The 72,089-nt window shown below is 30.6% G+C and overlaps 8 protein-coding genes and 1 pseudogene across 9 annotated transcripts; 4 read left to right on the top strand and 5 right to left on the bottom strand.

Annotated features, from left to right (window-relative positions):
* Positions 1-5,554: 5,554 nt before the first annotated feature.
* Positions 5,555-6,428, bottom strand: LOC129312756 (receptor-like protein EIX1). Its single transcript, XM_054955449.1, has one exon. It carries the CDS (start codon positions 6,309-6,311, stop codon positions 5,562-5,564), a length of 750 nt encoding a protein of 249 aa, XP_054811424.1. The 5' UTR covers positions 6,312-6,428; the 3' UTR covers positions 5,555-5,561.
* A 527-nt stretch (positions 6,429-6,955) lies between these two features.
* LOC129313872 (receptor-like protein EIX1) lies at positions 6,956-9,353 on the bottom strand. The gene is made up of 3 exons (XM_054957270.1): positions 8,683-9,353; positions 7,077-7,689; positions 6,956-6,985 (listed from the first exon to the last, which is right to left on the bottom strand). Exons 1-3 carry the CDS (start codon positions 9,351-9,353, stop codon positions 6,956-6,958), a joined length of 1,314 nt encoding a protein of 437 aa, XP_054813245.1.
* A 14,346-nt stretch (positions 9,354-23,699) lies between these two features.
* Positions 23,700-28,176, bottom strand: LOC129313871 (receptor-like protein EIX1; annotated as a pseudogene).
* A 5,738-nt stretch (positions 28,177-33,914) lies between these two features.
* On the top strand, positions 33,915-35,968 carry LOC129313870 (aspartic proteinase CDR1-like). The gene is made up of 2 exons (XM_054957269.1): positions 33,915-34,860; positions 35,565-35,968. Exons 1-2 carry the CDS (start codon positions 33,915-33,917, stop codon positions 35,966-35,968), a joined length of 1,350 nt encoding a protein of 449 aa, XP_054813244.1.
* A 1,305-nt stretch (positions 35,969-37,273) lies between these two features.
* Positions 37,274-41,883, top strand: LOC129313869 (aspartic proteinase CDR1-like; the record flags this gene model as incomplete). Its single annotated transcript, XM_054957268.1, has 3 exons — positions 37,274-38,216; positions 38,845-39,219; positions 41,519-41,883. Coding segments are annotated over 3 exons (1,683 nt in total), but the record flags the coding sequence as incomplete, so codon positions are not given.
* Positions 41,884-42,546: 663 nt separating this feature from the next.
* LOC129314486 (suppressor of mec-8 and unc-52 protein homolog 1) lies at positions 42,547-54,127 on the bottom strand. The gene is made up of 16 exons (XM_054957932.1): positions 53,867-54,127; positions 53,542-53,752; positions 51,686-51,838; positions 50,991-51,039; positions 49,845-49,928; positions 49,351-49,454; positions 48,878-48,964; positions 48,738-48,791; positions 47,785-47,880; positions 46,294-46,421; positions 45,438-45,564; positions 45,289-45,352; positions 45,075-45,178; positions 44,125-44,225; positions 43,685-43,736; positions 42,547-42,889 (listed from the first exon to the last, which is right to left on the bottom strand). The coding sequence occupies exons 1-16, from the start codon at positions 53,893-53,895 to the stop codon at positions 42,791-42,793; spliced, it is 1,542 nt and encodes a 513-aa protein (XP_054813907.1). The 5' UTR covers positions 53,896-54,127; the 3' UTR covers positions 42,547-42,790.
* A 3,138-nt stretch (positions 54,128-57,265) lies between these two features.
* LOC129313868 (aspartic proteinase CDR1-like) lies at positions 57,266-59,265 on the top strand. Its single transcript, XM_054957266.1, has 2 exons — positions 57,266-57,998; positions 58,859-59,265. The coding sequence occupies exons 1-2, from the start codon at positions 57,266-57,268 to the stop codon at positions 59,263-59,265; spliced, it is 1,140 nt and encodes a 379-aa protein (XP_054813241.1).
* Positions 59,266-61,034: 1,769 nt separating this feature from the next.
* On the bottom strand, positions 61,035-62,126 carry LOC129313867 (aspartic proteinase CDR1-like). The gene is made up of 3 exons (XM_054957265.1): positions 62,060-62,126; positions 61,690-61,978; positions 61,035-61,611 (listed from the first exon to the last, which is right to left on the bottom strand). The coding sequence occupies exons 1-3, from the start codon at positions 62,124-62,126 to the stop codon at positions 61,035-61,037; spliced, it is 933 nt and encodes a 310-aa protein (XP_054813240.1).
* Positions 62,127-65,019: 2,893 nt separating this feature from the next.
* LOC129312726 (pentatricopeptide repeat-containing protein At4g08210) lies at positions 65,020-68,719 on the top strand. Of its 2 annotated transcripts, XR_008593686.1 has the most exons (2): positions 65,020-68,000; positions 68,326-68,719. XR_008593686.1 is itself a non-coding variant. In XM_054955409.1 (1 exon), the coding sequence occupies exon 1, from the start codon at positions 65,526-65,528 to the stop codon at positions 67,593-67,595; it is 2,070 nt and encodes a 689-aa protein (XP_054811384.1). In that variant the 5' UTR covers positions 65,020-65,525; the 3' UTR covers positions 67,596-68,719. The 2 variants fall into 2 exon arrangements, 1 of the variants encoding a protein (XP_054811384.1); XM_054955409.1 differs by having other exon boundaries at positions 65,020-68,719.
* The last annotated feature ends 3,370 nt before the right edge of the window (positions 68,720-72,089 follow it).

Raw genomic sequence — 72,089 nt, 5'->3', positions numbered from 1 at the left:
ACAAATAAATTAGAATATTTTATAAAAGATAAGTAAAATCGGATGTAGGGGAAGTTATAGTGTTTGATTTTTTTAAAAAAAATTCTTCATGGTGGAGACTTTTTTTATATATTTTAAAAATATTAAATTTGAATAAAATTTAGGAAGTTATGGTTAAAGTGGATAGATTGTAGAATCTGAAAATTAGGAAAAATATAAGGAATTTTTAAATATATAAATTACCCCATTTTATATAACATAATTAAAATGGGGTCTAGGGAGAGTTATAATGTTTGATTTTTTTTAAAGTTTTTTCATTGTACATACTTTTTTTATATATTTAAAAATATTAAATTTAAATGACATTTAGAAATTTATGATTATTTATTTATTTAGGAAGCTAGGAAGTTATGATTAAAATGGATAGATTGTGGGATTTGAAAATCTGAAATAATATAAGAAAATTTTAAAATATATAAATTATATTGTTTTATATAACATTATTAAAATCTGGTGTGGCTATTTAAAATCACATCATTTTAGAAATTAAACATGTGTCAAACTTAGAAGGTAAATTTATTTATTCTATATTAGAGTGATAAATTTAATATAATAAAAATGAATATTAGATTTTATCAATCTTGATTCTAACTATTACATGACAAATTGCTTGTCCTCACATTATATTTGATTAATAATAAAATAATAAAATAATTTATTTTAGTAAAATATAAATGGGGAGTTGAGAGAATAGAGAGATGTTTGAAGATAAGATAATTTTATCTATTTTAAAAATTTAAAATAAAAAATAAATAAAGTAAAATAACGTCAAGGACATGTCACATGTGTTGTCATTAGATGTTACTTGCGATTTTATTTTTTTAGAAAGTTGACATAAAGAAGAGATGTTTGAAGGTAAGGTAATTTTATTTATTTTTAAAAATTAAAAAAATAAATAGAGCAAAACAAAATTAGAGACACATGTCTTCATTAGATGCTACTTGCGGTTATAAAGTTGAGATAATGGGGAGATATTTAAGGGTAAAATAGTTTTATCTATTTTTAAAAATTTAAAAATAAATTCAATAAAATACAATTAGGGACATGTGTCGTCATAAAATATTGCTTGTAGTTCTACTTTTATATATATAAAAATTAAAAATTAAAAATAAAAAAATAGAGCAAAACAAAATTAGAGACACTTGTCTTTGTTAGATGCTACTTGCAGTTATAAAGTTGATATAATGAGGAGATATTTGAGGATAAAATAGTTTTATCTATTTTTAAAAATTTAAAAATAAATTCAACAAAATACAATTAAAACACGTGTCATTATAAGATATTGTTTGTGATTCTACTTTTTATATATATATATATATATATATATATATAGATAGATTGGCACAATTGATTGTTGAAGATTATCATTCTTCAGGTCACTTTAACTACCAATAATACTTTTAAATAGTGGTGGACCAGAATTTCAACAGCGCGCGAAGACCCATCCATTAATGTATATTATTAATTTCCAATGCTTCTAAAAAGTGCGCGAGGACCCTCTTATATTTGAAAGGAATGATAGGGGTCGAGAATGTGAAATCTCCCACCATTACTGTTCATGAGAGTTTATGCTTATCCCTATTTCAGTCGGCCCTGTTTTATCTCAATCAACTTAAGATGGCGCCCTATCGTGGCTCAAGACCAAAAAAAAAAAAGAACAGGACCTTACAAAACGAGACCAAAGTATAATTGAAATGACACATGTGATCATTATGGGGATGACATCCCATCCCATCCCAAATATATTATTGTATTTCTTGTTTCCTTTTATTAATTTTGATATATTATTTATTCAATTAGATTTAAAGTATGTATATGTTTTGTTTTCTTTTTATATGACCATTTGCTCACTTAAGTTATATAACTTAAATTTTATTGTTGGTATAACACTTGTAGTTTGGAAGTCAGTTGTGTTTGTTGTTATTTGACTTTAAATTGTAATTGTTATGATTATATTCTTTCACTTTAAATTGTAATTACCATAACTCAGTTATTAAGTTTATGTGTTGTATTGTTTTGATTTTAAACTTAATAAATTATAAAATTTAATAAATGTTGTTATAATCCATAACTCTCTTCCACGTTTGTTAGCTTTATTGAAATGTCCATATCTGGTCTCATTTCGTCTTGATTCCAAATAACTTTTTGGATAGGACATCAACAAAAATTCAATCTAATTTACCTTTTTGGCATAAGAATAAGGTTGTCCTAATCTTATCCCATGAACACTTTTATTATTCATTTTAAAGGTCTAGATTTAAAATTAGTATTTTTATCAACTTTTTTAAAACGTTTTAAGTTAAAATATATATTATTTATTAAAAGTATTTACAAATGACTTATCGATCACATCTTTGCTTCTTCTTCTTCTTCTTTTTTTGGCCAACACAACGACATCTTTTCCAAACTAATTACCGTTCCCTGCCTAAATGACAATCATTTTATTTACGTCAAAGCAAAATATAAAGATTAAAAAGCAGAAAAGTTGTTATTATTTTTACCGTCACAGTAAGATAAGCATTATATATACTAAAAAAGTCTATAAACTTTAAAAAGCAGTGGTCGAATTATATTTTGCGTTGCGCTTCGTTTTTTATTTATAAGCTCAAATTTCAGAAGTTTTCTTTTATAAAAGCACAAGTACTTTAATTACTAACATTTATAGAGGAAAGGAGAGAAAGCTCTGGGATAATACAAATACAAAGAAAGAGTGGAGAAGAATGGAATGAATTTTATTCAATTACTAGTTTAGTTCCAAAATTTTGAATCATAACAATTCAATTCTTAATGTTTATTGAGCTGACAAACTATATAAATTAAGTTATTCTGAATTTAGAAATTATAAAAATTAAGTTGTTTTAAGTAAATATTCATGAACTAATTCGAAAATTGAAAAAAACTTAGGAGGAAATGTTACATTTTTAATTAAAAAACAAAATGTGAGACTGGATGGACATCCCTAATTATTAAATAATAATTCATACATTCATTTAAAGACTGTGTATCCTTTTTTTTCCTGCAAAAAAAAGTCTGTACATCCTTGAGAACATGTATAAAAGTCTGATAGCCTTTTTAACCCAAAAAAAACATAGGTACTTCTTTTATTAAAAAATATAAGACATTTTCAATTAAATTTCATCTTCAATTAATTAGATAATTAATTTCAAACTATCACTTTTTTTATATTTACCCTTATTCAGTAATGTTTCATTTAAAATAAAATATAAAATAATTTATTCATTAAGGGTGTTTTTTTAAAAAATTAATTATATTTTAAAATATAAAAAATATTTTTTATTGTTTAATTTTTTAAAAAATATATTATATTTTTGAACAAATACTAACAAGGTTGTTTTGGGTTATATCATGTTGGGCCAAGTGTTGGGTTTCTTTATATAAAATGTCCAGTTTCAACAGTCTAAGCATCAAGCCCACATACCTCATCATTGGCCACATGATGATCTCCTGCACATCTTATATTTTTCCTCTGTTTATTTTATTTATGAAACTGCCACTACTTGACCGGTGGACGTAAATCTGTAGACGTGAATGACATAATTAGTACTAGTGCTATTCAATTTCATATACCTAAGATCAAGTTATCCAATTCAGTCTTACATGTATATTTTTTTTAACAAGCAGTTATCTTCAACTTATAGTGACATCTCATTATTTAATTTAAAATTTTTAAAATATTTATAATTAGTGACAAAATTCGAGCCTTTTGCTTTATTTTTTTCGGAGGAATGCAAATGATAATTGATTCCTTATGAGTTTCTTTAATGCTCGCCAGCCACGGTCTACCTCACACTATCATGCTTGTTTGGTCTATTTTATAAAATTAATCTGCATACCCCTAAGCATGAGAGATGAGACGAAAGCTTCACCAGGTCACTTCTCTTTATAAGTTAATTCATATTTGCCTTCTTAAAAATAAAAGCTTAACCAGGTCCAATCAAATACCCAGTATACTTAATTTATTTAAGTTGTTGGGATGTGTTAATTTTGAAGTTATCTAATTATTAAAAGAGGGTAGAATTAGATTGCAAAATTACTTTTATCCTTATTATTGAAGATTATGTTAATGTATTGGCCAAAAAAAATTATTTAAATGTGATGTGAGATTTTTTTAATATTTTTATCAATATAAGTCTGTTCAAATAACATTTTATAGAAAGTAAACAAAGAAATAAAGTAATGAAAAAGGAAAAAAAAAAAAGAACACACTCAATTTATCCTGGTTCGGACCAATATGCATGTCCTATATCCAGTCCCCAAGCACAAAGCAAGGGATTTTTTTTATTATAATGGGAAATCACCAAAAGATACAAAAGCAACTCCAAAAATAACCTTAACTTTCCTACTGTTAACTTATCTATTCATATGATAACCCATAACTATTAAAACGTACTAACATCTTCCAAGTATTCATGTGTGTCGTTCTGTTCTATTCTCTCTGGTTGGCTTGTCTCTTAAAAGATCTTCAATGAATAGCTTCAGCTTCTTCAACCCATGACTATATATTGGACAACTTAACTTCCTTCCTTTGAATATGCAAAATATGTTCATCAATGACAAATATGTCTCCAATGGTTTCCAATAACATAGAATCCAAGAACCATATACTGTGCTAATATCTCAATTTAATCAATTCAATAAAAAGCGTACTTCAAAGCCAATAGTTAAATTTTTCGTATAAATATTTGACTATATATTTGTAACAAACAAGAAAGTATTTGACAAATTTCATTTGAAAATTTATAAGGTTATGCTAGAGTTTTTTTTTGGAAGAATTATGATTACCTCAATTCTACCTTACGAATATAGTAAACACAACACGTAGTTAGAAGTCCATGGAATCAAAATTAGAACAGGAAACATAATTACAAGATAAATATATTGCAAGTTCCATATATAGTATACGCACATTTAACTTACCAAGTGCATTAGGTTTTTTGTTGTGCTTGCCATTTGAAGCCAACTCAGATGATAAGAGTCGGATGGGGTGTGAATAAAGAACTAAGATCCGAAATAAAAAAGAAAAAATCATTCCAACATGAAGCCACCTTTTGTCTCCAATTTGTGTTTCCAAGCATCAAACAAAGCTTAACCAATTCCATTAAATGCTAGCAAAAGTACATTACCTTCAAACCAAAGCATAAATTCCAATAAACCATTATTACTTGGATCACAAATTATTAACTATCAACGATGATCCAATGCCAAATCAAATTAAGAAGCAATATGACCTGCAACAAACACACAGTAGCACGTTAAACATTTTGAAAGTACAATTATTCGATTGTGTCTTTATTTTAGTTTATTTATAAGTTAGTCAAAACTCAAATGGCTAAAACATAGTTTCTTAAAAACAGAACTATTAATTCAAATTTCCCTCCGTCAATTCGTGTTGTGTTATTTAATAGTCATAAAGGTTATCACAAACAAAATTAAAGCTAAAATAAAAAAAAAATAGAGAGAGAGACAGAGAGAATAAAATGTTACCATCTACAGAGTATTTGCTAATGGCTAGCAAGGTATCTTGCCACATAAATGATCCCCATGACATGGATTCTACTTGCTGCATCATTCACAAGCCTATAGTAGGTCTGTCTCCAAGATTGATTAAAGAGCAATGGTCCCATGAAGGTCCAAAATCCAACAGCAAATCCAATTCCCATGCTTAAGTAAAATTGTTGAGAGAAAATTGAATCATCATCATCTTCAGAATGATCAAATATTTGAGGTGAAGGCACCTTATCTTCCAGGCACTTTTTGTCAAGTGGCATTCCACAAAGATCAAGATTTTCTCCATAACATGACGCGTTAAAGCCTTGCAACTGTGTTCCTATAGGGATTTTTCCAGAGAGATTATTATTTGACAAGTCCAAGACACCGAGACGATCAATATGAGCAAGGCTTGGAGGAATTGTGCCTGATAATTTATTTCTTGACAAATCTAGGAATTCTAGAGATTCAAGATTCCCAATCTCAATAGGGATTTTTCCACTCAATTTGTTTCTTGATAAATTCAATGAAACTAATCCCAATAAAGACACAACTTCTTTTGGTATTTCACCAATGAAAGAATTGCTAGATAGATCAAGGCTTTTCAGAAGGAGATCTGGCCTCTTAAATGACCTATCTTCACCCTTCCACATCAATGTAATGTAGAATTCAAAATAATAGAGGGAATATCCCCTGAATGTGTTATTGATCCTATACATATGGTAACTTGCTTCGGTTGAGTTGATGTGCTCTTGTGCTGCCATAATAGTAAAATTATGAAGACAAGATGGAATTTTATTGGACAAGTTATTATAAGATAAATCCAAGAGTCGAATGTGTTCCAAGTGACAAAGACTCAATGGCAAAGCACCATATAAGTTATTCATTCGTAAGCTTAAAATTTGCAATCCTCCTAGGCTTTCCCCTATCCATGAAGGTATTGGCCCGAATAGCTTATTCTTTGACACATCCAACAATAATAAATTGGTGGAGTTCATCAAAGAGGAAGGAAGTTCTCCAATCAAGATATTATTTTTCAAAATCAAAGCCTCCATATTCACTAGGTGACCTATGGAGGTTGGAATCTCTCCTGACAAATTATTATTGCTCAAATCAACAAACTTTAATGAGTTTAAGTGGTGCCAACAATTTGGTAGATGACCCTTTAATTGATTGTTAGATAAGTCCAAAACACTTAAGCCTTCACTATCAGTTTGGCCACATAATAGTGGAACCAAATTTGAGAATTTATTTTTGGAAAGTTCAAGTTTTGATGCTTGTATAAAAAATGATGGAACTGCACCTTCAAAGTTGTTTGAAGTCAAAATTATCATTGACCTATAATAAAACTTAAGCGGTAAATTTGGAATTTCACCAAAAAAATTGTTGTATGAGATGTTCAGGTGATCTACATTGTCCAATTTTGGCCAAAACCATTCTGGTATAAATCCCAAAAGACCACCATTAGAAATATCCAATCTAAGTAATTGATATTGATTTTGAAGCCAATCTGGAAAATCAGGACCTACCACACAAGAAGCCATGTCCAAGCTTCTTAATTGAAATGGAGGCGCCCAGCTACTGCTAATTTCCAGGGTCAATGAATTTCTAGACAATGACAAAGACATCAAATTGGAGAGATTTTTAAAATGAGATTCAACTATTTTTCCCTTCAGGTTGTTATCAGACAAATCCAAATATTGCAAGGAGGAGAAAACCGAAAGATTGGGTGACATGCTTGTTAATTGATTTCTTGATAACAACAATTGTTGTAATGAGTGTCCATTGCACCATGAAGCATTAGAAGTGAAATTTGAAAAACCCCCACTCAAGTTATTGTAGGAAAGTTCTAGGTACTCTAATGTACATATATTCCCTAATGATGTTGGGATTTCACCTCGGAGCTTATTATTGCTGAGATCAAGAACTTCAAGAGAGCTTATTATGTTTCCAAAACTATTTGGAATGGAACCTCTAAGCAAGTTATCATCAAGGTACAATACATGAAGATTGAAGGTGAAGTTGGAAAGCCAATAGAATATGGTTGATGATGTCAAATGATTGAAAGATAGATCAAGATGGAGAAGAAAAGTAAGATTGGGATTAATGAAAGATGTAAAAGCAAAATCATTTGATGAAAGGCTACAATTGGTTAAAGAAAGATCTTGAAGGTTAGGGCCAAAATTCAAAATCCTTAATGACATCAGATTATTATAAGAGAGATCAAGAACAAGGAGGGAAGGAAAATGAAAATGAAAAAATAAAAAGTGAATATCATTAGCTGAAAGACTACAGTTACTTAGATGAAGCTCTTGAAGGCTAGAGCTAAAATTGATTGGCAACTGAGATGATAATGAGTACAAGTTATTAGATGAGAGATCAAGAGAAAGGAGGGAAGAAAAATGAAATTGAGAAAATAGAAAGTTAAAAGCATTAGATGAAAGATTACAGTCATATAGATAAAGCTTTTGAAGGCTAGAGCTGAGATTGAAGTGCCAATGAAATAATGATGAGTTCAAGTTATTATAAGAGAGATCAAGAAAAAGGAGGGAAGGAAAGTGAAAATGAGAAAATAAAAAGTCAATATCATTAAATGAAAGATTGCACTTGTACAGATAAAGATCTTGAAGAGTGATGGTGGTGACATTGAATGGCCATTGAGATATTGAGTTCAAGTTGTTTGAAGAAAGATCAAGAAAAAGGAGGGAAGGAAAGTGAAAATGAGAAAATAAAAAATTAATATCATTAAATGAAAGATTACAGTTATATAGATAAAGATCTTGAACGGTGATGGTGGTGAAATCGAATGGCCATTGAGATATTGAGTTCAAGTTGTTTGAAGAGAGATCAAGAACAAGGAGAGAAGGAAAATGAAAATGAGAAAATAGAAAGTGAATATCATTGGGTGAAAGATTGCAATCACTTACATAAAGCTCTTGAAGACTGGAGCTGAAATTAAAGGGCCAATGAGATAATGATGAGTTCATGTTATGGGCATAAGAAATGCCACATCCTCTCAATTTCAATTTTCTTAGTTTTAGGAGTTTATCAATATTCTGCATCCAAAGATGAAGATAGTGAACATCACATACGTAACTGAACTCAAGATTTGTCAATGAAGAAAGCTTTAATAACCACTCTGTATTCAGATTATTCCCATCGGCTATTGCGGTGAGATCATCATAGGAACTGCCAAGCTTCAGAGTGTGCAACTTGGTGAGATTCCCAAGCTGAGAAGGAATTGCTCCAACAAGATAGTTTTGTTCAAGATTGAGATACTGCAACTTTGAAAGGTTTCCAATTTGCCAAGGGATAGCTCTATCCAAATTATTGTAGCTTAGATCAAGAGACAGTAAATGTGAAAGCTTTCCCAATTGATAGGGAATACTCCCAACAAAAGAAGAATAAGAGAGGTTGAGATACTTTAAGTTGGTGAATGACTCTATGGACTCAAGGATGTCACTTAGATAAAAATCATTGTAACTGAGATCCAAATGTTGAAGATCATGTAACTCAATCAATGAAGTAATATTGATTTTACCTTTCAAATAAACTGACGATGAATAAAAGCTACCATGAAGATCAAGGATTTGAACATGACCAGTTTCCTTGCTGCAATAAACTCCTTTCCAGTTGCAACAATCTTCATCTTCTTGGTTGGTCCATGTGGATAACAAACCAGAGTCACTGTGGATGCCCTGTTTGAAGAGGAGTAAAGCTTTCCTCTCCTTCTCTCTGCAGTGGTTCAGTACTCCTCTCCCAGTAGTAGCCAAACTGATTATTGATTGCAACAAAAACAGCAACATGATCAATAATGCACAGAGAAATTTCAACAAAGAGCCCATCACAAAGGTGGAATATCTTCGAGACAGGTTCAGACGAAGGAAAACAAGAAGAGAGAATTATAAGATAATTTTCTGGTAATTGTGATTTCTTTTTGGTTATTTTCTTCGGCTGATGAGATGTGAGGCATGAGAATTGGAGGGTTGGATTATATAGAGTTCATTGTGGGCCTCTGCTCGATGGATGACCTGTTAACTTTTGGAATTGGAGTACTTTATCATCCAAAGTACCAACATATCCTCCGGATGCGGTTCAGTGGGACGTCACATGATATTCCAACAGGACCACTGACCACACGATTTTTTTTTTTTTAAATAAAAGGGGAAAGACCACCGACCATACGTGATTGAGATTGAGATCTCACACAACATATTTTTTATTTTTATTAATTTGTGTGTATATATATTATCTCTATTATAATGCAAATCTAAATACCATACCAAAATCAAAAAAAAATTAGTTAAATTATTAACTTTATCTAAAAATAGAATAAATATTTAGTTTCACTCTTATTTAAACAAAAATTTTATATTTATATTATATTCTTTCTCATCATTGATGAGTTTAAATATGGATAGTATTAAAAAATATAATTAATATCACATCAAATATCTTCTCAAATTATAAGATAATTTTAAATATATTTTATTTTTTTAGTAAAAGGGAAAAGACCACCGACCACACATCTTTGGGATTGGGATCTCATACAACATATTTTTTTATATATTTATTATTTTTATCAATTTGTGCGTGTCTGTGTGTATTATCTCTATTATAATGCAAATCTAAATACCTTACTAAAAGCAAAGAGGAATTGGTTAAATCATTAACTTTATCTAAAAATAGAATAAATATTCAATTTCACTGTTATTTAAAAGAAAATTTTTAAATTTATATTATATTCTTTCTCATCATTAATGAGTTTAAATATGGATGATATTAAAAAAATTTAATTAATACTACATCAAATGTCTTCCCAAATTATAAGACAATCTTAAAGGTATTTTATTGTCCCATAATATAAAACAATTTGACAAAAATAAAATTTTATTAATGATATTGTTCGGTCTACTCTCAACTCTCCTAAATCAGACTCAGAACATCATCTAGAAGCCACTTTCTCACCAATATCCTATATTTTGGACTAAAACAAGAATATAAATGTCAGTAAAAACATAGTATAATTTATGAAGTGCTTTATATTTTGAACTAAGGAGTGCTTCTAGAAAACAACTTATATTATAGTCTAAAGGGATAAGTCATTTTTTCCAGCTAATATTAGTTTAAAATATAAACAACTTAATATTCATAAAGATATTTTTTGTCATTTTACCCACTGTACTTGTTAACTTGTATTTCTGTTTTTACCATAAATTTATAACATTCTTTTCACTCATAATAGAGGTGTTGGCAATTGATTTTAACATATATAAAAATATTTAAATATTTTTAAGAAAATCATAATTTAAATTTTATTATTGATTTTAGCATGTAAGATGGGTGTTTGAATTTTTTTTCATAAAATCATGATTTTTCCTAATTTTCCATTCTGCTTATCAAGTATACTTAACATCAATTATATCACCTATCCTGATCAATTATATTCAAAATCAATTATATTAATCAAATTTGTCTATAATTATTCTTATACAATATATATTCAAACGCATCCTAGTGTTACACACACCAATCTGGAACTGAAAAGAAAAATATATTAATTAGTAGTCTACGATCAATTTTATTTTGGATTAAATAATACTTGGGGGACAAACATGGATCGAAGTTAACAATATTGAGAAATTTAGTGTTGTCAAATAATATGCTCTTGTAAGATAATTTTTATTTCGTTTAGACATTATTTTCTAAACCGTACTTCATATAATATATAAATGTTTTCCAGAGGATGAATTTTTTTACATTGACCTAAAAATTAGAAGATCAAACTAACTTCACATTATGGTATTATAAAAATATATCAATTTTTAACTGTTGCACAATTTTTTTTTGTTTGTAAAAAACCATGTAACATGGCCCTTTCATCAGTTAAAGAAAATATAAAACTTCACCCGGCGAGGAAAAAAAAAAAATTTAACGACTTGTTAAAGAAAGGTTAACTAGTTATATCTAAATATCAATATTATTGAACAGCAAGAAGATTTTCTTACAAAGCCAACTATATTCTGAAACAAATGTGACGAATCAGTTCTTTTGTAGGCAATTTATATTTGTTAGAACATCCAAGTATGCTATATATTACATGTGAATATCCATAATTAAGTTAATTTATCTAGGACTTTATTGTCCGTATTCTAAGTATTGTAAATTAATATGTAGGAGTTAAAATTACTCTAGATCTACATATTAAAATAGGTGCATATAATTTTGCAAATTATGTTTTTGGTCTTCATGAAAATTATGAATTGGCCTAGTCTCCCTGCATAAAAAATTAAAGAAAAATATATTAATTGGCCCATGATTAACAATAGACCAAAATTCATACTCCTTTTGTTCAAAAATATAAGACATTTTTTGAGGAGTTTGATGTTAAAAAATGTAAGGTATTTTTAGTCTTTCAAGATGTAATCATTGCCTTTTTTTCAAAAGTACCCCTATTGATAGTGACTTTATATTTATCATAGGGTGTTTAATAGGGGTAAATATAAAAAGATAAGGTTAGTTTGAAAGTAAGTAACTACTTTATTAGAAGGTGAGATTCAGTTAAAAATACCTTACATTTTTGAACGAAGGGAGTAACTAACTATCATTTTCACCCAAGTAAAATATATTAATTAACCTATGATTGCAACACATTAAACTAAATATTTTAAATTAATTTTGAAATGTCAAATTATTTTAAATAAAATTATTATAATAAGTGCTTATTATTTTTCAAATTATGAGATGGCCTATCCTCAATGTATGCAAAGAAAAACATGCTTCTAATCTAATCATCGATACCGAAAACTAAATATTGAAAATTAATGTTTGAAATATCAAATTGTGTGTGTGTGTGTTAATTTCTAGCCCAATGATCAGACAAGCAATATATCAAATTTCATGGCTAATTATTTTTTTGATCCAAGTTTTCAATACAATTTTGCATGCGGGGACCATTCAACTGCTTGAATATTCAAATGGAAAAATTATTATTAAGTTTAAAATTGTAGAGAAAACCAATTAAGAAAAAACTTGATGGAGACATTATTTGAAATGTCAAATTAACCAACGAGCACATAGCTTAAAGAGTTGTTTTAGCTTAATTGATCTTGAATTTGAGTTTTGGATTTGTAATTGTGTTAAACACCGTTATTAGAATTGGACAGGACTGACTAGTTTGACCGGTTGAACTGGTCATAGATCTAGTCTGGTTACAACTAAAAATTGCTCATTCTATGAACTGGCTATGAATTAGTTGAACCGACTGTGAACCTGCCAAAATCGATAAAACCAACGAGAAATCATTTGAACAAGACATATTAGTTTTTATTTTTATTTTTAATTCATATTTCTAAAATATAATTTATATATATTTATACCTAAAAAGCATTATGAAATGAAAAAAAATGCAAGAAATATGTATGAATTATGTGTATAAGTATATATTTTAAAGTTATAAATTATAAATTTGAAAATAATTATATATATTTTGGATGAAAATAATGTAATATTGATGGATATTATCTTTTTATTGTATATTATTTTGTTTGAAATTTAAATATTCGTTTTTCTTAATATATATGATTATTTCTTTTTACTTTAAACATATAATATTTAAAATATATCAATTTATTTATGATTGGTTAGACCATAGTTTAGACCATGATCTAACTATTGAACTATAAACCAGTATCTCAAATAGTTCAATGGCTGGTCCGATGTTCATAACATTGATTTTAAATATTTATTGGGAGAGTTTTACCTCCAATATGTCCTACCTGGTTCAGCCCAAAAATAATGAATAATTGTATCTGAGAAAAAGAAATGTCAAATTATATTAAATAAACATATTAAACTAGGCTCATATTATTTTGCAAATATGTGGTTGCCTAGCCTCTATCATAGCAAGGAAAAATATATTAATTTTCCTATAATAAAAAATACACCAAACTTCAATATTAATTATTATTTTCATTCAAGTTTCAAACACAATTTTGGGAGCCACGACCTCAAAGACTTGAATATTTGATTGAAAAAAATTTAAAAAGCGTCTTGTCAATTTTAAAATTGTATATAAAAATAATTAATAAAATTACTTGATTGAGAAATTATTTTAAATAAACATTTTAAAGGAGGTGCATAGTATTTTGCAGGTCCATTATTACCAATTCTCCAATAAAATTTCTTTTTTTGATACACATTCTTCAATTAAATTTCAACGCTTGGTCCTTTTTGCTCACTTTATCATTTCCTTAAATATCGGAGAATATGATTATATTTATGATAAAATACAAGCATCAAGATTAATTTAAGAATTGGTTGCAACAAATATAAGCAAATGGACGTAATTATTTATTTTTATTTGACAAATCATGAGTTGACCTAACCTCCAAAAATAACAAAGAAGATATATACTTATTTTATGATGAATAATATGCCAAACTTAACTTCTAAATTCAAATTCACTCAAGTTTCCAACCCAATTTTATGAGCAAGAACCCATTTAAAGGCCTTGAATATTATTGGAAGAAATTTAAAAATGTATAATCAAGTTTAAAATTGTAGAGAAAAACAATAATTAATAAAAAATGTGATTGTGAAATTAGTCAAATTATTTAAAATAAACTTCTTAAAATAAGTTAATGCTATTTTTCAAATTATTAGTTGGCCTAGTCTCTATAATAGCAAGGAAAAATATATTAATTAATTAAGACTTTGATTAACATTATACCAAACTTCATGACTAACTATCATATTCATCCAAATTTCCACCACAAGTTTTGGGGCGAAGACCCATTCAAAGACTTGAATATTTGATTTTCCAAAAAAAAAAAAATCATCAAGTTTAAAACTGCAGATAACTAAAAATAATTAATAAAATGATTTGATTGAAAGATTATTTTAAATGACCATATGTAAGGTATGATGCTTATTATTTTGCAGAGAAGACTTAGGTCCATTTACTTATATCCATTACAATTAATTTTCTAATCAAATTTTAACACTCTGTTCTTATAAGTGGACTATAATTATATTTATCACAAAAGTAAGTAAATGGATCTAAGTTTTTTTTTTTTTCAAATTATAATTTATAAGTTTGTTAAACTCTTTACATTAAGTATGCTTGAGATAGCCTACTTCACCAAAACAACTTAAGCCTTTTGGTCAGATTTACCTTATATTTTATATATTCTTAATCTGCCTTCAAATATGGGACTTTGATTTATTTTATATCTAATATTCCTTTACTACTTTCTCTTTTTTTTGTCTAATTATTTTTCATTTTCTTCATCTCGTCAGGGACTTGTACCTCTTTTAGTTTCAAAGGCCTTATATCTATCATTACTATTACTATTACTATTATTATTATTATTATTATTATTATTCCTTATTTTTTCTTGTTTTGGTCATTGACTAAATGGCTTATGGTACCATATTAAACTCTTTATATTAAGTATACTTGAGAGTGGTTTGCTTTACTAAAATAGTTTAAGCTTTTTGGTTAAATACACCTTAAACTTTATATATTCTTAATTTATCAGCTATCTTGTAGATGTGGGATTTTGATTTCTTTTATCTCTAATAAAGTTTGCCTAGCCTCTAAGAACAGCAAAGAAAAAATATAATTAGTTTATGATTTAATAATAATACACCAAACTTTATGACTATCATTTTCACCGAAGTTTCTAAGCAATATAGTAAGGCCCCATTTAAAATAGGCTTGACTAATTGATTGGAAGATGACAAAAAATGTGCTATTAAGTTTAAAATTGCATAGAAAAATTAATTTTAAAAAAAAAACTTGACTGAAAAGTTGTTTGAAATGTGCCATCTTTTTCAGTCTCCCCACAATATTTGTCTAGTACATTTAGGAAGTTGCACTGAAAAAATTGCATGGAATTTCAATCCTAATGCTTGTGAAGGTGGCCCCGCGAACCCCGTGAACAACTGAGGGAAGACACTTTCCGTTTTTTTTTTTTTAATTTCTCAGGCATATTTTAGTCAAACATGTATTTTGATTTTAAATTGTATTGAAATCCTTGATACCATTGTTATTAAACTCTTAAGTTAACTTTATAAATTTATTATTTTTATATTTTTAATTTATAAAATTATGCTAACTCGCTCATGAACTTCAATTAAGATAAATTCAATTAAACTCACGAGTAGATTCTTCAAGTTTATCATTTTTAAGTTTATAGTTTATAAAATCATATCAATTTGCTCATAAATTCATTGAGCAAGATAAGTATATACTATGTAGACCTAAATTCATAGAAGCAGTGAGATTTGGTTTAATGAAAAATAAAACTAAAAAAATAAAAAATTAATATTAATAAAAAAGAAAACAAAAATTACCAAAAATAAGTTGTCATATTTTGAAAATTCTATATTAAGTATAATAATTTATAAATGTAGATAGATTTAATATTAATAATTTGTCTTTAAAACATATTTAAATTAAATTACAGTTATATTTTATATTTTAATTATTTAATCATATACTTTTAAAGGTTATTTATTAATAGAGATAAACTTTTATGAATTTATAATTTGAGTCTATGTTTTGAGTTTACATCCATATCACAAGTTTATTTAAATTTGTGAGCTTAACAACCTTACTTGAGACTCAAATAAATTTTTACTAATTCAAGAGACTTTATTAAAATAAAATCTCTTACAATAGACCAAAGTACATTCTCCCAAAAGGTAATCACCTAAAGATCACTTCCTCCATTATTCTTGGAAATATACTATCACACACTCTCCCTAGATTTTTCTCATAAGATACCTAAAATAAACTCTTACATAGAAGAGACACATATTTAGAATATAAACTCACAAAAGATGCTCGTAACTGAGAAGCTTAATTTCCACGATGTAGTTTAAACATCAAAAGATACAAAATATCTTCAAATTGTTTATTTTTAGTTTGGCACTCTATTGTCATTATTATTCAAAGTATAATTCCAATGAGAAGTTGGTTCATTGAAGTGGAAGGATAGGTAAATCGAGAGCAATCTATGATCACAACACATTAAACTAAATATTTTAAATTGATTTTGAAATGTCAAATTATTTTAAATAAACAGATTATAATAGGTGCTTATTATTTTTCAAATTATGAGATGGCCTATCCTCCATGTATGTCAAATAAAAACATGCCTCTACTTTAATGAACGAAACACCAAACTAAGTATTGAAAATTAATATTTCAAATTTCAAATTATATATATATATATATATTAATTTCTAGCCCAATGATCGACAGGCAATACGCCAAATTTCATAGCTAATTTTTTTTTTCCACCCAAGTTTTCAATATAATTTTGTATGCAAGGATCTATTCAACAACTTAAATATTTAAATGGAAAAATTATTATTAATTTTAGAGTTGTATAGAAAATCAATTGAGAAAAAAACTTGATTGAAACATTATTTGAAATGTCAAATCATATTAAAATAGGTTCATATTATTTTGCAAATTATGTGTTGGCCTAGCCTCTATCATAGCAAGAAAAAATATATTAATTTGCCTATAGTAAAAAAAAAACACCATACTTCACGATTGATTATCATTTTCATTCAAGTTTCTAGCACAATTTTGGGAGCAAGGACCCTGTCAAAGACTTGAATATTCATTGAAAACTTTTTTAAAAAAACATCTTGTCAAGTAAAAAAATTGTATATAAAAATAATTTATAAAAGGACTTGATTGAGAAATTATTTTAAAAAAACATTTTAAATAAGGTGCATATTATCCTGAAGGTCATCCATTATAACCAATTCTCCAATTAAATTTCAACAGTTGGTCCTTTTTTTCTCACTTCATTATTTCCTTAAATGTAGGAGACTAAAATTATATTTAATGATAAAATACAAGGATTAAGATTTAATTGATGGATTGGTTGTAATAAATATAAGCAAATGGACGTAATTTTTTATTTTTATTTGGCCTTACCTACAAATATAACAAAGAAAATTTATAATTATTTTACAATCAATAATATACCAAACTTCACTTCTAAATTTCATATTCACCGAACTTTCCAACCTAATTTTATGACCGAGGACCCATTCAAAGAATCTGAATATAATTGGAAGATTTTTAAAAATCTGTAATCAAGTTTAAAATTGTAGAGAAAAACAATTAAGAAAAAAAGGTGATCGAGAAATTAGTCATATTATTTTAAATAAACATATTAAAATAAGTTCATGCTATTTTGCAAATTATTAGTTGGCCCAGTCTCTATAATAACAAGGAAAAATATATTAATTAATTAGACTTTAATTAACAAAATACCAAACTGTATGACTAACTATTATCTTTATCCAAGTTTCCAACACAATTTTGGTACTGAAGACCTATTCAAAGACTTGAATATTTGATTGGAAATTTCCAAAAAAAAAAATCTTATCAAGTTTAAAATTGTAGGTAAATTAAAAATAATTAATAAAATGATGTGATTGAGATATTATTTTAAATAAGCATATTAAAGGTATGGTGCTTATTATTTTGCAGAGAAGACTTAAGTCCATTTACTCACTACTACAAATGTTCTAATCTAATCTTAACACTTCGTCCTTTTTTTTCTCACTTCAATCGTTTACTTAATTTTAGTGGACTAAAATTGTAGTTATGAAAAAAAATAAACAAACGGACCTAAGTTTTATTCTATTTTTGCAAACTATAATTTATAAGTTTGCCCAGCCTCTAAGAATAGCAAATAAAAAATATAATTAGTTTTTTATCAATAATAATATACCAAAATTTACGACTAACTATTGTTTTCATTCAAGTTTTCGATGCAATATAGTAAGGCCCCATTTAAAGATAAATTTGACTAGTTGATTGAAAGATGCTAAAAAATGTGCTATCAAGTTTAAAATTGTATAGACAAATTAATTTTTTTTTTTAAAAAAACTTGATTGAAAAGTTGTTTGAAATGTGCTATCGTTTTCAGTCTCCCCACTATATTTGGCTTGTACATTTAGGAAGTTGCTCTGAAAAAACTGCATGGAATTTCAATCCCAATACTTGTGAAGGTGGGGCCGTGAACAATGGAGGCAAGACATTTTCAGTTTTTTTATTGCTTAGGCAAATTTTCGTCAAACATGTATTTTGATTTTTAATTTTATTGAAGCCTTTGAGACTCTAATAAATTTTTACTAATTCAAGGGACTTTATTAAAATAAAGTCTCTCACAATAGACTAAAGTACATTCTCCCAAAAGGTAATCACCAAAAGATCACTTCCTCCATTAATCTTGGAAATAAATTATCACAAGTTTACTTATATCCCCCCTCTCTCTAGATTTTTCTCATAAGATACCTAATAAGTAAACTCTTGCATATAGAAGAGGAAAATACTCATAACATAGACTCACAAAATTAACGGTGGTTGTAACTAAGAAGCTTAATTTCCACATTGTAGTTTAAACATCAAAAGGCACAAAATATCTTCAAATATTTTATGTTTAGTTTGGTACTCTATCGTCATTATTATTCAAAGCATGATTCCAGTAAGAAGTTGCTTTATTGAAGTGGAAGGATAGGTAAATGGAGAAAAAACAACTCCATCTAATGATATTCCATTCCTTTGGTTTTTGGTATTACTAAAAATGATCATAAAAGTTATTTACCTAAAAAATTTATCATGAAAGAAATTTCTTGAGTATTAATAAAAAATTACAATAAACTGTATATAACCAACACAGTATATATAATTAACATTAATTTATCAATGATGTTTTTGTTGTTTTCCTTTGTTTAGTCACAATATACAATCCCTTAGACAAAAACGAACTTTAAAATTACAGAAGTAGTGATGGGTTCAAGCCCATTATAAAAATTGAGGGAAAAAACAAAGAAAATATGGGCATGTGATTGTGTTCCCATTTTTTTTATTTTTAAATGCTATTTTGTAATATAGTTTTTTTAATTATTTTTCAGAACAACATAAAAATAAAATCTGTTTGATCTTATGTTAATCTTGAAAATAATTTAAAATTAAAAAATTGACAAATAATAATAGTCACTAGTGATTCACAATAATGGCTTATGGTAGTGATTTGTTTATAACTACATTAGTTTCTAATAATGTGGCAAAAAAAGAAAATATATATAAGATTTTTCTATTTTTTATTTTTAAAAATAAAAAATAAATATTTAAAAATATTTAAATTTAAAACACTTGTCCAAACAAAGTTTTTTTTATATTTATATTTTTAAAAATATAAACAAAAATCAAACAGACCTTACGATCCTCTATCTCCCCCTCCCTCACACCAAGAAATTTCAGTGGAAGTTTTATGAGCATTCATTTTCTAATATTAGAAATGGAAGATAAGTGTCCTTTGATTAATGGATTTCATCATTATTAAGGTCATTTCAGCACAGTACTTTTAAATAGTGGCGGACCTGAGATTAAATACTGAGCATGGAAGCGCTTACCATTATTGTTCGTTTTAGATGTTCATAAAGGGCTAAAGGTCCTTAATAATCAAATATATTTTTACTACCTATTTCAATTTAAATGTTTTAAGTTAAAATACAGAACATCAGTGGCAAATTAATTATTTCATAATTAGTAATAATTTATAAAAGATGAGTGTCAAATTCATATATTTATATAGCTAAACAATTTTTCTATAATAATGATTTAAATGTTAGAATATCAACAGAAAAATTTTCGTATATAAAATTTAATTTTTGAATGATCGGTGTGGAATTTTTATACATAAATGTATTCATGATTTTCTTCTTCAATTTTTCATGTTAAAATTTAAGACATTAATTGAAAATTTTTAAAGATTAAATAATACTTTGACTCTTAAACAATTATACTCGTGACAATATGTTCCCTACTGTTAATTTGAAATTAATGCTATTATTTCAATACTTTAAGCCCCTCTCTCTCCTAAACAATTTAAAGAGAGAGAGAGAGAGCGGGGAGGGGGCTGAGGGAGGAATCAGTCCAAACACAAGGAGAGATAGAGAGGCTTAAAGTATTAAAGTAATGATATTAATTTCAAATTAACAGGAGGGATCAAATTTTCTCGTATATAATTGTTTAGGAGCTAAAATGCAACAAAAATGAGTTTAAAATTTAAATCATTCTTGAACTTATAATTTAAGGTGTAAATTGCCATTTAATTCAATTTCTAATATATCAGTATCCAATGTCAATATGAAATGTTTTCCTCCATGTATTAGTCAAACCATTTTTTCTTTTAAAAATTTTCATGTTAAAAGTTGAAATATCCGTTGCAAAACTTTTGCATTTCAATGTTAAAATTAGAGAGATTAAAAAAAAAATAAGTTTAACTAATTCATATAATTGTAAGAATTCGGCCATCTATCTCTCACAATCTACTACAGCTCCGCTAATAAAGTAACAATGTACAACTGATTTTTCAGCTTATAAAATGAAGCGTTTTGGAGAAGAGTAATTAATTAATTTTATTTTTTGTATCTAATTATTAGGAACTTTTTATCATTTATTTAAATTTTAAAATGTTTTAGTCTTAAACTATAATTAAATTTTAAAAGGTTAATAATGTTAGGACTTTGTTTCTTTTTTGCCTTAAAAATCTATGAACTTGAAAAATAAAAAAATTATGAAGCTTTTTGAAACTGTTTTTATTTTATTGTTTTGAGAATTGATATTTTGTAAAACATATTTTGAGAATAAAAAAATAATAAAAATAGATATTTTTTTTATTCTTCTTTATTTTTCAGAACAATAATCCCAAAACATCTGAAAGTTATTTTTATTTTCAAAATAATATTTTGTTTTTTATTCTCTAAAACACTTTTTAAAAACACGTTATCAAACAGATTTTTTTTTATTTTTATTTTTGTTCTAAAGAATGAAAAACTATTTTCAAAATAGGTTGCCAAACAGGCCCTATATTTAATATTGCACTTCATTGTTTTTTAAATTTATAGGCTCAAATTTCAGAAGTTGTTTTCATTGAAGCGCAAATAGTTTTCTTTTGATAAAAGATTGAAGAGGAGAGAGAGGAGATGCATGAAATGAATTCAAATGAATAAATATAACTTCTAGTTCATAAATTTTTATTCTAGTTTTTGAATTTTAATTCATAACAACTCAATTCTTATAACTTAATTGAGTTAAGAAATTAAACGAATTAATTAACATAGGTTAGTCTATTTGATAAGAATTTGGTTCATAACTTATATGATCATGAGATTAAATTTTACTGTCAATGTAAGAACCTTGTTGACTAGCAATGTGTAAGTTCTTTAAGCATTTTTTGAGTTTGGAGATATGTTATGCCATAATGAGTCATTGGAACCTGATTTATTTAAACTTTCTTGCATCAAAAAATGAAATGAGACAGATTAAACTATTTTAAATTGAAAAATTATAAGAACTAAGTTATTATAAATTAGTATTGAGGAATTAAATCAACAATTAAGATATCATTTTGAAATAAATATTTTATTTTTCTATTAAAAATCAAAATGTGAGACGGGACAGATTAGAGACATCCCTGAATAATAATTCAAAAAATTCATTTAAAGACAGTACATTCATCAGAATATGTATAAGACATGTTGGGCCATGTCTTGGGCTTATCGTGGGCTATGTGATATGTCCACTTTCATCATCCTAAGAACAAAGCCCACATATTCCTGAACGTCTTATATTTTATCTCCATTTATTGACAAAACTGCCACTACTTTTTTTTTTTTTTCAACAACAATTCTGTTCCTCATACTTCTTCCTCTTCAAGTATAAATTTGTAGAGTGCTACTCATATTTTATAAACCTAAGATAAAGTTATCCAATTAAGTCTTCAATGTATATATTTTAATAAGCAATGATCTTGGATTAATACTGTCAACTCATTATTCAATTAAAAATTTTAAAATATTTAAAATTAGTTATCAAATTCAAGCATTTTGACTCCCTTTTTTTTCCTAGATTACAAATAGAATAATTGAATTTTTTGATTATTTTAATGTGATGTGATATTTTTTTAATGTTTATCAATGTAAGTCTATTTTTAAATAAGATCCTATAGAAATAAAGTAAATAAAAAGTAATAAAAAAGAAAGAAAGTGCACACTCAATTTATCTTGGTTCAGACCAACATATCCTACGTCCAATCCCCAAGCACCAAGCAAGGGATTTTTTTTATTATAATGGGAAATCACGAAGGATACAAAACAACCCCAAACATAAGCTTAACTTTCCTACTTTTATTTTATCTATTCCATAACCCTTGACTATAATAAGTATTCATGTACATATTCCAAATAGCTTCAACTTCAACCCGTTATACTATATATTGGACAGCTCCCTTCCTTTGAATGTGCAAATATGTTCTTCAATGAAAAATATGCCTCCAATGCTTTACAATAACGTAGAATCGAAGAACCATTCATGCTAATATATCTGAATTTAATCAAGTCGCTAAATTTGATTTGAAAATTTATAAGGTCATGCTAGAGTTACTTTTTGAAGAATCATGATTACCTCACCTCTTCCTTAAGCATATAGTAGTAAACACAGCAAGTAGGAAGCATTGCATGGAATCATAATTAGAAACATAATTAAAGTATTAAGTGCAAAGATATATAGCTGGATGACGTGTGGGTGAAAAACTAGGATTCAAAATAATAACAAGGAAAAAAAAATCATACAAATTACGTCAAGTTATATATCTACAGTCCCCAATTTGTATTTTAAAAGCATGAAACAAAGCTTAACTAATTCCATTAGGTTCAGGCAAAAGTACATCACCTTTAAAAAAAAACATAAATTCATCAAATAAGCCATTTTTACTTTGATCACAAATTATAAGCTGTCAAAGATGATTCGATGCCAAATTGAATTAAGAAGCAATGGAACCTGCATGAAACACAAAGTACTATGTTAAGCATTTCGAAAATATAATTACTTGATTATTGTTATTATTTCAGTTAGTTTATGCATAGGTTAGTCCAAACAGAAATGGGTAAAGTATAATTTCTTTAAAACAGAACTATCAATTCAAATGTGCCTCCGTCAATTCTAATTCTTTTTCACCGTCATCATGGTTATATATAAACAAAAAGCTAAAATAAAAAAATAAAAGTAAGAGAAAATAAATTGGTACCATCTATTGAGTATATGCTAGCTAGTTGCTAGCGAGGTATCTTGCCACATAAATGATCACCATGACATGGATTTTGTTTGTTGCATTATTCACAAGCCCATAGTAGGCTTGTCTCCAAGAATAATTGAAGAGCAATGGTCCCAGGAAGGCCCAAAATCCAACAGCAAATCCAATTCCCAAGCTTAGGTAAAACTGTTGAGAGAAAAGCAAGACATCATCATCTTCAGGATGACCAAATATTTGAGGTGAAGGCACCTTATCTTCTAGGCACTTTTTGTCAAGTGGCATCCCACAAAGATCAAGATTTTTTTCATTACATGAAGCATTAAAGCCTTGCAACTGTGTTTTTGTGGGGATTTTCCAAAGAGATTATTATTTGACAAGTCTAATAAACTAAGGCGATCAATATGAGCAAGACTTGGAGGAATTGTGCTTGATAATTTATTCCTTGACAAATCTAGAAATTCTAGCAATTCTAGATTTCCAACTAATGGGAATTTTTCGACTCAATTTGTTTCTTGATAAATTTAATGAAACTAATCCCAATAAAGACACAACTTCTTTTGGTATTTCACCAGTGAAAACATTGCTAGATAGATCAATGCTTTTTAGAAAGAGATCTAGCCTTTTGAAAGACATATCTTCACCCTTCCACATCAATGTAATGTAGAATTCAAAATAATCAAAGGAATTTCCAATAAATGTGTTATTGATCCTATATGTATGGCGACTTGCTGTGGTTGAGTTGATGTGCTCCTATGCTGCCATAACAGTAAAATTATGAAGACAAGATGGAATATTATTGGACAAGTTATTATAAGATAAATCCAAGAGTCGAATATGTTCCAAGTGACAAAGTATCACTGGTAAAGCACCATATAAATTATTCATCTGCAAGCTCAAAATTTGCAATTCTCTCACACATCCAACAATAATAAATTGGTGCAGTTCATTAAAGAGGAAGGAAGTTCTCCAATCAAAAAATTATTTTTCAAAATCAAAGCCTCCATATTCACTAGGTAACCTACGGAGTGTGGAATCTCCCTTGACAGATTATTATTACTCAAATCAACAAACTTTAATGAGTTTAAGTGGCGCCAACAATTTTGTAGATGATCCTTTAATTGATTGTCAGATATATCCAAAATACTAAAGGCTTCACCATTAGTTTGGCTACATAGAAGTGGAACCAAATTCGAGAATTTATTTTTGGAAAGTTCTAGTCTTGGTGCTTGCATAAAAAAATGATGGATTTGGACCGTAAAAATTGTTTGAAGTCAAAATTATAGATGGCCTACAGTAAAACTTGAGTGGTAAATTTGGAATTTCACCAAAAAAATTGTTGCATGAGAAGTTCAGGTCATATACATTTTCCAATAGAGGCTAAAAACCACTTTGGTATAAATCCTGAAAGACCACCATTAGAAATATCCAAAGTGGTTAATTGATATTAATTTTGAAGCCAATTTGGAAAATAAAGACCTACCACACAAGAAGCCATTTCTAAATGTCGTAATTGAAATGAAGGAGCCCAACTACTGCTAATTTCTAGGGTCAATGAATTGCAGGATAATGACAAAACACACAAATTAGAGAGATCTTTGAAATGAGATTGAAATATTTTTCCTTTCAGTTGGTTATCAGACAAATACAATTCTTGCAACGAGGAGAAAACTGAAAGATTGTGTAACATGCCTGTTATTTGATTTCTTGATAACACTAACTATTGTAATGAGTATCCATTGCACCATGAAGCATTAGAAACGAAACCCAAAAGTTTCCCACTCAAGTTATTTTTGGAAAGATCTAGGCTCTTTAATGTGCATATATTCCCCAACGATGTCGGATTTCACCTTGGAGCTTATTATTGCCGTGATCAAGAAATTCAAGAGAACTCATTGTGTTTCCAAAATTATGTGGAATGGCACCTCTAAGAAAGTTATCATAGAGTTTCAATTCATGAATATATGGAAGGTGAAGTTGGAAATCCAATAGAATATGGTTGATGATCTCAGATGATTGCAAGACAGATCAAGATGGACAAGAGAAACAAGACTGTGATTGATTGAAAAATTATTTGATGAAAGGCTACAATTGGTTAAATATAGACTTTGAAGGTTCGAGCCAAAATTCAAATTCCATAATGACATCAAGTTGTTATAAGAGAGATCAAGAACAAGGAGGCTAAGAAAATTAAAATGAGAAAATAGAGGTAAAAATCACTAGATGAAACATTGCAATCACTTAAATTAATCTCTTGAGGGTTGTAGCTGAGGTTGAATGGCCATTGGGATAATGATGAGTCCAAGTTATTGGAAGAGAGATGAAGAACAAAGAGGCAAGGAAAATGAACATGAGAAAATAGAAAATGTATATCATTACCTAAAAGATTGCAATAACTTAGATCAAGCTCTTGAAGAGTGGAAGTGAAATTGAATGGCCATTGAAATAATGATGATTTCAGGTTATTATAAGAGAGATGAAGAACAAGTACGCTAGGAAAGTGAACATGAGACAATAGAAAGTATGAATCATTAGCTAAAAGATTGCAATCACTTAGATAAAGCTCTTGAAGAGTAGAGGTGAAATTGAATGGCCATTGAAATAATGATGAGTTCAAGTTCATAGGAGAGAGATGTCAAGAACAAGAAGGGAATGAAAATGGAAATGATAAAATAGAAAATGACTATCATTGGTTGAAAGATTGCAATCACTAAGATAAAGCTCTCGAGAAGGCTAGAGCTGAAATTGGAGGGCCAATGAAATAATGATGAGTTCAAGTTATGGTCATAAGAAATGCCACATCCTATCAATTTCGATTTTCTTAATTTTAGGAGTTTAGCAATCATGTGCCGCTAGAGATGAGGATCGCCAACATCACACACATAACTAATGTAAAGATTTGTCAATGAAGAAAGCTTCAATAACCACTCTATATTATGATTATTTCGGTCGGCTATTGCAAGAGTATAAGAGTCACCACCAAGTTTGAAAGTGTTCAACTTGGTGAGATTCCCAAGTTTATAAGGAATAGCTCCAACATGAAAGTTTTCTGCAAGATTGAGACGCAGTAACTTTGAAAGGTTTCCAATTTGCCAAGAGATAGCTCCATCCAATTGATTGTTACTCAGATCACTAGAGAGTAAATCTGAAAGCTTTCCCAATTGATGAGGGACACTCCTAGCAAAAGAAGAATAAAAAAGGTTGAGATACCTTAAGTTGGTGAATGACTCTATGGACTTAGGGATCTCACTTAGAAAAAAATAATTGTTACTGAGATCCAAATATTCAAGATCAGAAAACCCAGTCAATGAAGTAATACTGATTCTACCTTGCAAATAAACTAGTGGTGAATTAGAGCCATGAAGATCAAGGATTTGAAGGTGAGCTGTTTCCTTGTTGTAGAAAACTCCTTTCCGGTTGCAACAATCTTCATCTTCTTCGTTGGTCCATGTGGATAACATACCAAAGTCACTATTATAGATGCCTTGTTTGAATAGGAGCAGAGCTTTCCTCTCCTTCTCTATGCAGTGCTTCTCTCCTTTCCTATTAGTGGCCAAACAGAATCTTGAATGCAAAAAAAAACAGCAACGTGATCAATAGCGCCTGGAGAAATTTCAACAAAAAGCCCCTCACAAAGATGATGTATCTTCTCGACAGGTTCAAAAGTAAATCAACTAGAGAAAATTACACGGCACAAATTTTTTTGTTTTGTTTATTTTCTTGTGCTCATGAGATGTGATGTGAAGAACGAGAATTGCATGGCGGCATTATATAGTGTTCATTGTGTGCCTCAGCTCGAAAAGAAAAATTAATTAAAAAAATCTTGACTGAAAAGGTTTTTGAAATATAAAATTATTTCGGAAAAAGTTTTTCTTCTTCGTTGATGAGACCGCGTCACCTGCTCGATAGCCTCCCCAGATATCGGACTGATTAATGCTCTCCAACTTTACCCAAGTTACGTTCTCCAACTAAACTTCTTAGTTTGACAAATTGTCATGGGAAAACATAATTATTGTTATCTATAATTTTATCATATTTTGTTATCAGTCTCTATTCGATCTTTTTTCCGATACCATATTCTTCTAATTTTTTCCATATACATTAATCCATTTACTCATAAATATTCTTAGGAACATAACAATGTAACACAAACAATATTAAATTATTTAAGGTGTAATTATATTATTAATTCTTGTGTTGAACGTTAAAATAAAGATAATATGGCAATCTAATCAGAAGATGAAAAAAAAAGGAAGGGTGGAGGCTCAAAGAGCAGAAGCACCATGTGCAGAACGTACAGGACATTTGATGTATAAAGATAAAAAGCTTGACCCACGCTAACCGAAAATCACTTTCGGACACTGACAAACAGCATGATCAATAATATGATGCAATACTTCACTCCTCCATCAGTGGCCAAACTGTATCTTGAGTGCAACAAAAATAGCAACGTGATCAACAATGCAGCATAGAACAATTTCAACAAAAAGACCATCTCGATGATGAAATTATCTTCAAGACAGCTTAGAAGTAAAACAACTGGAGATAATTATAAGACACAATTTTCTGCTAATTGCGTTTTCTTTCTGGTTATTTTCTTCCATTCATGAGATGTGAAGCACGATAATTATATCATATTTCTATAAGAATTCTTTGGTTTTTAATTTAAAGCATTTATTACTTCTATTTAAACTTCTTAACCATGAGAAAAAAATAATGTAAATTTGAATTTTTTTTCATTTAAACGGCAATAAAATTGGAAGTTTATTATATTTAATTTTCAGGTAAAGTTAATAATTAATCACTTCTCTTTGGTTTTGATGAAGTAGTTAGAAATGCCCTATAATAAAAATTAGAAGTGTATACGTAGACTTTTGGGATGAAGAAAAGTTGCAACAATTAATGGATGAGAAGCAGAACACTTCATTTCATTGACTTCAGACTTTTAAATAAAAACACTTTCTTCTTTATTCTTGTTTTGACAGTTAATATTTAATAATTTGAGTATATAAATTATACATATGCATATGCATGACTCAGTCGTGGTAGTTTTAGGGAGGAATGAGATGATAGGTTGCCACCACTTTAGAGGCATTCATTATTTATATATTCAGGTATATCCTATCCCATTCAAAATTTAAATATTTTCTTTCAGTTAATCTTGATTTAAAATGTAAATAACTTAGAATTTGTAAAAAAAAAAAAAGATTCTTATATATGTAAATTTATGACCTTCTTTTCACTGATTATAAATTAGAACTAAGGATACACACGCACTGAGTACTAGAGGGGGTATTTCAAGTGCTAACTGGCTACTTCCAGTCCATTTTAGAAAGTCCTATATTATTATCTAATTAATATTGGATTGTTGAGAACTTGAGATAAAAGAGTTAGAACTCTGTACAAATGTTAGATATTGGCAACTAAATATCAATGTTATTGACTTATTGTAGGAAGAAAATATTAATATAAGCAACAAGAAAAAAGACGGTGTCGTCGGAGTTAACAATATTGAGAAATTTTTGTTAGATAGTTTACTCTCGTGAGATTCAATTTTGTATAGATAATTAATTTATTTTCTAAAATATATCTTCGTATACACACACACACACACACACACAACATACGTAAATGTTTCCCCAGGATCTATTTTTAACATTCAAACTAACTTGCAAATCAAAAAGAAGAGATCAAACTAACTTTACATTTATGAACTTAATAATCTATTTTGAACTTAATCGAAAAAAAATCTATTTTGAAGATTAAAATCATGATTTTATGAAAATATATCCAAACAATTTTATCACATGTCAAAATTAATTATGAATTTAAAATTATAATTTTCTTAAAAATATCAAACTCATATGTTACATGCTAAAATCAAATATGAACTCAAAGTTAAAATTAATCAATTACATTAAAAATCAACCATGTTAATCACTTTTTTTAAAAATCAAATAGATATCCAAACAGACCCTCATGTTATGTTACAAACACCTAACTAGAGTTGAAAAAAATATATATTAATTTTTAATCTACGATTTACATTATATCAAACTTCACGGCTATCTTTCACACTTAAATTTCCAAGGCAATTCTGACCCCAAAAAAAATTCCAAGGAAATTTAAAGTAACATTTAATAATATTTTTAAATAATTTACTATTTATTAAAGAAAAAATATTTTAAAAATAAATAAAATATTGAAAGGAAGAATATTAAAAAGTATAACAAGAGGAAGTGGGTACATAATGTCTTATTTACTCCTTCATGATATGAGGATTTATATAAAATACAGGAAAAACATAATCATTGGTTTCAGTAATTTTATTGGATTTTGCTTTTACTTCCCATAATTTTTTAATATTTTCAGTTTCTATAATTTTAGTAAGATTATGTAACATTTGTTACTCAAATCCTTTTTGTTTCAGTATTTTTAGCCCTTTATAAGTACTGAAAAACACATTAAAAAATTAAAGTGACTAAAAGCAAAATCTGATAAAAGTATAAGGATCAATGATTATGTTTTCTTTAAAATAAAGTGAGATATCTTAATAAGTATCAAATCAATTTATAATAATTATAATAAATGTGATTGGTCAACCTAAACAAAACAGAAAATTACAATGAATAAAAATTATAAATTTATTAAAATGGGATCATATTTAAAAATTTTAAAGACATTAAATGAGGGATGGATTTAATAAAATCCGCCCCTCCCCATTCATTTTCAAATATGAGAAAAATATAATCAATTATATTTTTTCTCATAAAAAATAGTGAAATATGTGGTGGTTTCTCTTGTAATAAAAAAATAAGAGAGTCTATCATGTTTTTACACATTTATTATTTTATATTTTTATTAATTTTTATGCAATAATTTTAAAGGAGAATAAATTTGCAGGTCTTTTCCTCAAAGTTGAATTAGGCCCCTATAGTTTATTTTGTTAAAGTTAAGAACTTATAATTTAATTAATTAAACATGTTAATCCTCAAGGTTAAAATCCTAGAATTAATAAATTGTACACATTTTTATTCAAATATTATATAACACTAGAATATATTACATAATTTTATTACTGAAAATTTATATAATTAGGTTGTGTTTTCTACATAATTTTTATATACACAGGATTTTCATAAAAATTAATAAAAATTTAAATATTGTATCGAATCAAATTTTATTTTTTCTTTTTTGGCCAAAATATTAAATCAATTTCTTATAAATTTTAAAAAATTCATTTTCAAATATTTAATTATTTATTAATAATTTTAATTTTTAAGGACTCATATATTTAATTAAACAAGATTTAAATAAGACAAAATAAATTACAAGAATTTAAATTAAAATTGATGAAAATTAAAAAAAAATCAAGAGATTAATTTTCTCGTTAAAATAGAAATCATTTGGCCCTAAACTGAAATTAAGTTTATCTTTTGGTCTTCAACTGTGTGCTTTTCTCTTTATAATGAATACAAAGAAAATTTGAGGATGTGCAAATGTAAATGCTGCATTTTTTCTGGACTTCCAAATGAAAATGAAAAATAAATAAATAAAACCTAATAAAATTAAATAAATAAAAAAGAATAAAAATGGGTTTTTGTGATAAAAAAATAATCTTCCCTTTTTCATTGAACACAAATCCCCCAATTATGTTCCCTTCAGATTTGATTTAATTAAGAAAAAAAATTAGAAAATTGGAAAGTCAAATTCTAATTTTGAGATGATTACGGCTTGATTGAAATTTGGTTTAATTATAGGGAGAATTTGAAAATCTGATTTGAAAAGTTAAAATAGGATTTTTCATTTGAGTGGATCAAGTCTTGATTAGGCCATTAATGAGGAAAAACCTCAATGCCTATAAAAGGGAGAGAAGGAGGCTACAAGGAGGAGGGAAATATTTGGGAGGAGACGACATAGCATATTGGTGAAATTTTAAAAAATAAGTGACCTTTCTTGTACTACTTTCATGCTTCTTTCGGCTTAGGTGCATCGTTGGTTCGAATATAGAGAAGAGCTTCCTCAAGTTTAGGGTGATACACTTTTAAGTCCACAAATGGTATTTTTTGTCCTCACCAAGTGCTGTAATAATAGCCATATACTTGACCACCAAATGCTCTAATCTTGATTTGACTTTTTTTTTTTTTGGGGCTTCACGTTATCGGCTTCTAATTACATTTGCTTCCTTTATTCAAAATAATTACATATGTTTTGTGTTATTTTATTGATTCATGGTTCTTGTAGCAAAATGTTGTGATATTTGGTCCAACGCAATTTTTTTTTTTTTACAATCAATACCCACTTGACATCTTATATTTCAGTTCCATCTTCCTCATAATTTTAAGAGTTCATGAGTAATATTAAATTATTGTGAATGTTTTATGCATTGTGAGTGATACTAAATCATCATGATTGTCAAAAAAAGAAAAAAACCCTTTGAGCACTATTGTAAAATAATGAAAATAACAAAATTTTTAGCATATTTTAGGTTATGCCATAAGTGATACCAAATTATTGTTAATCTTAAAAATATCAAATAAGATATCGTGAATGATACTAAATCATCGCAAGTATCAGATTTTGCATTAAAATTTCATAGTTAAACTATTCACTTTGAAAATTTTTTTAGAATTTGCCATGAGTGTTACTGAATTATTGTGTGTATGTAGAGTGTCAACTAGTGGACTATAAGTGATACTACATCACTGCAAGTTTCAACGTTGGTTATTTTCCTCTCACTCAAAGGTATTTCAAAGGAACAAATTTTTATAAAAAATCTAAATAAAAAAAATACAACCCAAATAACACCCTCTTCATAAAATAAATTAATTAAAAAATTTAATAATAATATCTCAAACTACATAGACTTGATCCTAGGCCAAGTTTTTTTTTTTATTTTTACATGTGGATTAAAGGGGTAATTTAAGTATTATTAAAAGGTCAATTAATTTTATACAATTTATTTTGGGTAACATTCTTATAAATAAATATTGTGAGATGCCTAATATTTTTTATACATACAATTGACCTTCAAACCCTTATTGCAAATCATTTTTTTATTATACAGTTTTTTAAAGTTTTTTAAAAAAATTTGATAGTGACTACCATTTTCTTACATCTATCAATTTCCCTCTTCGAGAAAGTCACGGGTGCAACAGTAAATATTTATCTTGTTCAGAAAAAAGGATAAAACTCCACCTCAACTTTCCAGTGTGTGGTGGCATATATCTTTTACCATTAATTTATTCAAGTTACTCACGTGACCAAATCTCTATGTTATTCCCATAGTATGCATGTTCTGATGTTCACACGTACGGTTACATACATTGATTAGATTTTGTACCATAATTAAAAAGTTTAGTTGGAAAGAGCATTTATTCTAGTGGAACCTGGACATTTTAAGGAGACCTCAAAATAAACTTTATTGAATCCTCTATATTCATGCATTATTGGACTATTTGGAAGAGATAAATATACACAAAAGAATTTGATTATGTATGATGTGCACATTTCATTATTACATTCATCATCTCTTTTCTACTTATCTTTTCCCCAATACAAAATACATTCATTAGTGAGTGTTGGGTGTTTATATATTATAAATGTACGGTATTTGGATAGCAACATGTGATGATCTTGAACTTTTTCAAATTGACCAAATAATTAATAGGAGTCAAATACAATAATATATAATAAGCAATTGAATGGGCTATCGAACAGGGAGGTAAACTTGAATTAAAATTTCACATTATATATATATATATATATATTAATCAACTATACCAAAAAGAAAATCCCGTATCAAAATAATGATAGAAGTTAGTGAAAATCTCGGGACCTGTTCTTGAATTTAAAGGAGTTAACTTCCCTCCTCCCACTAACAATGTCTCCTCTTATCCTCCTTTTATCTTTCTTATTATATTCTTAAATTTCAACTTTAATGGTTGCAATTTAACATACTATAAAATTATTATTGTTATTATATTAAATAATAAATTTATTTTTAAGAGTAAGTAATAATGTTATTATTATAATATTAAATTTATACTATAAAATTTAACATTTTAAATTTATTTTATTTAATGATAGGAGGAGAGCAGGAGGAATAAGCATTGGATCATACCTAGTAGGAGCAAGCCAACTCTAAATTGAAATCTATATAAACAAAACACCAACAATATGTTGGATGATACTCCTCCCAACTATCTCCAGAATTAAACTCACCAAATTAAAATGGCTCCAATTTCTAAACGCTGTATTCTCTGTTTCACAGTATTTATCCTTTCAAGTTCTTTTTCCATATTCCTCGTCAAAGCAACCAAACTTGGTTTTACTGTGGACCTCTTACACCGTGATTCACCACTATCTCCATTATATGATAACTCCACAACACCATTCCAGAAAATGCACTATGCTTTACGTCGATCAGCCAAGCGCCTGAACCACTTCTTCCCCAATAATAATAACATTTCTGTAGAAACAATCGAAGATGATCCTGAAGCTGACATTAATGTCTCTGGATTCGAATACTTAATGACATATTCGTTAGGCACACCAGAATTTGAAACTCGTGGGTTTGCTGACACAGGTAGTGATCTTGTTTGGTTACAATGCTTGCCATGTCAGTCATGTTACCCACAAGACATTGATAAATTCGATCCCTTAGATTCCTCGTCTCATGTGAACGTCAGATGTCTCTCCCAACGTTGTGATTCTGCGCGGAATTCGGTATCCAAACTCTCTTGTGACTCTGATATGTGCAAATACAAACAAACGTATGGTGATAGAGTTTCAGTTTCAGAGGGAATCATCAGCTATGACACACTCTCACTTGGTTCTGCAAGTGGTGGGAAAGTGAGATTTCCTAGGTTTACGTTTGGATGTGGGTATAACAATAAGGGAAAATTTTCTCGTCGGACTTCTGGTATCATTGGCCTTGGAAGAGGTCCATTATCATTAGTCTCACAACTCAGTCCCTCCATTGAAGGCAGATTCTCGTACTGTTTAGTTCCATCGTTCGAGTCTTATTCTGGTAAACTGAAATTTGGTCAGAACGCTGTCGTTTCTGGACCTGGTGTTGTCTCCACTCGTTTGGTATCAAGATTGTTGCCACCATCTCACTATTACCTTACTTTGGAAGCAATGACCGTTGGAAACAAAAGATTACAGTTGACATCAGGTGATTAATATTTGATTTTCTTACATTTCGTTTGATAAAATTTTGTTCTTGAGAAAATATCACCTCAAGTCCCTATACTTTAGTCATATTTCGTTTTTAGTCCATATAGTTTATTTTTGTGGTTTTCCATCCCTTTTGTTTGCTCAATATGAAATGTTACGTTAGTCAAAACAACATTATAATAATACTGAGATGAAGTTAATGTACAATTAACCCATTAGACGACTATGGAAAAAACATACTGACGTGAAAAAAATTTTAAAAATTGTCTGATAAAAAAATTAGTTTTATTAAAAAAAAACAGAAAAAGAAATTCTACTGATTTTCTTAAGATGAGGGAGAAGGGTATCAAATAAGCATAAGACTACATGGTATTTTTTAAAAAATATAGGGACTACATGAGTTAAAAACAAGACCCGATTAAAATATATGGACGTCCTAAACAATTAAAGTTGGTGTAAGTTATAGCAATTTTCATCACTTAAACAAGCGATTGAGAGAAGTTTACCATTTGCTTTTAGTATTTTGGGAGATAGTCTGTATTGTCAGTAAAATCTAATTTTCTGTGCAATCAAAAAATGCTATAAGGACCTGGAGTGATATTTTTCTTTTTTTTTAAATTTTTTATTGCAAATTTAGTGCTTTCAGGCTCTTTTTTTTTAATTATTTGAACACTATTTATGTTTCGTTACATAAATATGAAGTGACGGAGGGCAATATAATCATCGATTCCGGGACAACACTTACATTCTTACCATTAGATTTTTACGTTGAATTGGAAGCTGAGGTGGCAGCAGTGGTGGACCAGAGATTAAACCGGGCGCGAGACCCGTACGGTTTTTTAGAGCTATGTTATGAAACGGACCGGGTTGAGAATGTTGGGGGTCCCACCATAACGGTTCATTTTAGAGGTGCTGATGTGCGGTTAGAAGCAGTGAATATGTTCGTTATGGTGAATTATAACGTGGCATGCTTTGCTTTCAAAGATGCCTCATCACAAGTTGTTTATGGGAATGTGGCTCAGTTGAACTTCTTGGTTGGCTATGACCTTCTAAACAATCTTCTTTCCTTCAAGCCTGCGGATTGTACCACACTCTCTGATCCATAACAACACTTGATTTTATTATTACATTTTTTTATTTTGAATAGAAAATATGACTTTCAATAAAAAAAAAATTATAAAGCAGATAATTTATAAGATGTGTGTGTACTATGTATGTGTATATTCAGATTAAAAGTAAAGGAAAATGATAATTATGAACCTTGTAAAAATATTAAGGCAAAACGGCCATAGTCTTTATTTGTAATTAAAATATTTTTTAATTATTGAAATAACTAATAAAAGGTCACTTATGAATTTAAGAAAAGTTGAATGTAAAAATATGGAAAAGCAATCGTAAATGAATAGATAATTTATGAATACATATATATCATCACTTGTAATTTAGAGACAACCACTTGTGAATTTGAGGAAAGTTACTTTGTAAATGGATATTTAAAAAATATGATAGGGTCTCTAAATTATTAATTTACAATTAAAATTATTCATATTCATTCATAACTGCTACTCCATATATTTATATATAATATTCTTTGAATTTTTACAACTAATTTTCTCTAAATCATAAGTGATGCATAAATTCACGAGACAATCTATTTATTTGTAACTAAATTTTCACAAATTTATTAGTGGCCTTCCTAAAATTCACAAGCAACTTATATCCTTAAATTTAAAAGTGATGATATATAAATTCATAAAACTAATTATCTATTCATAATTGACATTTTATTGATTCACAATTAATATTAGTTAAATTCATAACTAACTTCATTTAAATTTATGAGTCACATTCCATTGATTTTAATAAATTATTAGTTGATTACAAATAAAGATCATGATTCTTTAATTTGTTCTATGACATTTCAATAATTTGAAGTCTTCAATTATTATTAATGCATTCACAAAGTTTGTAATGCTCTTTTTCCCTAAAAATAATGAATATACGGACAAAATTTGAAAAAAAAAAGTGTAAATTTTTTTTCTAGGAATTAGGATAAAAACTCAACAACAACTTTACAACTTTAGATGTGCTGAGGCTTATCATCAATTCATTCAATTCAATCATTGAACCATATCCTCAAGATATAATTTCCTAACTACTTATGCTTACATTTATTCTAGTGGCTAGCATCTGTCATTTTAAGAGAACCTCAAAATTAGTAGATTGGATCCTACCTCTACATTCATGTATTTGTTGTACATTCGGATAAGAGAAAAAGAGAGACTCAAAAGAACATAATTGTATATATGTATGTATGGGTAAATCCATATGTGTGTGTAAACAAATAGGGAATAATGGATTGTATATATACTCATCCTCTCATCTATCTCCAAAATTAAACTCATCACCAAAATGGCTCTATCCTCAAAACCCTTATTCTCCGTCTCACAATCTTCATCCTTTCAAGTACTTTTGTCATAGTCTTCACCAAGGCAGCAAAACTTGGGTTCACTATGGATCTCATACACCGTGATTCACCACTTTCTCCACTGTACGATAATTCCACAACACCATACCAGAAAATGCACTATGCTCTACGTCGATCCGCCAAGCGCTTGAACTATTTCTCCCCAAATAACAATGTTTCTACAGAAACAAACCATGATGACGATCCTGAAGCAGACATTAATGTCTCTGGAAGAGAATACTTGATGACATATTCCATAGGCACCCCAGAATTCCAAACTCGCGGATTCGCTGACACAGGAAGTGACCTTGTTTGGTTACAGTGCTTGCCATGTCAATCATGTTTCCCACAAGAAGCTGATAAATTCAATCCCTTAAATTCATACACTCACATTAACGTTTTGTGTGATTCCCAACGATGCGAATCTGCAAGACGATCGGTAAGCAAACAGTCTTGTGATCAGTCTAATGTTTGCAGATACTTTGAGAAATATGGAGGTGGGTCAACTTCAGAGGGAATCATCAGCCATGACACACTAACACTTGGATCTACAAGTGGTGGAAAAGTGAGATTTACAAGATTTACATTTGGATGTGGGTATAACAATAATGAAAAGTTTTCAAGAAAGACTTCTGGTATTGTTGGCCTCGGACGAGGACCATTATCATTAGTCTCACAAATAAGCTCTTTCATTGATGGCTACTTCTCGTACTGTTTAGTTCCACCATTTGTGGCTTCTTCTGTTAAATTGAAATTTGGTCAGAGTGCTTTATTTTCTGGACCTGATGTTGTATCTACTCCTTTGGTCTCCAAATGGCCACCAACTTACTATTACTTGACCTTGGAAGCAATGAGTGTGGCAGGCAAAAGAATACGGATGCCATCAGGTGATGATTCATTCAATGATATTAAATTTTGTGCTCTAGGATGACTTGACCCCTAGTTGACTCACACTTGACATATATTAACATTTTATTTAAGGGTTAAATGACAAATTTGCTACCAAACTATAAGTTCAAGAGTATATAGGATTCTAAACTCGTTTTTTATATAATATTCTTTTTCAATTTTTGAAAACGATACAACGTTATTTCTATTATTAACAAAAGTTAACTTGACCATTAATTTATTAGAAAATAATATAAAAGAATCTCAAAAATTACAGAAAAGGACAAAAAAATTGTCATTTTTTAATGATTTTTCGGTTCCTTGTCTGTAATTTTTTTTATCATTTTCTGTAATATTTGACATCATTTTTTGTGATTTTCTGGTTAATAAATGAATAAAGTTAACTTTTATAATCAGTACGAGTGATATTGCATCATTTTTAAAAGTTAAAATGAAACATTATACTAAAAATAAATTTAGGATCCCAGAATTGAAGCTCCTAAATTTATAGTTTAAGATTCAATTTGCCTTTTTAATGATTTGTTTAATGTTATCTGTTGCTTTTTAATTTATCTTTTGCTAGCTTAGTATGCTTTGAGAATAATGAGGAATAATTCACATATGAAGGGACGGAGGGCAACATAGTAATTGACTCTGGGACAACAGTGACTTACTTGCCGCGAGATTTTTACACTGAACTTAAAGCAGAGGTTTCAATAGTGATGGACCAAAGATCAAATCGTGCTTTTCACCCACTTGGTGACCTTTGTTATGAGACACAAAGGATTGAGGATGTTGGAGCTCCCATCATTACTGCTCATTTTAAAGGTGCAGATGTACTGCTAGATGCAATCAACACATTCATTATGGTGGATTATGAAGTGGCTTGCTTTTCTTTCAAAGATACTTCAGATATTGCTATTTATGGGAATGTGGCTCAGTTGAACTTCTTGATTGGGCATGACCTTCAGAAGAATCTTGTTTCTTTCAAGCCTGCGGATTGTACAAAGCTCTCTTATCTATGAGAAGAACAACTTGGTTTCTCTCTCTCTCTCTCTCTCTCTCTCTGTGTGTACTGTAAACAACTTCAACGTTCTTGTTTGCTCTTTTAATCTTCGTCTTCTTTCATCTTCCTCTTTGTCGTCATCCTCCTTTTTCTCCAAGTCTTGTGTGTTTTCTCTTCTACTGTTAATTAGCTAATTAAGATCACCCTTAAATTTCAAGTCATTCATGGCCCGCCTGGTTCCTCAATAATATTTATTCCCAGCTCCTGCCTTAATTTTGACTCTTGGCTTAAAAGTCGGTTCTGAACGGTTCAACCCTTAAGGGGCCTGACTTTATGAAACAACGTTTTTTTTTAGATGTAATCTTCAAGTTATTTTATTTACATGATATGCTCAGTTGCTTACATTGATCATATTATACAGTGTCACCTCAAATTTGTTAATTGAATCTCTTACATTCACGCATACATTTAAAAAGAAAGATATATAATATTTTGATTCTATGTACATATGAGGCCTATATGTTATCAATACATTCATAATCACTTTGTGTATAAAAGTATATTTCTGAATGCATTATCTACATTATTGTTTTGTGAATGTAGGGGGACAACATTGCAAAATTTAATGGTATTCATGAACTTTTTACAATGGAGAAAATGTTTAATTAGTGCCAAATGGTAAAATTTAAAAAACGAATGGTCTCGTAATTGTAGTTTAGTATCAAAATTAAATCAACCAATGTAGGACTCCAAAGTAAATGAGATTAGTTCTCACAAGTCACAGCTTGAGTTTTTTCATCTTAAATGCTAGAACATGAGATGACCTTCCTTAAATGAAATCATCTAAAAAATATGAAATATTATTCTCTATAGAGATCTTCCCTGTACAGTTTTTTAATGCAACTACAGGTTTGAATGTGATCATTCTTTTAAAGTATACACTGAATTCCCCATACCCCATATATTAGAATTAAAAATAAAATATTCTCTAGATATATCTAACAAAGCTATATTGTTTATAAGTTGTGATAACATTCCTTATTTTTGAGCTCCACGCAACGTACAAGACTCAATATTTAAGTTGAGACAAAAACAATATATGCCTTGAAATAGTATTACCATTTTTTCAACTTCTCCTAGTATTTTAAATCATATACGTTTTTTTTTATGTTTAAATGTCCCTGAGAATAATACAATGGCCAGGTTAATTAATTATTCACTCAGGGATTATAAGTACTCCCTACAACGTATCTTCAGTTTTAAATTTAATTTATTTTACATTTGTTTAAAAAAGGGACATCTTATTCTATATATAGTTGTATATATATATATATATATATATATATATATATAAAAACTAACACCTCATACCTCAACTATATCTCCAAAACACCTCATCGAAGCGGTCTCATCTTCTAAACCCTATATTCTGGTCTCTTTCACAATCTTTATCCTTTCAAGTACTTTTACCACATTCCACATAAAATCAACCAAACTTGGTTTCACTGTAGACCTCATTCAACGTGATTCACCACTAATGATTATTTTTTGTGTCAATCATTATTAGTTTTTAAAAAATTAAACGTAATATATTAATATTTGAAAATATTTTATAAGCATTTAAAATATACTATCATGATATTTTCTGTTGATAAAACTATAATTAATAGGGATTAGATTAGAGTGCTAAAAAAATACTTTATAATTAATTAAAAGACTTAAATAAAATATTGTATAAAGTTAAAGGATTAACGTGCATACACTTTTGGCCATGACATATATGTCATGACTTTATATATACCAAATTAATTGGTGCAGTAAACTTGGAAAGAAAACAAAAACAAAAAGAATATTAATAGTGATAAAATGTGCCCGCATTTATTTGTGTCTTTATATTTGTCCTTTTCTAGTGTTTATTATTTTTCCTTGGATATATTAATTTTGGTCATTCATTCTCCATCCAAGTTGCTTATTCTTTTTTTCATTTCAGCAAATTCCACTCCTTTTATTGATATGCTTACTATAATTATAATTTCTATTAATATTATAGTTAGTTCATTCGATACTTCCATGCATGTTTAATTTTCTAATTTCCTTGTTGTTCATTACACCAATACATAGTAAAACAAAATTATAAATCATTTTGTTAATTACATACATTTTCACTCATTATGCATTTAGTGGAATAGTAAACATGATAGGCTAACTTAACTAGAGACTATCGCAGATGAGGGCAACACAGTGATTGATTCTGGAACAACAATCTTGTTACTGCCGAAAGATTTTTCTCCGAAGTGGAATCAGAAGTGGCAGAAAATATCCAATTAGATCGAACTTCAAATCCAAGCAATCTAAATTTCAGTCTTTGCTATGAATCAGGAAGCGTTGAAACCTTCGAGTTTCCCATTATTACTCTTCATTTTAATGGCGACGCCGATGTCGTGTTGAGTCCACATAATATTTTCTTTGCGGTTACTCCAAGTGTAGTGTGCTTTGCTTTTCAAGCCATGTCAAGTGATGGTGCAGCACTTATAGGGAACGTAGCTCAAATAGACTTCTTGGTTGGCTACGATCTTCACAATAATATCATTTTTTTTTTTGGTAATATTCACAATAATATCATTTCATTCAAGCCGATGGATTGCTCCAACCAGCCCTAATGATCATTGATTGCATGTCTTTTACGTTCATCCGTGGAGAGGATTATCTCAAATATCACTATTATAAAACAGACTTGCAGAAATGCCCTTAACAAAGCGCTTACATGTAAAAATGTTCTTGAAAATTAAAGTGAAACATTTCAGAGCACTTATATTTAAATTCTCTGAAAAAAAAAACATGACCTACTGTAGCACTTATTTTAATAAACACTTCAATAGGCATTTTATATTCTAATATTCTAACTAAAAATTATATCGGAACGCTTCTATGCAAAAGTGCTCTTATAAACTGTCATATCATAGTGCTTTGTTAAAGGAACCCAACTTAAAATAAGATAGAGGCGTCCTAAAAGTGGTCTTATCTGAATGCAGAAACGCATTACAATTCATTGAATCAACATTTGATTCTTCTTACATTCTTCTTACATTCCAAGTCAACTTACAGTTTGTGTTAGAGAGTCTTGCCCTTACTATTTTTAGAATTTCATTTGAACAGTAACAAATTGGGATGAAGAAAAAAAAAATCACACTAACATTTTTACAATAGTCTACAATTTTAAATTTTCAGATGAAATTTTAACAATTTAAATATTTTTTATGCAAAATTATAATAATAATTTAATGGTAATAAAATCAAACAATCTAATGGTAATCAAAAGAAAATGAGAGGAAGGGAAAAGGAAAGGCTCTCTCCTTACAGAGAGCCAGCTACAGTCTACAAATAAATAGCGCAATGCTGCATTAATTTTGTGGGAGCAGCATACAATTTATAAATTATCACCTACAATTTCGCTACTACTTGAATATACCTTCCAAAATAAATAGAAATTGAAAAAAAAAACATATAAATAAGAGGAAAAAAGATGGTGTTTATTCAAGTAATAGGCCAGCATAAAGGCAAACATTCTCAAGGCTTCCACAACTTCATTGTACCATCGTCACTATAAGTTGCCACGAGATTCCTATGAGGATGATGTGTCACGCCTATAACTTCCTTCTCATGGACCTGCCAATGGCCATAGAAAAAGAGAAATATTAAGATATCTCTCTCGCACAAACACTACTTTGACAGCGTGTAACCAGAACACAAGAAAAGAAAAACCAACCCAAGGATTAAATAGTTGCGTGATCATTTTAACCAAATTGTACCATCGAGTTGATTCACATAGAATGCATAAAAGAACCCTTCAGCACCACCCTAACAGCTTCAATGCTTAACATCAAGAAAGGTCTGCTGCGTCCAATTCTAGTTTAACATGTACACGCTAATATTTCAAAACTAGCGGCAATGTTGTCATTTCTTATCAGTTAACCATTAGTGTAGGTTGGCCTTTTCTTTCTTTTCTTTTTTTGGACCCAGCGTTTACTTTTAAAAAATGACAACATTGCACTAATTTTGAATGATTATATGCTACATTGCTCCACAATTTTCCTTAAGATGCCATAGCTTCTCTGGAAATACTCCTAAAAGTAAAAATGCACTTTAACCCTATATACAAAATCTATAGTAATATAAAAACTATATACAATCCACCAAAAAATAAATATACACTATATATAAGCCTTGAATATTGCAACACTACATACACTATATTCAAGCCTTGAGCATTGCAACTCTTTCCTGTGGCAGAAACATATCTAGCCTCATGTTAAATTTATATCCCCACTTTAACACCAGCCCTCAATTTAAAACTTGAAGTGGCAACTACTAGCATCTATTTGATCCGCACAAGTAGACATGCTGATTAAAATAAATCAACACCACCACCACCACCAACAACAACAACAAAGTAAAAGATACCTTCATTAGATGTTCCAATTTGCCAGATTGATAGCTGAAGCAGTACATGTTCCTGAATTTTATTTGCAGATAACATGAGAGAATAAAACAACGTTGAATTAAACGAAATAACTGAGAATCAGAATGATAAGGGGAGGATAACTCAATTGAAAGTATTCATAACCAGTTTTTCGAAAGAAGAGGTCAGAAGGAGCTCCCTTCCCACCATAACAGTGATAAAATTATCATTTTGAGAAAGTAAAGAGCAGACAAAGCTCTGGAGTGTAAAAAAGATATAGAATTATGAATCATAAGTTGGGCTCCATAAGATTCTTTATCTATTTATTTACCTAATTTACTTTTTTTTTTTTTAACCAAATCACTCTATAAGATTCAATAAACATCATTGTGTATGAAATTGCATGAAGGAACAAGTTTATCAAACATATATCTGAAAGTACCTATCTTCACCAACACAGTATATCCATTCCCCTTTAGGTGAAACACAAGCTGCAACAAAGTCTCCACCTTCTCTCTTACCAGATGAGAAACTCTTCACGACCTACACCAATATGAGGGGGAAAAAAAAGAAAAAGTATGCTAAGAAGAATAGAATATAAGAGGTGTCTATAAGATTCTACAACTATTCATTCTTTTGAAATTGAAGAGAAACATTTTTATCATTTTTCAAGTAGAGCAATAACTTGTTCGAACTGGCAGTTGGTAAAATAGATGAATAACAAGAAATTCTTGCGTGCTCCAAGTACCACCTCATTGGTGCACTTTCTCAATAAAAGTACACCAACTCAATAAATACAAGGCCACAGGTCAGGATGTGTCAATTTTTTAATATAAAATATTTTTATCATATCTCTTCAGAAACACTTCCACTCTCATATCCTCTCTCCCATTTTCCAATGCACTTCTCTCACATTTTGTCTCTCTTCTTTATTCTTCAACATCCATGTCCTCCCCTCCCTTTTTAGACTGACTCTCCTTTCTCATTTTCCTCCTCTCCCTTTTTTGAGGTGCATTACAGATGGGAGAAAGAATGACTGCAAGAGTTGCTTAAAAGAAAATAATAAACATATTATAAATTAAAAAATGACTAACATCTGGACTTATATTTATCGAATTGGTATATTTCTATCAGAGAGTGCATAAATGAGGTGGTACTCATGTGGTACCTAAGAATTTCTCTGAATAACAGCAGTTATAGGATTAAGGACAAGGTTGGAAAAAGGAGCATTTGGAACTAGATATCTACCAACATGAAAATGCAAAATCATAAATTTAGTCTTCTCACACAACATTTATAAAAAAAATAAAAATGGGAAAACATTGTCATCAGTCTTAGCTCTAGTACTGAAAGACAGTGAGTGGAGAAAAAAATACGATGTTGGATGTATACCTGCCCTTGAAGGGTCATGATGTATATTGAAGATGTTTTATTACATACAACAATGTGATCGGTATTCTTTGGGAAAATATGAACAGAGTTAACAGATGCATCACCTCCCTGCCAGTACAAAAGGAACCAGATATTAGGCAGAATACATTTGCAGGAAAAATGAGTGTGCAAAACTTAATAACAAAGACACACAATGACATTATTATCTTAAGACTTGCCCTTAAAGGAGGTGGCGGCTTAAAAGTTTGTATGCAATCTGTAGACTTCAAATCCCAGACCTACAAATAAAGAGAAAACAAGTTATTTCTCACTAACTAAGGACGGCAAAAAGCACACGTCCCTTGTATGTTCTGAAGTGATGACCTTGATTGTACAATCACTGGAGGCAGTTACAACACGGCTTCCATCACTTGTGAAAATTGCATCATTCACATAAGATGTATGGCCACGAAACTCTTTCAATAGTTTGCCAGATTTTAGGCCATGGATTCTAAATGTCAAGAAAACAATTGCACTAAGTAGCTGTTAAACATCTTTAGTGAACTATCTTATACAACAGCGACATCATTGTTGACCCATGAATAAGAATTTGTTAGTTTTATATAGATAGGCATTATAAAGATAAAAAATTAATGAACTATCCGTAAAGGCATAAATCATTGATAGTTACGGCAATATAATAAAGTGGGGTGGGACAACTGAAGAGAAGTGTATCTGATCTAAGATGACAAAATAAAAGCAGCAGCAACAGAAGTCCCGTTTATGAGGGTAGATAATTTGTGAAATAATAATCTGAATTTTTATGTTATCCATGGAAACATTATTCTGTCGGCAGGAGAGCTTGGAAAATTTTTTCATTGTTTGGAATGGTAGCACAAAGTAAAATCCCGTATGACTTGGGTTTAAAGGCGTTTCCAAACTGATACATGACAAGAAACAATGATTACCTACCACTTTCTAGCTTTTCGCACCAATTTTCAAAAATAAAGTCAGAATTCATCGTTGGCCATGGCCAGGTTTCAAAAATAGACCCATCACTGCCTGATAAGAAATTTAATTTGACTTAAGAAACAGGGAGGATTGAATTTACTACTGTAAAGCCATTAATGAACTGATAAAATGTTGGTAGATCTTTGACCTTGAAAAATAGCAATGGGTGAAGACTCAGACCCATTAATAGTTCATATCACGGAAGTTAGGAAAATTGTCAAAATGAAACCTTGCCGTGCTGTCAAATGAAGTACTTAATAGCTGGCTTCCATCGCGAGAGAAGGAAATACTTGTGACACCCTGGGAATGAGCACGTTCAAGACGCCGCAAACATTGACCAGTCCTTATACGCCAAACCTAGAATGACATAAAATTACTAGATTTAAATGTTTCACATATTAACAATTCAAAGGATCACAATATTAACAACGTTGAATACTGGCAACTGGACATTGAAATAAACAGAAGGAATCACAAAATGTAGATACATCCAGAATGAGAAAGTGGGATCAGTTATTACAAGAAATGCGAGTCTTTCATGGCATTACAGTATAAAGTTAGCAGAAATAATACGCTGCTCATGTTAGAACGTACAACATTGTCCTAGTTAGTTATTTAATTTTATAAAGATTAGAGCTGGAGATTATGGGTTATGCTAAGATCCCTAACAGCTCTTTTTTCTGTGAGTTCCCATTTATTTTAGCTTTTGTTTCCCTTGCTCCATTTCTCAGTTTTCAGAGCAGAGATTAGGAGCTATGTATTAAGCCGTTTTCAGATTGTAGGTGTCATTGAATGCTCTCCTACCTCTATATGTGTACTCACATAGCGCCACAAATTGAACTAGTTTCAGATCCATGTTTCGATCTTTTTGCACCATATTTCATCAAGTACATCACTGTAATTTTCATAACTTATTTAACTTAGAGACAGGGGTAATTACCAGTTTGCAATATGTTAAATGAATGAATCGTGCATTAAGATGACTATCTTCCTATCAAATCTAGTAACAGCACGCTATAGCTTGCAGCACTGCCATGTGAGTAGCATTACAATGTTCATATAAGCTCCATTACAGCTTTGCTATAGCAGCTATTTTTGTGTAACTGCATTTCACACAACATTATAACCAGGGCAAAAGCAACAATTGAAGTGATCTTACAAAGGCTACCATGGGATAATCAGCATTGACTGATTTTTGTTTACCATAAAAGGAGCACAAGATGAAGGCCTCCTGCCTGCTCTTGATATAGTTGATGAAACAAATAAAAACCTCTAAAAACAATGAGGAAACTAAGGCAAAGCTAAATGATGGTCATTATGATATTATTACACTTAAATGAAGCGGAATTTTAGATATATTATAGGATAAAGCTTAGGCTCAAGAAGTTTGCAAGAAATTTTGGCTAAAAAAACAAAAATCAAAAACAGAACTTTGCAAAAAATTGATGCATTTTATGATTAAAGTATTTAACGCAATTTTTGCCTGATTATTATGCTGTTATAGATCTTTCTACTTTTTTATGCGATTTTTATTTTCAAAATGTATTAATGATTATCAGTCATACTTTGATTTTCTAAATAAATTATGGGTGCGTTGAAGTGTATGTTACATGTACATGCACTATTCATGATTAAGAACACAAATGAAACAAACATATAGATGCAAGAATTTTTATTTAAAAGATGCTGGCTCTTAACGTAATCAACAAGTGGTACTCACTTTAATCTTGCCATCTTGTGATCCAGAGGCTAGCATCTCAGAGTCTCTGCTAAAATCTACACAAAGTACTGCGTCATCATGCATCATGAATATTTCCTGCAATCTCTTAGCACATCAGAATTCAGAAATGCTCATGGCTAAGGAATAGATTTAATGGTACAGAATAGAAAACTTCATTTATAGGCCAGAGAATAATGCTAACTTAGCATGTCAAATCCTTCCTCCCAATCATAATTTTTAATAATATATATATATATAGAAGGAGAGAGAGAGCATCAAAATATAGCTTCCAACTAAAGAATAAGAGACCCATTTGCAAGAAGATGATGTGATACGTGTGTCCATTTATAAATACAACACTAGGCTTAAGTAAGAGCCAACAAATTAATTGTTCCAGATAAACTAGCTAGACTAGATAGAGAGAGAGAGAGAGAGAGAGAGAGAGCATCAAAAATACAACTTGCAATCATAGAAATTCCTTTACAAGTAAAGAGTGTCATTGCATATGTTTATAATATCGCAAATGTATCTTGAAGCATCTTTGACTTGGCGCAACAAATCAACTGTTCTCAACGATGGGAAATTGAAGAGGTAACCCAGGCAAAGAAGATTATAGATATTTTGATTATATGTATTTTATTATATTATATTTTAGTGAATTCTTTAATAAAGGTATTTAGCGTTTCCTTTGCTTTAAGTAAAATTAGGTAATCTTCTATTTAGGTAGAAATTATTATATTTTCTGTTGTTGAATTTGGGGTTTCATAAATAGCCCTCGGATTATTTTCTTTGTAGGCCTCAGAATTATCATTGGGAATTTTGCAGACAAACACTCCAAGTGTGTAAAAGCCATGGAAAGGGTGCAGAACCTCACATGACTAAGTGAAAAACTGATAATATGGGCAAGATATTGAAGAAGGTAAAAGAAGTTTAATTTTAAAAATATAACTTACGTCAGCCTGGTACTGGAGATCTTTCTTCAGCTTTCCACTAATGTAATCCCATACCTACAGATAACAAGATTCCAGAAATCAGAACGAAAGCACATGATTACTAAAAGTTTTCATTAAAAATATTTTACCACAACGTGTACCTCAATAAATCCATCAACTGAGCAAGAGACAAGAAACTGCCCATCCGGTGAAAAGCGAGCACATTCTGCATGACTTTTCGTGCCAAACTATAGAAGAACACAAGCAAGCACAAAATTATTGGATTATAAGCCCTTCAGCATGACAAGAAAGAGGGGAATTAATGAATACTGATTTTTCACATGTAGGGTCAAAGCAAACGTATTGATAGAAATCAAGCCCACTGCACTGTGTTTCACTTATCATTAATTATTTTGTCATTTAGTATTTTGCCATTTTTATTTAGCATTTCTCTTATTTTATTCTGATTAGAGTTAATGCTTGATTTACCCACTCAGCTTGTCTCATACACTCGCTGAGTAATATATGTAATTCACTGCTCTAAATAATGTATCGAGTAATATTCCCCTGTTTTGATCTGATAAAAAAAAAAAAAAAAGGTTCACAAACAATGCAGCATTGGCATGAATTATACCTTTATTGTATGAGAAATAGTTGTTGGATACATGTCATCCACATCTTGTTTCATAGCAGCCGTCCCACGAAACAAGTCAAACTGTGTTCCAGGAGGAAGTAACCCTGAAAGTCACAAAGAAAAGCATAAAACCATCTAGGGATAAATACTATTATAAGTTAAGCAATATAGCACCATCAAGTTATCACCTTTACAACCCAAGCATGGAAAATTTAGGCATCCCAAAGCATCAAAAAGAGTATTTGTATCTACTTATTTAAATTCAGCATGATAATTGAAAAAATGTACAATTGAATTCATTATTTGCGCCTTTAAGAAATGAACAAATGCCCATATTGTAGATGTGCCAGAAACGAAGGAAATTAAAGAAAACAGTGATTGCAGATGCAACCAGAATTCAAGCAAAATATCGCAAGCATAAACCATCTTCGTTTCAGACAAAAGTGTCATAGAAAGTAAGTTAATGCAGAATTGATCTGTCCGCAGAGATACACCTTGATGCTGCTGCCACTTCAAAGCCTGACCAATTAGAGCCATTAATCGGGAAGGTGGCACTACAGTAACTTCAGCAGCAAGAGCTGTAAAAAGCAACGAAGAAGAAAAACTCAGTTGTTTGAAGTAGAAGCTAGCCTCAGTAATAAGTACTTGAACAATAACAAAGGAGCAAAAATGGAAAATTCACCAGGTCTAGTTTGTCCTAAAGAATATATCTTCTTCACAATTATACTATGATGGCCTTCACCAATACACCTCTGAGGAAAAACTCCAACCTCACATCACTATAATAATATGAAATAACAGGAAGGAAAAAGTCTCTCAACAAATCCCATTTCAGTGTACCTAACACCTTACTAACTTGGATAAATGGATAAATTAGACTAGCATATCAAAACGCCCCAACTGTGAGGTATTATATCGCCAGGGTATGCAAGGACAAGGTGAATTGATGTCTTAACTGTCTTATCAAGGGACCCATGATAGTTAGCCCAGCACTCAGGCTAAGGGTCCAGGCACACAAGGCACAGAGCATCATTATGGCAGCATGATAGTTTTGGAAACCCACTTCAAAAGTCATGGTTGGCCAGGTGCACAATAACAATTGCCTGCCTCAAGTGTCCTATCAAGTTCCTGTACTATTTGATGAGAGACTAAGCACAGTGCCCGTACATAGTGGCAGTGCCATGTTCTCAACCAAGCAGACATACCAACAAATGCACTCTGGGACAGTTCACTTGACCTTAACACTAGTCAGAACTTTATGCAAGTAACCCTTGTAAAAACTGCCGACGGACCAGCTTCAATATCATTGATGAGCACATAAGGAACAGCCAGGAAACCCATCTCAAAAGCCATGGCAGGTAAGGCATAGAATTACCTGCCTTGGGATACCCCATGAGTACTCATACCACTTAACAAGGGACTAAACATAATTCTTCATTTTTCAAAAGCCAGTTTTCACTTCTAAATTAAAAATCTTAAAATACAACTCAACAGGAAGAGAATCTGAAACAGTATATCCACCACCAATCAAGGGGAAAACATTTTTTTTTTCAATCAAGATGGATATATTTATTATCATTGCAACCATAAAATCAATATCATCACTAAGCACAGTAACTACAAAGAATGTAGGAGAATACCTTGGGCAATTTGCGCACGTCGCTTCTCTTTTGTTGAATCTTGATAAGCCTATTACATAAACAAAATTCTTTTTCATAAAAAGGAACAAACAACATGGGATCATGGATTCAAAACATGTCACTCTACAGACCAGAGCACAAAAAGATGCCAAATTTTCTTCACATAGAATTTATTAATTGATTATTGGTGAAGACAATGACCCATAAGCTACTTAAATTACAAGCTGAAAAAATGGGACATATTAGGATTTAGCAATATGGTACTTCTATGTTTACATAGGACTGCTATAATGCATAACAAACATCTGAGCATATTCAAAATATGATGCTCATACAGCATGTAAAACATAAAGAGTAATGAAACTTATACACCATGTAATAAGAAAACATGAATGCACACATTAACAATTCCGGCAGACAATATACCATTTAAAAAAAAAAAATTGGAAACTCACGTTTTCAGCAGATATAGGGATATTACTTGTTCCCTTACTTAAATAATTATTTCACTTAGCTAACAAGTATGGTCCCAATAATTAAGAACGTTTTATCTTAATACAAGTCCACATGATCTCAAATTCAATCATAAATTTTAGCATATAATATTGAATATTGATATTAATAAGCTTATCCTTAGCAACAGGAGTATTAATCTGAACTGTTAGAAAAACGAATAACAGAAAGTAGCTTCCAACCTCATTAGGATCAAAATATGTTCTGACAAGGAGATGTTCAAGCCGCAAATATCTTTCAGGTTGTTCTTGTTTCATGACACCCATCACCTGTGTTTGCCGTAGAATTGCACGAGCAGTATCCAGTTCTCGAAGTTCAATCATTTCCAATACAATCTGCAAACATTTGAATGAAGATTGAGACATTTGTTATCAGAATCAAATATATGGAAGTAGACTTTTACTGACATCCAAGGACAAAGATGCCAACAAATCGCCTCACAAAAGTAAAGACTTCTCTATATGTTCTGCTCAATAGACTTTATCTCCCTCCCATCCCAACCCCCCTCCCTCTCTACAAGAATGAAGAAATCAATAATCAAACCTTCTTTTCCTTATTCAGATTTTCTATAGCTTCCCTGGAATGTATTTCCAAACAACATCAATTTTCACTTCGTCCAGCTTAAAATGTAGCTCTCTATGTTCGCTTAAGCTCATTCTTCACTGTTATCATATGGATCAGGCTTATGTTATGTGTTCCTTGCACATGTATGATGAACTATGCATAGTCCAACCTTAGTCATCTATAAAGAAGATAGATGAGGAGACTTAAGTCAGTTACTCATTATCTTTTTTTCTCTTTCTACTCACATATGAAAAGAGATCTTCACACATAGTTAAATTGTTTTGACAGTCGAACACCAGTAACATGGAAAAATGGAACACTTTGCGCTATAAAACAATCTTGCTAAGGTTTGAAGTGTAAGACAATTTGATTCCTTTGGTTTTTTTTTTTTTTTAACCATTTGGACTTGGGAAAGAAGATTAGCAATGCTAGAAAGTATTGGGCTCAAATGGGGTCCTTAAAATATTGCAAATATCAGAGGTGCAAGGTTGTCATTTTATAGATCTCCACACTAGATTAACATGGGTAAATTTTGTTACAGAGAGATCAAAAGTTGAAGGTCCTTCAAAACTTTCACAAACTAATCCAAACCAGATTCCATGCTTCAATTCGTATTTTCAGAGTGGTTACTACCCTTGACTACCAAATCCAGCATGGGATTCTTCATCAAAGTTAATGCATTATTGCTCCCCACCCCCCAGCACGCACGTGAATAGGAGCAACCTAAGTGATCTATGAGATGCCTTCAAGGATTTGAAATTTACATCACTCCATAAAAAGTTTCATAAAAGTTTCCAGGAATAAAAAAGCTAAACTACATAAAAGGTTAAAAAAAAAAAAGGAACATATCTAAAAGATTAATTTCCAATTTTCCATAGATTCAACTAGGTAATACTGACCAAAATTCTTATCACACTCAGTTATCTTGTTCAGAAACGCCCTTATTAAATTATTCCACTGAGAATCTGTCCCTAGAGGAAAACATGTATCCATCTTTGAACAACATCTTGTCAAGGATTACAAGTCTCTGGTCTAGTTATATTTCTTTGCCTCACCAACAGACATCATTAGACTTCAGTTTGTTTGCTCTCCAACAGCACAAGACATCTTTTCCAACGTTCCTTTTAGTCAAATTAAATTATCTTAATCGTTTCTGCGCAACAAAAGTGAAGCTATTTGGCACCAGTATTTCTGCCTTGCATGTAAACTTTCCTCCCTCCCCCTCTCACATTTTAAGGTTCTCCAACCACTACAGCGCTACTTTCTTTGCTTTAACTCCCACTTTCTTGCCCTCCGTCCTTTAAACCCACCCGACAATTTCGCTCAAACTCAGTGTCCAACTAAAACTTCTCAAAAGAATGACAGGTTTTTGTGGCATTAACTAGATAGAAAGTCAATAGAAATCATTTAAATTTGTGATAAAGCCACTGGGGATTTACAACTCGTTAATCAATTAAACTAACACGCAACATACCTGCTCATACAAATCCTCCAATTTATTCCTGGGAAGCTTAAGTTGAGCCACTTGAGGCAGTATTGCATCCCACCTTCCACTATTAATATCAGCAACAAACGTCTCAATGCTGTCTACAGTATTCAAAGAAACCTGACACTCATTCTGCAGAGTCTGAAATGTCTGGTGCAGGGAGTTTTCTTTGCAAAACTGGAGGACGATTTTGATGACACTGCAAAAATTGTTCTCACGTAATTGAAAACAAATAAAGTAACAAATTGACAGAAGCCTAAATTATTCGTGGGATGATAATGAAATTCGTGCATATTCAGAAAACGAAACTCACTCTCGTGCTTCGATTTCGAGAGTAGACATAACTTCTACAGTTCAGATAGGTCCACGGTTCAATGCAGAACCAGAGAGCGAGTGAGTAGGGTTTTACTGTCAACTATCACGGAGGCTTAGGTCGTTTGGTTAGCCGCGGAGGGAGTGAACAGTAGCCAAGTCGGGAGAGTCGTTTCTCGTCTATGAAAGCCACACCTCACACCTGGCTCCCAAATAAGTCTAGGGCAGGGCGTTAATTCGCTGTGATCGTAAGACGAGCTTTCTTTCCAATCTCGTTAAATCTCATCTTCACTGTTAGAAATAATAATAAAACCTAAGGAGTTGTTTGGTTTTTACTTTAAAAAAAGAAAAAACTTTAAAATTTTATTTGAATCAGTGTTTTAAATTTAATTATTTCAAAAATTATTCTTATTTTTATTTGAATAAATTAGTCTACTAGCCATAAAAAAATTTGTGACTAAAAAATATGACCCAAATTTTTAAATAATTAAAAGTATGGCTGATTTATATTAATATATAAAAAATTTATTATTAAAATTTGATTAATTGAACTTTTACAAATATAGCTTGTGTTACACAAACTAAAGAAATAATTCAATATTTATTATATTTTATATTATGATCAATTTTTTATATTTATTAATAATAAATAGTTGCATATCAATGAAAAATTCTTTATAAATTTTCAAATTTTTTATAATAAATTCATTGTATATTAATGATAAATCTTATATATTAATTATAAATCACTTTTATATCAATCTACATCGCTTATACTCCCAAAATTTCAAAAAGTTGGTATATATTTTTTTGATACAAACTTTTTTGGGCCAATGAATCAATTTATCCTTTGAAAATTTATAAGAAGTTTATTACTTATATACAATATATTATTGACAAATATAATAAATCAATCATAATGCAAAATGTAACAAATATTGGACTATTTACTTTGTTTAGTCTTATAATATAAGTTACATTTGTAAAAATCCTTTTTTATTTTTTTAAAAAAATGAAAATATTTTAAACCTGCTTTCATCTTCTTCTTTTTTGTCTTTAAAATGTGTTATATTTAATTATTGAAAACTTCACACCTTAACTAATCACTACCTTCTAGTTAATTAAAAAAAAAAACTAACCACTCTCACATGTCACCATTTTTAATTACCCATATCATCGATCAATTTTTAATTTAAAAACTATTTAACATAACTTTTATTTTGAAAAATAATTTTAAAAATTATATTGTAAAATAATTTTTAAAAATAAAAAAGTAGAAACTAACCAGCCCCTAAATAATCAAATCTAACCTGAAAATCTAATTTACAGTGTCCTTTCTATTAGTAGAGAGAAGCCCCTGCTGTGGGATTGCAATTTGCACAGCAATATATGAAAGTATAATTTAGCGGAATTGAAAAGCAGATAACATAACTCTTGAAGTAACTATGGTTTTGGAATCATCGTTGAATTTGGCATGTATAGAGGTGTGGGTATTTTTAAGAAAAGTATGATTTTGACTTTTCAATTTATAATTAATTTTAACATATAATAAGAGTCTTTGTATACTTTTCAAGAATCATATTTTTAAGTTCATAATTAGTTTTGACATGCAACACACTTATTTGAATATATTTTTATAAAATCATAATTTTACCTAATTTTTAATTATACTTAAAATTAATCTTATTAATTAATTTTATAAATTAATTATACAATGAAATATAATTGATTAATTATATTTAAAATTAATCATATTGATACATTTTTTTCATAATTATTTTAACCCAACGATATCCAAATTTACCAAGACAAGAATTAAGAAGTTAAGATATTTTAAGAAATTAAGAAATCAGAAATTTTAACAATCAAAATTTTTAAATTTTTCGTCAAATAAAAACTTTATGATATTAGAAGCCAAGTTGTATTACTTTAATTTCCGGTCCAACTGAATTGAAGGTAATTAATTATGTAATTCTGAATGCTTACTTGTTTTATAATGTACTTCTTAGGTCCCATTTGGTTTTCCATTTGTTAAAAGTTAATTTTTTAAAAACTCATTTAATAAAATTCAGTTTGATAAAAATCAATTATTATGATAAAATTTGTGTTTGAATATATTTTTTAAAAATTAATTTAATAAATTAAAATTTGTTTGAATAATATATAATGAGAAGTACTTTTATATGTATAATTACAAAAAATGACGTTGATTTTATGATACGTAATTTTTATTACACATATGGAATATATTTGAAATGTATGGAAAATACATATAATTAAAATTTTAAATAATATAAAATTTAATATGTTAAATAATGAATGATAAAAAAGATAAACTCCTCTTCATTAACCTTGCTCATTATTCCCAACCTCATAAGTTACCTTAGCTTCCTTTATTTGTTTGTCTGACCAGTTAAAATTTTTCTAAAGTTAATAAAATTTTATTTTAATGATGATGGTCGCTTCCTATATTATTTACCCAGTCTCCCTGCAATTTGTGGTTTATGAAAAATTACAAAGTTAACAATCTATGAAAAATATAGTGTTTGGCAAATAATTATCAGGATAGAATAGTAAAATAAAAATTAGTCACTCCCTCACTAATGCCCAAACCCCAACTTCAAATGCAAAATTAAGTGAAAGTAGCTTTGAAAAAAAGGAGTTTTAATGACTTTTTCAAAGGACTTTAGAAACTTTTTTATAAGCCAAACAATTTTTATTTTTGAAATTTCTCAAAAATACTTTACGAATGTGAAAAGGTTGTTGCCCAAACACAGACTTAATCATTAATTTTCTGGTAAAAATACTTCTTAATTATTAATTATTAATTTTTTGATAAAAAATTAATTTTTAATTGTTAATCAGTTATAATCTTTATAATAAAATATAAAAGTAGAGTCCCAAGCATAATTAATGGGTCTGCAAATTTGTGTTACCAGCTAAAATCCTAAAAGCATTAATCATATAGATGATTAATGGTACGGACCGTAGCTAAGGCAAAAACTTCAAAACATGATAAAGAAAATCGATATATTCTACAAAAAAGATACTAGGCATAGGCACATTGAATCTTGTGAGTTTTTTAGGAATAGGCAATTAAAAAAAATTAATCCAATTCACATGCCTGGTACATTGAACCTTTAAATCTTTTATCTTACCCATATTACTCCTCTCTACTCTCGCTATCATGCAAATAGAGATGGCTACTATATCTCCTAAATCCCTTCTTCTTCTCTCTTCCATAATCTTTATCATATACACTTATGTCTTCTCCCTCACCATAGCAACCCAGCTAGGTTTTAGTGTGGAACTCATCCACCTAGATTCTCCACAACAATCTCCATTCTATGATAACTCCACAACACCTATTTAAAAATTGTACAAAGCTCACCATCGCTCCATGAACCGTGCGACTTATTTCTTTCCTGAAGTAGCAAAAGCTCTCTATGGTGATCCTATATCTGAACTAGAATATGCTAGCACAGAATATATCATGGCCTATTCCTTAGGCACATACCCAAGTCACCAAACTTATAGCATTGTTGACACCGGTAGTGACCTTATTTGGTTACAATGTCACCCTTGCTATGAATGTTACGCATTGAAATATCCTATAATAGATGTATCTTCTTCCCTAACTTACAGAAATTATTATTGCAATTCTGATCAATGCAAACTAGCAAAAGCCTCGGTAAGCAACACATATTGTGACGTTGTTTTCAACTGCCAATTCCGTATATCGTATTTGGATGGATCAATTACGGAGGGAACGATCGCACACGACACACTCACGCTTGCTTCTACAAGAGGTGGCAAAGTGGCATTTCCTAAGACCTTGTTTGGTTGTGTTCATAAAACTGTTGGTCACTTTGTTCCTGAGAGTTCTGGAGTTGTGGGTATGGGACGTGGTCCAATCTCGTTGATCTCACAAATGGGTTCTTTGATTCAAGGCAAATTCTCGTACTGCTTGACTCCAATGTTTTCTGAGAAAACAAGTAAATTGCATTTTGGCCAAAGCGCTGTCGTTTCTGGTCCTGGGACTGTCTCTACTCCACTTGGGACAAAAGACAATTTTTATCGGGTTACGTTGGAGGCAATTAGCGTGGGAGACAAAAGAATACAGTTTAATTTAGGTAAGTAGTAGCCCTTTACTGTCTCTCTCACTGCACATAACCTAATGATTTTTTTAATTAAAAAAATTGATCATTTAATCATTTTCTACTTGATTATAATTCTGTTCTTAAATTTTTACTTATTATAATTCAATACTTATAATTTTAATTTTAATTTTATTATAATTCAATCTCTGAACTTTGACCTAATACAATCTAATATTTAAAGTTTTAACATTTAAAATTATAGGAATTGAATTGTATCAAGTCAAGATTCATAAATTGATTTACAATCAAGTGAAAATTGTAAAAATCAAGTTACAATAAATAAAAGCTTAGGGATCAAGTTACAACTAAATCAATAATACATGATCAAATGATTAATTTTTCTGTCAATATTTTATTGATTATGATTATTGATGAAAATTGAAAAGCAAAAAGAAGTGCAACCAATTAAAAAAAATTAATTTTTCATGATTTACTTTTGAAACTGTCAAGCAAATTCCAACAGAATAAACTGAAGAAACTCAAATTTTATTTCTTGTGTGGTATATTTCTACTAAAATTTAGTTAAAAAACATGTTATTTTGTTTAAACTTTATTTCTGATTATTTGTTTTCATAAAATTTCATATGTACCACGACCACCACCAGTAATAGTAGCTGTTCTATATTACTAGCAGCATTTTCCCACCTAATCTTGTCATCAATTTTCTACCCAAGGTTGACTATTTCTTCCTTTCACTAAGCATCATTCATTAGATTCATTCTTGCAATAGTTAATATTACTATTATTATGTACTAATGTTTATAATCTGTCACCACTCAGTAACTCGTTGATGATATAAATTAAATAGACTAGAATGAATTTATTTTTTATAGATGGTTTGCCAAATGATGAGGGCAACACGGTAATTGACTCTGGGACAAGATTGACAATTCTGCCTGAAGATTTGTACTTTGAGGTGGAATCAGAAGTAAAAGTGAATATTAAAGCTGATCGAACTGGTGACTCAGGAATAAACCAAGCTTTTAAGCTTTGTTATGTATCAGAAAGTATTGAAACCCTTGGAGCTCCTATTATTACTCTTCATTTCAGAGATGCAAATGTCAAGTTAAATCCAATCAACACCTTCGTTGTATTTACTTCAAACGTGATATGCTTTGGTGTTCGTCCCTTGCGAAGAATATCAATGATGGGGAACATGGCTCAAGTGAACTTTATGGTTGGGTTTGACCTTCATAATAATATTGTTTCCTTTAAGCCAACAGATTGCACCATGCTCTAACAGTAATGCATTTTATTGCATGTGTCTTCTATATATTCTCATTTCACGCTCTTGGCGGTGGTTTACTTTGAATTATATTGTGCATTAGCTCTTTTATTAGCATTTGGACCAAAACCGAGTAGTAAACTGGATTTCAGGATTTGTGTATACTAGACCCCAACAAGGAGAACTCAGTTTTACCCAAACCAATGGTTCTAAAGGCTAGATTTCCAACGTGTTGATTGAATAATTTCGGAGCACCTACCTTGTACTTGTTTCTAAGAAATAACCAATCACCTTCTTGCAAACATATTCAATCTATGTGATTCTCAAAAACTTAAGTACTCTAAAAAAAAATTGGTAAAAAACTTGTGAAAACTCACATTCGTGTTTGGACATTTAATTTGAGGATAAAGCTCCTCCTGTAGACCAGCCAAATGCTTGGTAATGTGGGTGCATATATGTTAAATCTCTTGATCAATTATTCTTGCAGTGTTCATGGTTTGGGATGTTTAGCGTCTCATTCAATATTTTTCGCTGATCAATGAGAAAATGATATAAAACACTTAGCAAATGATTTCAGGACACAAGAAGTCAGTCACTGAAAACATAGAATCATGAAAGGCTAGAAGAGAAAAGGAGATTGAATGGAGGCAATCTATGTATGGATGAAATTCCTTGTTATCTGTTACTCGGAGCCAAACATGGCTTCTACAAGTGGCGCTTTAAGATCCAAACAGGGACATTGGAGGACGATCAAGAGGAGGAGGATGAGTTGCCGTCGTCAGAAAATAGCCAAATCAAAGAGGAATCAAATTATTGGACGTTCCCAGTCGATTTATGTGAGTTTGACCCTCAGATTGATTCAATAACAGGATCACGTATCATGGAAATCTGCTTGAGCTTGTGGCAGATTATTCGAATTTGGGGCAAAATTTAGGGATTCACGGCGAAGGCAAATGAGAGGCAACGGCAGCTACGGGAGCTAGCACGTCGATAAAATCATACCAACAGGCTGGCCTTTCACTCTTTCTTCCCCTCTCTATCTCTCATTGCCCATTTAAATTATAACAGTTTAGCAGCTTTGCGAGTCTGTATAGAAGTGTTTCCGGCCCATAATTCTCACCTCTATTGTTCAAATCACTCCAAGGTAGTGCTGGTTTAATAATTCATTATTGAAATAGCTATATCTAGTGACTATTGTTGACCTTGTGGTTCTCAAATTGTGAAATACTCATAAGTATCAACGGGTTTTACAACAACATGTTTCTAAAACTTAACGAAATCAAAGAAGGGGAGGGGCATCATCAAGGTGAGATTACTGTTAAATTATGTCTTAAATTCATGGGACCCTTGCATAAAGATGTGAAGTTGTTAAATTATTACTTTTTGAGCCCCAAATTAACTATAGCTAATGGAATTGTTAAGTCCAAATCGATCCCCCTTTCTACAGCTTCTTACATGACATGGTTTAATGCATTGAGTCGAACACTTTGACCGTTTGAACTTGAAGGGACACATAGATTACGGAGTTGCTTATGTTTCTTGGCGGCAAAAATCCTATTTTGATCATTTTGCAGAATTCTAATGTTTCATTCTTATTTATTCACTGTTAAAGCATATGGTGGAGCATTAGATGATATTATAGCAGCAGAAAGTGGAGAATCAACAGAATGGGTACCAAATATATAAGCCACAATGCATCAGAGCACTGAGCAAACATTTGCTTCTAACTTTTTAAGCATACAACTTTATTCTTCTGAGCTAATACCTCAGAATAATACTTCTTTTTAAACAACTTGTGCTCCCAATGGTGACTTAGAGGCAAAGCTTATTTGGCACTCATTCGATTTTAAGGACTCAATATTATTTTGCAAGTCATATCCAACCAAGAACAACCAATGAATGGTCTCATGTTTTGAAGTAGCTGGGTAAAATTTAAGGCATGCTACTTCGGAAGAAACCATAAGGAAGGTATCTTTTGCACTTAACTTGACATCTACTCCTCCTCTGAAATGAATAGTAATGGTGGGAACTCTAATATCTTCAATACTTTCCACTAAATAACTAAGTTTGAAGTTTTTGACCGGGCTAACAACAACACGGTCTAATAATGGGTCCACCACTTTTGCAATTTTTGCTTCTAGTTCCCAGTAGACATCTTGAGGCAACATAGTCTGTCTGGTGTCAAAATCTGAATCATCAATGACTATAGTGCCTTGTGACTTTGCATGTGATCTGAAACCGAAATCATCGCCTGCAACAATGTCTAGTGTTTTGTCTCCCAAACTGATTCCTTCAATGTCAGGTGATACATCTTGTTTGAGTTTCTTGATCTCTTGGGAGTATAGACAATAGTTCCTGATTCTGAAACACAAATGTTTTAGCCCTAACTCAATTTGTCAGATTTTGTCAAAGGAGATTTGGAATAAACAATTCAAGAACTCGCCTTCAGTAGAAGTGGCCATTTGTGAAACTGAAGAAATCATTCCATCACTATCACCATCACAACCAAACATTAAGTATTTGGGAAATTCCACTTCACTGTTAGTTGTAGAGCAAAGCGTGAACGTGTCATTTCTGGATCTATTTTTGTTGCAAGAAATCTGGTTGACAAAGGCCATTACAGAACAGCGAAGGTGGGATCCACATAATGAGCGTAAATAATGTGATGGGTCTGACTTACACTGTAACCAAACAACATTACTACCTTTATCAGCAGGGACTGCCATTCCTGATGAAAATAAATGAACAACTTAGTCAATAAGTGAAGCCCTTAAGCCGGATAGTATATGTTAGCAGCTAGCACAGAGACCTGTAAGAGGAAGCAACAGCAGCCCAAAGCATATGGCCATCAAAGGAACTTTGTTGTTCACAGACATGATTCTCTCTTTTGTACAAAAGCTCTCTCTCTCTCTCTCTCTCTCTCTCTCCTGGGTTTTGATCTGTGAGTGTTGATGAATTAAAGGACCAAATGGCTTGGGTATTTTTGCTACTACATGAATTGAAGGAACATTAGGTTTTGGGTATTAAGGGAAGCTAATGCTTTTCATTAAGGTGACATTTTGATATATTTGCTTTTAGTTTCCCCTCTGAAGCTTCATCTGTAGTTTCTAGTTTAATGTTGGTGACCCACGTGTTGCAATTGAGGAAAATTTCCTCAGCTGGTTTGGCCATAATAGAGTAGTACAAAGTGAAAAATAAACCAAAATAGCTAAACATAAACCACATTGATATGTCAAATGTATCTATAATTACTATGCTTAGTGCCCAAGGAGGACTAAACTAGGTTAACTTTGAAAATTTTCTCGATCCAGCTGTTAATTGACGAGACAGGCATCATCCTCTTTCTAAAAAAAGAAAGGTCCAAAATTATATTAGGTGGTATTTGGATGGATGAATATGGATTTGAATTTTAAAATTAAAATATCACAATCAAAATTCATGCATTTAAAATTATTTGTTTGGGGACTAAAAAAAAAATTACACTAATAAGAATGAGTAGTTTTAGTTGTGTGACTTGTGTTTGTCCACGTGATTGGGCATTACTAAAAGAGGATGGTTGAAATTTGAAATAATTAGAGTAGAGATTAAGTATTTGAAATTATAAATGAATTGTAATAGAAAAATTGCTTGGATTTAATCCAAATAAAAAATATCATGTATTTAAATAATAAATCTGGTCTAAATCCAAATTCCCACTAATCTAAACATATAATTATTTTATTTCAATGATAAATTGATACATTCTTATGTAGTTAGCTAATTAATTTTACTTGGTCTATCTTAACTAAGATCTTATCTTAGGCATACATAGTTGTTAAACTTTTCTCTTTTTAAGGAGGCAAATATGATCTGGCCAAAAAAAAAAAGAATGCAAATATGAATTGAATAAATTATACTATTTTAACTAGGGGTGTTAATGGGATTAGGACAATTCTGTCCCATGTCCCGTCCTAAAAGTCGTCCCGTCTGTTAGAAATCGGGGTAGGATCGGAACGTCTCATTGTCCTGACAAAACAGACAATGTAGGAGAAATATCTGGATAATAACATTCATTAAAATTTTAAATTATATAATTTATTAAGTTTGAAATCAAAACAATACAAGTACATAAATCACAACAATTTAAATTCAATTATTGAATTATATTAATCACAACTACACATTATGATATCAATTATAAGTGATCTTTAGGCTATAAAAGCAGTAACAACAAGTAAGCCAATCACAACATTAAATATTGTTTTTCTACTTTAGTTGAGATGTATTAAACTAATTACTTTTTTAAAATAAAACAAGAAATACGATATAAATAAAAGTTATTAAATAGATAGATATAAGAATAAATTGTATTAATATACTTAACATATTATAAAGAAAGATATTGCCTTATTTACTCTATGTCTTTAAAATTATCAATATAAAAAAATTTAGTTTTATATAAGAATTACAAGTATTGAATTATAATTGATATAATTAATATAAGGATAAATTATATTAATATAATTAATATATTTAATGTATATTTTTAAAATAAAAATAATATATATATAATATTTGGATGGAACGTCTCAATGGTAATCCCGTATCCCATCCCATCTCGAATTCATTTCCTATCCTCGTCTCATAAAGTTTCATCCTAATTGTTTTCGAGTAAGGATAAGACCTGTCTTGATATAATCATAATGGTATCAAGTTAATCAAGACAAGTGCAAGCTGGACACTCTTAATTTTTAACCCCCAATTGGGGGTCCAAAAGAAAGAACAGCGCGGAGGTTAAGAGGAGAAGAAAAACAATTTAAAGAAGAAAAAAAAGAAAAGCACGTGAAAAAGATTTTCATTGACAAAGCTGTTGTGATAATGAGGAAAGGGTGAAATGTATACTTCGAACATGAGATCATGCCAAAAATCATTATCAGAGCAGAATATAAATTATAGAAGGAAGGAAGTTGCAGGAGCTCATTTTTCTTTTTTCTTTTTTATATAAAAAAGTTAGATGAATTAAGTTTCGAGAATTTACTAGGATCTTGACATATTTTCATGTTCAAAGAAAGTTTATAGATTTCCTACCAATAAATTTTTTTCCCCTCCTTTGCACGTGAATTCCATATAGTCTTGATTTTGCAAAGAGGATATTTCTCTTGAGTTAAAATTTTTCTCTTTTGACCTTATCTATTGAGGATGCGATAACTCTGTAGACAATGCCCCAAACCTCATAAGAAAAATTCACTTAATATCAATTTCACTTTAGCAATCGTGTGTGTATGTGTCGACCTTTTTCGTTGCTCATTTTAGACCTCAACCCAATCAATCAAAAGGAAATAATCATTTAGGATGGTGCTTTACTGGGTTCCTACAACATCTCCAATTAATTTATTCAATTTTTGGCCAACCAATTAAATTATTCATTTTGAATATTAATAGTTTAGATTTTTTAAAAGAATTACTATAAAAAAATATTATTTGAATAAGCAATCGAATTCAGAGAATTGAGTGGATTATTGAATATATATAAAATAATGATAATGGTATATTTCATTAGAGAATTAAACAATCATTTATATATTAGATTTTTTTTACAATTAATTATTTCAATGTATGATTAAATAGAAAAAATACTTAAAATGATAAACTATTTAGTTATTAATAATTTTTCAATTTAATTTTTGTATAGATAATAAATATGATTACAAAAATTAATTTATTAACATAAATAAAGTTTTGTGTTCCGCCTTTGCCCTTCCCCTCTTCTCTCCCGCTTCTTCGTTTTGGGCTTTGGCGCATTCTTCTTCAGTTTTTCTACACACTTCAGATTGCGTTGGACTCAGGCAGCGCGTTCTTATTCTCACAGGACCACCTCCACTCTGCGTTCTTCTTCTTCGACTCAGTTCAGTTATCTCACTGGCGTGTTCTTCCGTTTTGCTATTTTGGACTTGGTGTGTTAAAAGTGTGAAATTTATGGTCTGTTTTGCTATATCTCGCCGGCCGTTCTTCCGTTTTGCTACTTTGCAATTCCGTTTTGCTATATCTTCCGATGTCTAAATCAGAAGGTCAAATGTTGTGGTGGAGTCAGGCTGACGCTGTTTGTTAGCCGTGATTATCTTTGTATGATGATGTTGGCGCCAATTGCATCCTGGGGAGTGGTGATAATACTCATGCTGGTTCTTGCCTATGGCCACTGCCATACGCATCAAATTGTTACTTTTAGGAATCTTCCCATTTTGCATAGTTTAGATCAATGAGGATTGAGGACAATTGACGGATGATGATGGGTTTCAATGGATTTAAACAAAATCCAGATAGGTTTACGATGTTGTGGGTACTTTCAAGCTTTAAAACATGGAAGATCATTTCATTCTTATTTAATAAAACTCGGGCTTTTGAGTGATATATTCCTTGCAAACAATATGCTATCCGTGTATGTGAAATGCCCTCATTTAGATGACGCGCAAAAGCTTTTCGATGAAATGCATGGCCGAAATATCATTACTTGGACGACAATGGTATCCGCGTATGCCAACTGTGGGAGGCCTTGCGAGGGTCTTAAACTTTATAATCAGATGCTGGAATCTAGAACACAGGAACCCAACGAATTCTTGTACTCTGCTGTTTTGAAGGCTTGTAGTCTCGTAGGTGATGCTGAGTTGGGTAAGCTGATTCATCAAGATATATATAGAGCTAAGTTGGAATTTGACACTGTTTTGATGAATGCACTCTTGGACATGTATGCCAAATGTGGAAATTTGAGAGACGCTCAACAAGTTTTCAACGCAATCCTGTGTAAAAATTCAATTACGTGGAACACCCTTATTTTGGGTTATACTAAAGAAGGATTAATGGACGAAGCATTGGATTTGTTCAATCGAATGCCAGAACCCGATCTTGTAACTTGGAACAGTATCATTGCTGGCCTTGCATATAATGGTAGTCCCCAAGCATTGCAATTTGTTTCTATGATGCACAGGAAGGGCCTTAAACCAGACTCATTCACATTCTCGTGTGCTCTTAAAACCTGTAGTTATCTTAATGATTTAATCATTGGGGGACAGATTCATTGTCATATTATTAAGTCTGGCTTTGAGTCTAACGTTTACAATATATCAGCATTGATTGACATGTATTCGAATTGCAAGTTTTTAAATGAAGCAATCAAGATATTTGATCAATTCTCTGTGAGCTATCCTTTCACTCAAGGTTTGGCGCTCTGGAATTCTATGCTTGCAGGGTATGTTGCCAATGAAGATTATGCAAAGGCTCTCAATATGATTGCACATATTCATTATTCTGGTGCGCAATTTGATTCCTATTCTTTTAGTATTGCTTTAAAGATTTGTATCTACTTTAAGAATTTGAGACTGACGTCTCAAGTGCATGGTTTGATAATAACTTGTGGCTATGAGTTATATTATGTTGTTGGAAGCATTCTTATTGATCTATATGCAAAACAAGGCAACATTGACAATGCACTGAGATTGTTTGAAAGGATGTCAGATAAGGACAGTGTGGCTTGGTCTAGTTTGATTGCTGGTTGTGCTAGACTCGGTTTAGGTACATTAGCTTTTTCTCTCTTTACAGATATGGTCAAGTTAGATCTCGAGATTGATCAATTTGTCATTTCTAGCGTTCTGAAAGTTTCTTCAAGTTTGTCATCTCTACGAAGTGGCAAGCAAATCCATGCTTACTGTGTCAAAAAGAGATATGAATCAGAAGGTGTTACTATAACATCACTTATTGACATGTATGCAAAATGCGGTGATATTGATGATGCTTTAGCTTTGTTTAGTAGTCTTTCAGAAATAGATACTGTTTGTTGGACGGGGATTATTGTGGGATGTGCACAAAATGGAAGAGCGGTTGAGGCAATTAAGCTTTTGCAAGAGATGATAGAATCAGGCTTCCAGCCAAATGAAATCACTTTTGTTGGTGTTCTTACTGCCTGTAGACACGCTGGTTTAGTCAAGGAGGCATGGGCTATATTTAATTCTATTAAAACTGAGCATGGACTAACACCATGTCTGGAGCACTACCATTGTATGGTTGATCTACTTGGCCAATCAGGACACTTCAAAGAAGCGGCAAAATTGATTAATGACATGCCACTTGAACCTGACAAAACCATATGGCGCTCCTTGCTCAATGCATGTGCTCTGCACAAGAATCGAGAGCTTGCAAAATTTGTTGCTGAGCATCTTCTAGCTACCACACCAGAAGATGCTTCTACATATGTAATGGTGTCAAATGTGTATGGAGCTCTGGGAATGTGGGACAGTTTAAGCCAAGTCAGGGAAGCTGTCAGGAAAGTAGGGATAAAGGAAGCTGGAAAAAGCTGGATTGAAATTGCAAGGTGAAAGCCTTGATTTGTGTATAGAATGGTTTGGCTAGAGCAACCCTTGTTATTAGAAAACAAAATTTTTGGGATGAGTCATTTGGACTGCTGACCCCTAACAACTGTGCACTATCTAAACTGAAAAAGAAGACCTTTATGTATTCGATGACTGCATTCACTTGATGAGAAGCATGGAAACACCGCATTTCACATGAAATGTGGATGAGAGATGCTGTAGCTCAAAAACACTACATTTGGCCGTGGAAAATTTCCCCTCTAGAATGGATTTTTGGCTGCGGCCTGCGGCAAACTCATCAGATTGTGAACTTAAAAGAGAGGATGAGAAAGATGGAGCTGTGCTAGGGTTTTACATTTTTGGTCTTGGGAGCTAGTTCAATCACCTGAGGGGACGCTTAAAATCTGGAAGGTAAGGCCTCCTACACATCTTTACTGTCCCATTCCACGAGACTTCTTTGTTAAGGTTGAAGGATTTTATGGGTAGATAATGCAACCTGACTTGGACATGAGTTTTCTCTGTTGAATGGTGTTATGTTATTGTTTCTGGTTAGTGTTTCCACATCTTGAACACTTGGTCAGTAGTTGATTATATGATCTGGGACCTGAATGTCTGCTACTCTACATCTAGTATCGAAAAGATCTGAGCCGTTGAACAAAATCCTCTGATCCTAATCGTACCCTTTTATCCCCAAAATTAGATTACTCATCCAATCCTTTGATGCATTGCTGAACAGAACCCTTCGACAGAGGACGAGCAGATGTGTCAGTGCATGCCGAGGCCGCATGGGGGAGACGGTAGTGTGAATTTCGGAATCCTTGCCCATCCATTTTTGGAACTTGGGCGTCCTTGTTTGTTGCAGAGTGAGAAGCTTCTTCGTCCAAATCTTAAACTGCTCACTATCAATTTCGTTCCACCGCTTGAAATCAGTGGGAACAAGAAGTCTTTTCGGTCCAAATCTTCAATAGTGGCGTGTGAGCGGCGGTGAAGACTTGCTTCTTCAATCTCTTCTTTGGACTTGAAATCTGAACTAATCTGTTTGATCTAACATTATCTAATTGCTTCTTCAATTTCCCATATATATTTGCTGCATTTATATATATATATATATATATATAATCTAATTGCTTCATGAATGATCTGAAAACTAACCTTTAAATGCTACTTCTGATTTTGCTTGTTGACTGTGATGCGATATTAATTACACGATCAAATAGCTGTTTTCGTGGGATAAATTCGTGCATAAGTAACTAAAATGAAAATTAATTTAGGAACAGCGCCAGTCCCTCATAACATGTGATAAACCAAAATTCTAATTCCCGTCGTGGAGAAGTGTCTTTATTTAGTGTTTGATTTTATTTTGAACGGAGTTGATCGTGTCTCAAAAAGGATTTTTTCCAATAAGCAAAGATTTGTACACTATCCAAAATTAATTGTTGAACAAAAATTTATCAAAATAAGAAAATGGTTGCGAACCTCTCACAACTCAGAGCGTGCAGTAGTTTTTACAAGATGTGACACTGTATATGGATATGGACAAGAAAATTCACGTGGATAATTAATTAAAGGGTAAGGAACAAAAATGCTTTTAAAGTTATTGGTTAAAAGTTTTTAGTATTCTAAAATGAAAAAAGTTGCATCAGTGTTGATAATATTACGTCACTTGATGTGAAAATAATCAAACCATTAATTCGATGTGAGCCTTCGTTAACTTTTGGCATTAGATACTGTGCTTGTTTACTTACTAACGTGGACAATCTCACTGTCAATCACTCTGTCTCTCTCTTTTTCCCTCTCTTTCTGTGCATCGTCCATTCGTCCCCATTGTTCACCGACACACCACCTCCTTCACCTTCTTCATGTCCAACTGCATTATCCATCCTTCCATCCTTGACGCTCCGGCGTTGTTCACTATTATGTCCACCTGCCCCTTCCACCTCTTCGCCTCCTCTATCGCCGACTTCACCTCTTCCACCTCTCAGCTCCATTACAACTCTCTCTCTCTCTCTCTCTCTCTCTCTCTCTCTCTCTCTCTCAGCTCCATTACTGAGCAAGTTTCTTAGACTCATATTTGCGTTAATATTGCGGATCTAGTCACTCTAGTCCAAAAAATCCCACTCGTACAAATACAAATTCAACCCCAAGACCATCAGCAGATTACAGAGGCCAAATTAGAACTGCGCCTACATAATTAAAATCGCAAAAATCATCCATTCCTATCTTCTCTTAGCAAACTGATCGACATTATAGATAAGGAAAAATGAACCTCGCCTTTACCCAGCCGAGACGGTGGCTTCGATGGAATCTTCTTCGAGGCCCGAACACGGCTGCAGCTTGGATAGAGGCCACAGGTAAAGTGTGTGAAGACAACGGAATCAGCCGAGCACAAGGACCACCGTGTGTTAGCCCACTGCTTGGAGCAGATCAACTCCCACAATCGCTCGTCCAACGCTGTCATGTGCCGCTGCTTGCGTAGCGCCATGGCCAGCGTCTTCGCGTCCACGGATGCAGAGTGTGGGAAAGAGTTTTCTCGTTGGAAAGTTATGTTTGGGCATATAAGGACACACTGGCGACATGTGGTAAAGATCCTGAAAAAGATGCAGAGATCAAGAGGTTGCAAGTCAGAGCCTTCAACAGGACAGGTCACAAGAACACTCAGGTCACGTTTGGTTCTTGGAAAGGAATGGAATGATCATTGTTATAAATTTATTTGGTAGAATACTTAAGTATTTAAAAATAGAGTTTGTTTATATTATTTATTTAAATATAAATTAAAATATAAAGACCATAATATTCTTACCATAATGAGGCAACAACCATTTTTCTTATCTTAATGCATTTGCCTTTTTTTTTTCAAAAGTTTTTATAAGATTAAGAAAGACATATAAACATGATACACATGAAATTAAATATAAAATTTGATTAAATTCAAAAACTTCTTAAAAATATTCTTTATAAGATTAAAAATATTGTAAAGAGAAAATAATAAATAAAATTAAAAATAAAAAGGTGGGTGTGATTAACATGGACATTTTGATAAAATATATTGGATTTAAGGCGAATAATATGATTCCTCCCATTTTTTAAAAAGGCTTTTTCATTCCTAAAAATATGATAATCCACGTTCTTGAGAGAGACCATTTTATGTCTCTTACAAGCAACCAAAAATGGGTGAGATAGGAATGGAGACATTATTACCATTCCATGAGTCAAGATTCTTATAACCAAACAGGACCTGAGCATTTAACTTTGGAAATTAGGCTAGTATAAAAACATTAACATTTTAATCATTCTTACACCAACTTAAATAATATTATGTTCATTCATATGTCCTTTTTTTATTTTAGGATATTGGATATTCCAACAATTTTATAGGTATTTTTGTCTTTTTACCCTTAATTAAAATGAATCAAACAAGAGTGAATTAGTTAATTAATTCCTATATCATTTTGATTTGGTTTAATAGATTATTCCTTCCGTCTCTATATATAAAAGGTCTTCTTGTCCCCAAAATATAAGATGTTGTTAGCATATTTTTTTAATGAATAGACTATTATATCCTTATTAAATTGAAAACAAAAAAAGATAAATAATTTCATTAATTTACTTTAAAAAAAGAGATTCATTTTTTATTTATAATAATTAAAGGTAAAATTGGAATGTTGTTTTGCTTTTAATTAGATAACCAACTTTTATTGATTTATGTGATTCAGTTAAAAACATCTTATATGTATTAAGAAAAACCTTAAAACTCATTAATTTTGTCTAAAATTTTTATAATTTATCAACTTTGCTTTTATTTAATATACATACTTTAACAACATATTTTTTTCCTCCAACATTCAATGAAGGTCAAATGAGAAAATTTGCAATGAAAATTTAATGAAGTGACTAATGAATATGATAAAAAAAAATTCTTCTCTCTCTACCATATAAATAAAATCAGAGAGAGTATGTTTCAACCTGTAGCATTCCAAAATTTAACAACTCCAACATGTATGAATTTTTGCTCGTTTCCAGTTTTCATAAGAAATTTTGCCATTAGTATGTACGTAACTAAAGATACATAGACGTAAACAATTAATTACTTTCATGTATATGCATCATTGTTTCTTTATAGCACCTTTTAAAAATTCAGATATTTGCAAGGTTTCTTTTCTTGACAAGAATTTCATATATTTTCTTTCGGGATTAGTCTACTATTTTATTAGAAAGAAAATTTCACTTTCAATTGCTATGAAAAATACAGAAACTTCTTCATTAATTTTCAGAACTAATAAATTCTTACAGATGTCTTGTGATAACTCAAGGATGGATGAATGAATGAATGAGAATCTCCTTACTAACTTAAAGCAATTCAATATTAATGATGATTTAGTCATATACATATCTTTTGTGCAATGCAAACATATATGGTCAATTTCTAGTTGTGTGGCTTGATTGGTGGATTTATAGCTTTTCCACCATTATCAAATTTGCAAAGCTGCCTACTGAAAACCT

This window comes from Prosopis cineraria, unplaced genomic scaffold, assembly GCF_029017545.1.
Source record: "Prosopis cineraria cultivar Desert tree isolate PC_DT_omini unplaced genomic scaffold, ASM2901754v1 PC6, whole genome shotgun sequence".
Taxonomy (NCBI): Eukaryota; Viridiplantae; Streptophyta; class Magnoliopsida; order Fabales; family Fabaceae; genus Prosopis; species Prosopis cineraria.
This window is presented reverse-complemented; position numbering and strand designations above follow the sequence as displayed.

Bases quoted from the DNA above. Each gene is read 5' to 3' on its own strand.
- LOC129313868 (XM_054957266.1), top strand. From the start codon at position 57,266: ATGAACCGTGCGACTTATTTCTTTCCTGAAGTAGCAAAAGCTCTCTAT. The intron at 57,999-58,858 runs GTAAGTAGTAGC...TATTTTTTATAG, and splicing joins AAGAATACAGTTTAATTTAG to ATGGTTTGCCAAATGATGAG.
- LOC129313867 (XM_054957265.1), bottom strand. From the start codon at position 62,126: ATGTCTGTGAACAACAAAGTTCCTTTGATGGCCATATGCTTTGGGCTG. The intron at 61,979-62,059 runs GTCTCTGTGCTA...TATTTTCATCAG, and splicing joins GCTGTTGCTTCCTCTTACAG to GAATGGCAGTCCCTGCTGAT. The intron at 61,612-61,689 runs GTTCTTGAATTG...TTTGTGTTTCAG, and splicing joins GCCACTTCTACTGAAGGCGA to AATCAGGAACTATTGTCTAT.
- LOC129313872 (XM_054957270.1), bottom strand. From the start codon at position 9,353: ATGTTGCTGTTTTTGTTGCAATCAATAATCAGTTTGGCTACTACTGGG. The intron at 7,690-8,682 runs GTTATTAAAGCT...AACCAATTGTAG, and splicing joins AATAATCTGAATACAGAGTG to CCTTTCATCAAATGATTTTG. The intron at 6,986-7,076 runs GTAGGTCCTGAT...GATTTATACCAG, and splicing joins TGGACATGGCTTCTTGTGTG to AATGGTTTTGGCCAAAATTG.
- LOC129312726 (XM_054955409.1), top strand. From the start codon at position 65,526: ATGGATTTAAACAAAATCCAGATAGGTTTACGATGTTGTGGGTACTTT.
- LOC129314486 (XM_054957932.1), bottom strand. From the start codon at position 53,895: ATGTCTACTCTCGAAATCGAAGCACGAGA. The intron at 45,565-46,293 runs GTTTCATTTTGA...CTTGACATTTAG, and splicing joins TCATTTGACAGCACGGCAAG to AATCCATGGCCTAAAATCTG. The intron at 45,179-45,288 runs GTCTTAAGATAA...ACTGGCAGGGAG, and splicing joins GCCACCTCCTTTAAGGGCAA to GTGATGCATCTGTTAACTCT.
- LOC129313870 (XM_054957269.1), top strand. From the start codon at position 33,915: ATGGCTCCAATTTCTAAACGCTGTATTCTCTGTTTCACAGTATTTATC. The intron at 34,861-35,564 runs GTGATTAATATT...ATAAATATGAAG, and splicing joins AAGATTACAGTTGACATCAG to TGACGGAGGGCAATATAATC.
- LOC129312756 (XM_054955449.1), bottom strand. From the start codon at position 6,311: ATGGCAGCACAAGAGCACATCAACTCAACCGAAGCAAGTTACCATATG.